Raw genomic sequence first — 72,089 nt, forward strand, 5'->3', positions numbered from 1 at the left:
TTTTCCCAGAAAATGGGATTACCATTGTTTTAGAAATAGACTTTGTAGTTTCTGTGCATTTCTCACACATAGAGAAACAAAACTATGCAAACAGAGAAATGTAGAGTCTCTTGAAAAGAGGAGAAAGTGGCACTTTAAAGATCATTGTCTAATGTCTTCAATAAATATACTAAAATTTCTTTCAGGAGAAAACTGTCCTTATTGATGACATCACTTTATAGGCGTTTAAGTAACAGAGACCACAGCATCTATGTGGGAAAGAGATAATCGCATACATTATTTGACTGAAGGGTGTTGGCTTCATTTGTTTTACTGCTGCTTGTAAAGTATTGGATTGATTACATTAGCTCTTAATCAGTGGAGGGGTGGTGGTGAGCAGTGAGTGTCTTAACATTCCAAGGGACCAGCCCAGAGTCATCAGAACAGACACCAGAAGAGGGGCGGGCACAAAGAACCCCTCTTCTTTGGAATGGGCAGAAAACAGAAGAAATGTGGTATCTGTATCCAGCTTTGTATGATTTCCTGTTTTATACTGTGATTCTCTTCCATTATCCCCAAAGTGTCAGTACAGTCTTCTACACAGAAGAGCCCAGTCCTAGTAGAGACCTATGGTGGCATAAGTACATACTTGGGAGCTGAATGACATAGAAGGAGAATAACTCCATGAGCAATGAGACTAACGGGGTTGGAGAAGAAAGATAAAGCATTGGAGAGAGAACATGCATGCCTAGTGACCCACCAATCCTCAGAATTGGGCAAAGGCTGTGGACTTTACACAGTTCTGTTAGATGAAAGGGATAGGATTCAGCCATATTTAACCTACATACAAAAGTAAATTATTTCAGGTGTTGTTAATTAAATAAAATTAGAACATCTAAATATCTCTAAACCATGTTTCAAAATTAGTAAACTTCTAGTAGCTGAGAAAAGAAATAATTCTCATTCAAAAAGACCCAAAGGAAATGAGAATGGAAAAAGAGAATACCCAAAAGATGAAAAGGTCTCTATCTACCCTAGGTAGACATGGTATATAGGTGATCATGCTGTGGAGAGGTATAGAGCTAGTTTACATCAGCCCTCAAGCTTCAGATATGAGTTCAGTCATCTACGAATGGTGGCTTTGAGCTGCCATCGAGAGCATAACAGAAAGAATACATATTTAATGATAATTTCCATGCCTCTCAAGTATTTCTGGATAAGCACACTTGAATATGGTTTAAATAACAGAAATGTTTTATAATAGCAAACAAACAGTAAACAAACTAGTTTTATGGCACAAAGAATCTAATACTGAAGTACCTCTTACAGTTTAAACGAGTAATTAGCTGAGTTGACTGCAATAAGTTTCATGGCTCTGGCTCTCAACACCAGAGAAGCTCTACCATTTAATAGGAGACCGAGTAAGTTGTTAAATAAAGTAGTTGCAGGAGCACTCTATTTGAAATATTTATCCATTAAACAGATGTTATAAAATAACTATGGCTTTTATACTAAAATCTATTAATTTAAGTAATATGAACTCTAGTAACCTAGGTTTATTACAGTTTCTTTGAAATATACACATCATCGTTCAGTAATTTGGTGAGGAGGGTGGGGGGGGTGGGATGGGGTGTGTGTGTGAGGTGGTGGGGGTGCCCAAAGCTGTCAGAAATATTTTTATATTTGGCTCTTATCTCTTGATAACTTTTATTCCAACAACAGTGTAAGTCTCCAGAATTAGAAGTATAGAATCACCAAGGATCTCCCTGATAGATTTATTTTGGTGGAGGAAGTCAGTACTTGATGAGAGCAAGTCATGTCTCCAAGCCTAAAATATATGTTTAATTTTCCTTAATCTACCTATGAACAAGCAGAATGCCCTTGCACACTGAGGTGCCTTATAGATAAGCGGAAGCTTCATGTGAGCTGTTGTAACAATGATAAGGCAGAATATCTTAATGTTTCATCTTTAGCTGAAGCTCATATTACATTATCGGGAAATAAGAGTATCTTCAGTATTTTTTGTTAGAGAATTCCATTAGGAAATTAATATACAATGATCTGGGGCTTTTTGTATTAACAGATGGTCCTTTTGATGATCTTAGCTGGAGCCATGGGGTAGAAAAACTGCAATAAAATGTGCACCAGATCATTTTAACAGTCCAGTTGCTGTAATCTATAATCACCTAGGAAGAGAATATCAGTTGAGGAAGTACCTAGGTCAGGCTGGGCTATGGGACTGTCTGTGGGGGAATGTCTTGATCAATCTTAACAATTCACAATCTTAACTGATGTATGAAGACATAGTTTACTGTGGTTGTCACTATTCCCTAGGCAGGAAGTCCTAAATTCTATGAGACAGGAGAAAGTTCTGTGAAAAGCAAACAGATGCAGCACAAGAATATTTGTTTCTCTCTGCTCTTGTCTATGAGTGCCATGTGCCTGGTTGCCTGAGTTCCTGCATTTAAAATGGACTAAAATCTGTAATTTTAAGGCAAATAAATGCTGAATGGAATTCCGGAAGTCAGAACTGTGACTGAGGCTTGCTGGAGGATGCAGTCCTGAAACCCTCAAGGCACAGCACTGATTGCCTCTGTTGGTTGTCAATACAGGCATCTGGAAGATTCATTTCCATTATAGCTAATGGACTGTGAACACAGAATTGAATCGACTTGTTTCTTACCATTTCTAAAGTTTAGCCTCAAGCTTAAATTCCTCCTGTTTATGCTTAGTAATGATTCTACACTAAATCTTGAGGAATAAAAATAAATAAGCCATTTATACATCCAGGAAATGGTGTAGCTCAGCATGCAATTATTTTATTTTCATAAACACAGCATTTTGAGTATTAACAAAGTGTTAAGAACACAAGTAAAACCATTTTGTGTGACTTGTAATAATGTGATGCCTGTAAAATAGGAGCTTGCCACTGGGACAGCAATGATAGGAACAAGTGGCAGGCAGGCAGGGGAGTCAGCAGCTCAAATAGGAGCCAAGCGCAAAACAGCCTTGATAGCCTAATGAACTAACTCCAAGGGGGCATTGATATACTAGTGAGCACAAAACCACAGCCAATGAAATGGTCTTTAGGCTCCTACTCTTCCAGATATGGCTTTTCTTCCCAGCAGTGAGAGGATTTGAGACTGTGCCTGTCACTGGCTTCAGGCAGCACTGTGGCTGGGCTCACACATGTCTGCCTGTCAGCACTGGTCACTGACCAACACTCTCAAGGCCGTTCTGGACCTCCATCAGTGCTATCCTTTCTTTCTGCCACAGCTGAAGGACTTTGTGCAGATGAGGGTCAAGCCGGCAAGCTTCTGAAGCATCCTCACTGGAGAAGATTTCCCCAGCAGAAGCCTACAGGATTTCCCACCCAATTCCCCAACTTCCTGAGCTAACTGCTTAACTTTTATATCAGCATTATATTATAAGGTATGTTTGTGTAAATAAACAGAACAAATTCAAGACACTAATCTTGTATGGACATCGTAATTCTGAGTGCCTCACAGCTCATAGGCCATGCTCTCTGCACAAAGTGAAAAAAGTAGGGCATAACACTTCATTTTCTTTGCTTTTACTGGACACTGAAAAGCTTTTATTTTATTTAAAGAATTTTAGATAAGAACATATAGGTAGATTGAGTGGGATTCTAGCATCTGTCTCAAGGATAAGGGGGACCAAGGAAAGATTTGTTGATTAACTTTAAGGAAAATGCTACCTTTTTCCTTCAATTGTTGGATGGTTGTCCAATCATCTTATATGATTAGCTTGACATCATTGAGACCAACTACATGAGAAACGCAATTTGTAGGACTTATTTTGGCTTATCTTTAAGAATTTTCAGCCCACGGTTCAAAGATGCATTGCTTCTGGTCCTACATAAGACAGGGCATCACGATGGTGCAGCATGTGGAGGAGGGCAACTCTCAAGGTGAACAAGAAATAAGAAAGTAAACAATGGATCTATTTGCAGCCTTCTACACGTTGATATTCAGTTATGCCAGCACCATTTGTTGAAGATGCCTTCTTTTTTCCATTGTACACTTTTAGCTTCTTTGTCAAAAATTATATGTTCATAGGTGTTAATGTCAGGGTCTTCAATTCGATTCCATTGGTCCACATGTCGGTTTTTATGCCAATACCAAGCTGTTTTTTATTACTGTAGCTCTATAGTAGAGCTTGAAGTCAGGGATTGTGATGCCTCCAGAGGTTGTTTTATTGTACAGGATTCTTTTGGCTATCCTGGGCTTTTTGTTTTTCCATATGAAGTTGAGTATTATTCTTTCCAGGTCTGTGAAGAATTGTGTTGGAATTTTGATGGGGATTGCATTGAATCTGTAGACTGCTTTTTGGTAAAATTGCCATTTTTACTATGTTGGTCCTGCCTATCCATGAACATGGGAGATCTTTCCATTTTCTGACATCTTCTTCAATTCCTTTTTTTTCAGGGACTTAAAGTTCTTGTCATATAGGTCCTTCACTTGCTGCAAATAGATCCATATCTGTCACCGTGCACAAAACTTAAGTCCAAGTGGATCAAGGACCTCAACATAAATCCAGCTACTCTGAACCTGCTAGAAGAGAAAGTAGGAAGTAGTCTTGAATGCATTGGCACAGGAGATGGCTTCCTAAATATAACACCAGTAGCACAGACACTGAGAGAAACAATCAATCAATGGGACCTCTTGAAACTGAGAAGCTTTTGTAGAGCAAAGGATATGGTCAACAAGGCAAAGCGACAGCCTACAAAATGGGAAAAGATCTTCACCAACCCCACATCTGACAGAGGACTGATATCCAGAATATATAAGGAACTCAAGAAATTAGACATCAAAATGACCAACAGTCCAATTAAGAAATGGGCTATAGAACTAAACAGAATTCTCAACAGAGGAAACTCAAATGGCTGAAAGACATTTAAGGAATTGCTCAACATCCCTAATCATAAGGGAAATGCAAATCAAAACAACTCTGAGATACCACCTTACGCCTGTCAGAATGGCTAAGATTAAAAACACTGAAGACACTTTATGCTGGAGAGGATGTAGGACTAGGGGAACTCTCCTCCACTGCTGGTGGGAATGCAAGCTTGTATAACCACTTTGGAAATCAATATGGCGCTTTCTTAGAAAATTGGGAATCAATCTCCCCCAAGATCCAGCTATACTACTCTTGGGCATATACCCAAGAAATGTTCAATCATACCACAAGAGCACTTGCTCAGCTATGTTCATATCAGCATTGTTTGTAATAGCCAAAACCTGGAAACAACCTAGATGCCCTTCAACTGAAGAATGGATAAATAAATTGTGGCACATATACACAATGGAATACTACTCAGCAGAGAAAAACAATGACATCATGAGGTTTGCAGGCAAATGGATAGATCTAGAAAAATCATCCTGAGTGAGGTAACCCAGACTCAGAAAGACAAATATGGTATGTACTCACTCATAGGAGGATACTAGATATGGAACAAGGATGACTGGACTGCTACTCACATCACCAGTGAGGCTACCTGGAAAACAGGACCCCAAGAAAGACACGAGGATAGCCCAATGATGGAGAAATGGCTGAGATCTACATAAACAACATGGACATGAGTGGGAGCAATGAAGGGCGAGGGTCAAGGGAAAGAGAGCGGGAGATCCCAGCTGGATCAAGAACAGAGAGGGAGAACAAGGAATAGGAAACCATGGTAAATGAAGACCACACAAGAAAAGGAAGAAACAAAGTGCTAAAGAGGCCCACAGAAATCCACAAAGATACCCCCACAAAAGACTGCTGGCAATGGCCGAGAGACAGCCAGAACTGACCTACTCTGGTGATGGGATGGCCAAACACTCTAATAGTTGTGCCAGAAACCCCATCCAAGGACTGAGGAATCTGGATGCAGAGATCCATGACTAGGCCCCGGGTGGAGCGCTGGGAGTCTAATTAGTGAGAAAGAGGAAGGTTTATATGAGGGAGAATTGTTGAAACCAAGGTTGGATAAAGCACAGGGACAAATAGCCAAACGAATGGAAACACATGAACTATGAACCAAAGGCTAAGGGGCCCCCAACTGGATCAGGCCCTCTGAATAGGTGAGACAGTTGATTGGCTTGATCTGTTTGGGAGGCATCTAGGCAGTGGTACCAGGTCCTGGGCTCATTGCATGAGTTAGCTGTTTGAAACCTGGGACTTATGCAGGGACGCTTGGCTCAATCTGGGAGGAGGGGACTGGACCTGCCTGGACTGAGTCTATCAGGTTGACCTCAGTCCTCGGGGGAGGCCTTGCTCTGGAGAAGGTGGGAATGGGGGGTTACCTGGGGGGAAGGGGAGGGGGACAGGAAGGGGGCGAACAAAGAAATCTGTGGCTGTTATGTAGAACTGAATAGTATTGTAAAATAAAATAATAATAATAATAATAATAATAATAATAATAATAAGAAGAAGAAGAAGAAGAAGAAGAAGAAGAAGTAAACAATGGGTTGTGGACCAGATGCAACTTCCAACCATGGCATTGGAGGGGGCACATGTTATTTATTATGTACACATGGGAAACCTTTAGCTGGCCAGGCCAGGGTATCCCACTCATGAAGGAAACCATGCTGGCATGCTGGGTAGATGCAGTGGCATGCTGGTGGGTAACCCACTCCATGAAGGCATGGTGGCAGGGCAGGCAAGTGGACATTCACAACCCAGATGCTACATCCACTCAGAAATGGTTTATTATAATGAGGGATAAAGAGAAAGACAGGGAAAGACAGAAAGGAGAGGGGGGGAGGGAGTTCGAGGGTGCTCACCTTGTAGGAGGAAAGCAGAAAGACAGAGAGAAAGGAGGGGAGTTTTTCCTTAAGAGGAGGCTTCCATGTCAGGAGGCAGGATGGCCCCAAGGGGCGGGATCATAACAGTGGCAGCACCAACAACGGGGAAGCTCACAGATAAGGAGAGGACTACTCAGTGGTCATGCCTGCCTGCCTGCCTATCTGCATGTTCTTGGTCATAGCACAGCCTAAATTTTTAAGAATTGTAACAAGATGGGTCCTATTGATTTAATGTGTAACTGAGTTGATACAGTGAATAGTTTTCATTTGAGTCTCTTATATAGTGGTTTTCATAAAAATCACAAAAACAATAGCTAAAGAAATTATAAGGATGTAGTATTTCTCTTGTCTTTCTGCAAGGCAGCTGGGTTCAAAATTAACTTTCCCAAATCAGTAGCCTTCCTATATACCAATGACAAATGGCTGAGAAGTAAATCAGGGAAACAACACCTTTCATAATAATCTCAAATAACATAAAATATCTTGGGGTAACTCTAACCAAGCAAGTGAAAGACTCGTATGAGATATCAGAAGATGAAAAGATCTCCCATATTTATGAACCTATAGCATTGATATAGTATAAATGGCATTCCTACTAAAAGCAATTAACAGATTCAATGTAATCCTTATTAAAATTCCAACACAATTCTTCACTGATTTTGAAAGGACAATGATCAGTTTCATATGGAAACACAGAAAACCCAGGAGAGCTAAAAACAATCCTTCATAACAACAACAAAACTTGCTGGAGATATCTCCATCCTTGATTAGAAGTTGTACTATGGAGTTAAAGTAATAAAAATACATCCCAATGGCACAAAAACTGACACATTGATAAATGAAATCAAATTGAAGACTCAGATATAAATCCACACACTTTTGGACACCTGATTTTTAATAACAAGGCCAGAAATACACACTGGGGGGAAAAAGCATCTTCAACACATGGTGCTGATCAAACTGGACAGCTGCATTTAGAAGAATCCAAATAGATCCATGCTTACCATCCTGCACAAAACTCAAGTACAATTAGATCAAAGACCTCAACATAAAACCAGGCACAATGAACCTGATAGAAAAGAAACTCACTGACACAGGAAAAGTCTTTCTGAACAGAACCGCATTAGCAAAGGCACTAAAATAAACAGTTAATAAATGGGACCTCATGAAACTGAAAATCTCTTGCACAGCAAAGGAAATCATCATTTGGACAAAGCAGCACTATACAGAATGGGAAAAGATTTTTGCCAGCAATGCATCCGATTGGGGACTAATATCCAAAATATATAAAAGAACTAAAAACACTAGATATCAAGAAAACAAGTGACCGTATGTTAAAAAGGGATACAGATTTAAACAAAGAATCTACAAAGAAGGAAATGCAAAATGGGTTTGGAGCCCTTTAAGAAATGTTCAGCATCCTTAGCCATCAGGGAAATACAAATTAAAAATATTTGAGGTTTAATCTTACACACACCACAATTGCTAAGATCAGTAAAATAAGTGGCAGCTCATGCTGGAAGGATAAGGAGTAAGGAGGAGGCTCACCCATTGCTGGTGGGAATTCAAACTTGTACTGTCACTGTGGAAATCAGTATGACCATTCCTAGGGAAGATAGGAATTGATCTACCTCAAGATCCAGCTAACCATTAAGATGTATCCATGAAGGATGCTTCATCCTACCACAGAGACTCTTGTTCAACCATGTTTTTTTTGGTGCTGTATTCATAATCGCCAGAAACTGGAAACAACCTGAATGTCCTCAACAGAAGAACCGATAAAGAAAATGTGAATGTGATACACATGAAGTATTTCTCAGCTAATAAAAAAAATGAAATCATGAAATTTGCAGGTAAATGGATAGAACTAGATAATCAGTAGAACTACAGAGGTTGGGTATAGAGTAAGGGAATGGGGGGGGGGATTTCATTAGGAAAGAGAAATAGGATAGTTATGGACAGAAGGGGAGGGCTGGAATGGGAGGACCAAGTGGGGAGGTAGAAGGAGAGAAGGTCCAGGGAAGGAACAAGGGAAGAGACAGGTAAAATTAAGGTACCTGCCATTTGAGGTACAGTATGGAAACCTAATACAGCTAAAGCTTCCTAAAGTATGTATGTATACATATATACATACACACACATACATGTATATACATATATGGCTATCTAACTGAAATCACCAGATAATAGGACTCAGCAGCTAAGGGTGTGCAAACAGAACAAAACAAACAAACAAACAAACAAACAAACAGAGAATCCAGTAACAGTAATTATTAACAGATTCAATGTACAGTATGAAGAGATCCAACACACCTATCAGATGTTCTGTCAATACTGGGTTCTGCAGCATTGACAGTAGGCGCCACCCCATCCAAGCCTCTAGAAGCCACGGTAACTCTCCAGAAGCTGCCCAGATTTCTTACTGGCATACTTGCACTCTGAAATGGACTTGAGCTGGGCAAATACTCCCTCATGTTTGCTTGGAACCATTTTACCTAAGCATACTTGACTGCCTTTACAGTTTGCACTGTAGGACAAAACTCTCAAGGGATTTTATGCAAAACATGTCTCAGTGGCACATCCTTATGTACTAGGAGAGATGCACATAGTGTATGTTCCAGGGTGATTACTGTCTACTTCAAAATAAACTTAATCTTTTTTTTTTACCTACAGTATAATATCTCTATATCCATCAAAAGCCCCTGCTGCTTTATGGGAATGCTATGAATTAAGGTATGTTGGGCTTCCACATCTAGATCCAAAGGGCTCTAAACATTAACAGGAGATCAACACATCCGCAATTCAGTTTGTTACTTCTTTGGATTTGGTTGTGTCACATGGTCCCTACCAATACACAACCTTGGCCATTGTGTTGGAGGAACTGCTAGGGTACTTCTCACCACATGAGATCATCCTCCACAGCCGAGAGCAGTTAAAACCACCTGTAACTGGTTTATTCTTTGGATAAAGTGTTGTTTAGGATTTAAAGCCATGTCGAGGCTCACAGGCACAGGATTTCAATTTTTATCGTTTCTTTGTTACCCTAGAAACTACAGATCCACACAAATCTTCCCACATTTGCTTTCATGTGACTCCAGTAAGTCTTGTCTTTTTCAACTATGTCTTGTCCCCATCTGTAAGAGGCCTGCGCTTTCATCTCATCCTTCCTCTGTTCCCTGTTTCCTGCCAAATCAAAGCTAATGGGAGAGTTCTTTTTGCATCTGCAGTTTCCATTGCAACTTCTCCCTTACTTGGGCAAGCTTCCTCTGGTCTCGTGAGGGGCTCCTGGAGGCCCATTATCTCTGCCCCCTGAGCCCCTTAAGTTAAGGGGACTCACCTCATGAGGGTCTCATGTGTGTGATCATCACAGATTTTTGATTCAGCATGGCAGATTTTTACCTAGTCCAGAAGAAAGAATGCACATTTTGTAAGTTTAATTTTTCTGTGTTTTGTCTGTTTCTGCTTTTCTCCCTGTCTCTTCTTACATCTAAAGCTTGGACAAGACTGTAGCGTCTGCAGGGTATTATAGGTATGCCGCAGCACATCTAGTGTGTCTGGAAGCTTCATGCCAACTCAGCTCCACATACGCAACTCTCCTTGGTAGTCATCCCTTAGTACTGGCATCTCCATTCAGCTGAAACTGCACCTTTGCCAATTTCTACCTCCTGACCTCTCTGCAGGGAACCTGAGCCTTCTGTTTGGTACCAAACCTCAGCTTCTCTCCATGACTCCTTTGACCCTGGGGTCACCACTGCACCTGAAGCTGGACCTTCACAAACAGCCTCCTGGCCTCTCTGCAGGATATCCAATTCTTTCCATGTGGTGCCCAGCCTCAGCTGCTCTCTTTGACCCCTTCCTGCCTTCCAAACCAATACAGTATGGGAGTCTCTTATACCTGTCTCTTTCTTGACCTCTGTAAACTTTCTACTTTGTTTTCTATGCTACTTTATGGTTTCAACAACTAAAATTATTTCTTATCCACTTTTGTTCCCAAGAACTTCTTTTTCTTCTTTTCTAAGATGAAAAGCAGGGAAATAAAATTAATGAGATTAATCAATGCCTCATTTCTCCTCTATGGTTACACAGCAATCTTTCAACTTTAAATTTAACCCTTTAGTTTCTTTACTAAAATGTGTCTATATTTCTCAGTTTCCTCAAAGTACAATCTGATACTTCTGTCTCGAAGCAAGAAGCAGAAATATTAACAAAAATATACTGAATAAAGTGAGCTGTTTTGCTGTATTCTTATTCTAATGGTGAAATTTTCTTAAAAACAGAAAATACAGGTAGCAGCCCTTCAGGGCTGTGAGATGTTTATTCTAGTAGGTGGATTTAACTTCTGGTTAAATTGTTGTTTATTATTTATGTGTTTGCATCTAATTAATTTTTTTAACATAGAATGTCCTTTCTGGAAAATGAAATTCATATTTTGTTGTTTTAAACCATTTAAAAATACTTTAAAACCACATTAGGCATACTATATTCAGAGTATTTTTCATAAATCAAATGTCAAATATGTTTAATAATTATTTTTTATATTCAATTTCAAAATATTATAGTTGCTAACTTTGTATTATAACACTAGCATTCACTGCCGTTATGCATGCGTTGACTTAGACGTGTGTTTTGCACTATTTTGTTTTGTGAAAATGTAGAATTTACATGAGGGAGAGAGTAGAGTGTACCTAGTTCACCAAATCTCATTCTCCAAGAATATTTATGTAGTAGGTCACTAAGGAAGTCTCTGAATCTGTTGTCTTCACCCAACTGTTCAGGAAGATTTGCAGAAAACTATAAAGCGAATTTGGTATAAAATTAATTTATATTGATAGAAACATCTGCATATCAAGACAAAACTAAACATGGAAATTAAGTGTTCATTTTCTGCAGACTTTGGTGTGTCTAGCAAAAACTTCTAGATTACATCAACAAGTTTTCTGTACAGAGTTCTTTCCTGTCTCCAGTTCACTGTTCAAAACTTTCCTCTACCAATTCCTGTAAACTAATAGAATAAAACCTGTGTTAATTGTTTAGATAAATAATAAAATATATTTTCAGGATCCATTTTTTTTTTACCCTCAAAAAAGCAGTAAGAGGATCACCACTGTTCCTATAGTTCCCTTTAAAATCGTATTAAGATTAATTCTGGGTTTATTTGTGTCAAAAAAGCTTCTAAAATGTTGGTGGTAAGACAAAGACTACATGAAGAATAGAAATGTTCTGAAAATGTGGTATTGATTTACTCAAATGAACTGAATCTTTTCAGCTGTGCCAACTGATGAGTAAGGAGGGAGACAGCTAAAGGGACTCGATGGGTGTGAACAGTAACACGAACAGCAGAAGTTTAGCATTACACAAATGCCCACTGGGTAGAACGGCCACGTGCCAGATCAATTCTTGTTCTAATAAAATGATATTCAGGCAAAAATTCTATCGGATGAAAAATAATCAATTGAATGACTTAAATTTAAGAATCAGAAATGTGAAACATTTTAGCAGCTATTGAGAAATACATAAAAGTTATTTGTGGAAACATAATGGATTATGCAAATCAAAACAAAAATCTTCACAGACATCACTTTTCCACACACACAAAAAATCATTAAATTATGACTCAAAGTTGCTGAAAATGTCATTGTATCTACTTGAATACTTCATTGTAGCCAGATGTTTATAAAAGTAGACAATATGTGTTCCTGCTGACAGTGTTGAATGATATAGGCCAGGACTTCTTAATCTGCTTATGCAATAACCCAGGATATCCAAAATTAGTCAAAGGGTATCATGCAAATCCCATGATTCCATTGTCCCAAAAGCTTCTCAAAATAAAGTGGATCTTTATCCACTTTTTTTTTTTAAATGTAATGATCTAGATAACGAGATAATTAGAAGGGTACCATTTACCATAAGTGCAAACTTTAAAAAGTTTAAGAATCACCACCATTTTAAGGCAATAGATATAATAACAACAGAATGGGCAGTTTTTCTCGTTGGTAAAAATTCACTGCACTGGAAATACATTACCAGCACATTAGTTTCTTTTCTCATTGCTACAATCAAATATCAACAAGAAGCAATTGAAGGAAAGATGATTTTAGTCACCATGGTGGGAAGTTGACAGCAGTGACAGGATCCTAGCTGCATTCTCAGTCAGAAAGCTGAGGGTGGACAGAAAGTGGGGCCAGTATATAAATCCTCAAGGTCCGGGCCAGTGTGGTGGTTCAGTGAGTGAAAGTACTCACCGTAGAGCCCGACTGGGACTCATAGTGAAAATAGAGAGCCAACTCCCACAAGTTGCTTTCTGACCTTCACACATGTACCATACCATGCCCATGCATGCTCATGTATATACTCACATGGAAATTAACAAATAAAAATAAATATTTAGGGGGAAAAATCAAAAGAACAAACCCTGTGGTTCAAGTCCTGTCTCCAATGGCTCACTTAACCTTCTAAGTCCACCTAAATTGCATTACCATCTGTTGACCAAGCATTCAAACACATGAAAATATGTGGATATTTCACATTCAGTCCATAGCATTTTGACCTTTGCCACCACAGGCTCATGGCCATCTCATGCTCATACATTTGTTCCAAGTTCTAAATTCTCCATTGTGTTTAAGAATCCAGTACTGTTCAAGAGGCAAGAGTCTCTTCCAAGAATCAGGAAATCCCTTAATTCTGAGCTCCTATTTTTGTAAAAAGAAAAATAAAAAGCTACATACTTCCAACATATAATGACAGAGTAAGCCTTCCCCTTGCAAAAAGATGAGGTCATGACTGAAACCTGCAGGGAAACACCCAATCTGTAGTTCCATGGCTGGCATCTGGAGCTTGTGATGGAATCTTCTGGGCTCCACACAGCTCGGACAGTCCTGCCTCTGCAGTTCGGCTACCTGATGCACAGGAAGGCCCTCCCTTGTTCAGCTTTCCATGGTGGACATTCCCTGGTTCTGGTAGAATCCTGGAGTGTCCATTGCAACAGCTTCTTTTTCATAGCCTCACACAGCTCTCAGGGAAGCCTTGCTGAGATCTAAACACCCCCATACACTGCCTGATCTCAGCAGCTCTCTGGAATGGCAGCACAAGACTCCATGACCCCTTCGTTTATACATCGTTCATGCCAGCAAACCCCGTATCCCATGGTTGATGATGCACATCTCTGCTACCAACTTAGAATGGAGCCCGGCCCTTTGGATCACAGATGAGTTGGCTTCTGAGGGCTCATCCTGAGAAAACACTGCACTAAGCAGTTGTTTAATGACTTGGCCGTGTGGGTCCTCCCAAATGACTTGTTTTCACACTGGAACCTAAGGTAGGAGAGGGCTTGCTGAAAGGTCTTCTTTCCTATTTTCTTAGTACGGAGCAGCAGGCCTTTGCTTAATAATTACAGCTTCTTTTTTTTTATTATTATTATCTTGCTGTGGATGTTGCTCCATATGCTGTGAATGCATTGCTCTGATTGGTTGATAAATAAAATGCTGATTGGCCAGTAGCCAGGCAGGAAATATAGGCAGGATAAGCTAACAAGGAGAATTGTGGGAAGGCTAGAAGGCTGAGTCAGGAGATGCCAGCCCACCATCCAAGGAGCAGCATGTAATGACACACAGGTAAAGCCAAAAGAAATGTGACATATAGATTAACAGAAATGGGTTAGTTTAAAAGTAAGAGGTAGTCAGTGGTAGTCCTGAGCTAATGGCTGAGCAGTTTTAATTAATATAAGCTTCTGAGTGGTTATTTTATAAGTGGCTGCAGGGTCTGTGGGGCTGGGCAGGACCAAAGAAAACTTCAGCTACATTATCTAATTTGTATTATCCATAAAAATTCGCTTACAAAGTAGTAGTTTCCGTGTAGGGCTTTCATACCCACTTCATTTGGGCTCATTTTCCTCCTCTCCAGCTGTTCCATCATCTCTTTGCCCCTTGCACTTTGCTCTGTCGTCCTTCCACCCTTCTTCCCTAGAGCCCTTTTCATTTCCAGCCCCATATTTTCTCCCTCCTGGGCACACATACTTAACAATTAGAGGCTAGGATTAGCACATAAGAGAGATATATGGTGTTTGTATTTTTGAACCTAAGTTAAAATGCCCAAAATGATGTTTTCCAGATTCACTCACTTTTTTGAGACACCATCAAATAACGTTGTTTCTGAGACAGGAGAGGATATTTTGCAGATAGACACTTGTACCTGTAGATGAATTTCTAAACAGTCTTTAAATAAGAAACACAGAGCCAAATACAGAGGTAATGGCCAAAGAGATCAGAGAACTAGCAAAGAGCCACGACTACCATATCTTACCACCTCACTGCTGTCGCTTCCTCAGAGAGAGATTCTTTCCATCTAACCTGTGTTTTTATTGCCTTTCTGTTCTGCCTTCTCATTGGCTCTAAGCCCAGCCACATGACTTCCTAATCACTGCCTGACTATACAGACTTCCAGGTCTCTATGGTTGGTACTGGGATTGACTATGTCCTTGACGACACAGAGACTCTACCTGCCATGTGATCGGATTAAGGGTGTGGGCTACCACCGCCTGACTTCTGTTTATAGCTATTTGACCTCTGATCTCCAGGCAACTTTATTTATTAACATAAAAATAAAATATCACATTTCAACACAAATGAAGTATTGCCACATGTACCAGCATTGATGGCTACTATAATTATAATCAACCAAGTAAATGGTGTGTCATATCAGAGTCCTCAGAATTATAGCATTCACAATCATTTCAATTGGCTGGCAGATATTCTTTGAGGGCAGTGAATTTATTCATTGTTGAGTTTTATGTCTTGAATGTTTCTCAAAGATTTGGGTAGTGAAGGCTCAAGCCCTAGTATTCCTACTAGGAAATGATGGAGACTTTAAGATACAGAACCTAATAGAAAGCTTCCATCATTAACCAAATGCTTGTTAAAGAGACTGTGAACCCCACTTTCTCCTTCCTATTCTCCTTTACTTCCTAGCCATGAACTCAAGTAACTCTGTACTGCCAGATACTCCCCACAGTGATGTGCTACCTCACCAAAGCCTACAAAGTACTAAGACAGCCAACCATTGACTGAAACCTTCAAAAATTCAAGGAAAACAAAAAAAAAAAACCTTTTTCAGACACTTGTGACAATGATGGGAAGCTGGTTGCATGTCTCCCTTTGTAGTCAAGGACAAGGAGTCATCTCCTAATGCTGCACAGTTCATACATGGAACTGAATGGCAATCAGGGTGCTGCTTCTTCCTCCCACATGACCCTGCCTTACTTTAACAACAGTCTCACTTACCATTAGCCTGAATACAGTCAAAAAATGCGTGGAAGTCATGTTATCAAAATGTGTCTTTTCAGTATCAACAAGTGGTGAAATGCATCTTTAGGATTTTTCCTTATACTCTAATATTTCAGGTATAGAAGTGCAATATGTGTCTTTGCCCCTAATGTGAGTTAACATTTATTGCACAGTATGATCCTGAATTCCTTTAAGAACTTTATTTTCAAAATTAGTCATCTATTTTCATTTCATAACTGTTCTATTCTTCAAATGCATCTCATTATCATTAAATCTCATAATTCCCACTCTTAACATCTGGATAAATACATATAGAGTATATGCCAAAGAGCACTGATACATGGAAAAATCCCATTCTGGCACTCCTTAAAGTTTTCCATTTCTTTAAAATTAAACTTTCCTTCTCTAGTAAGAAGAAATGAAAACAAGTGAGTTTTTTTTTTCTGCTCAATGGTATACTTGCTATTTTATTTTCCATGTTAATTTCTCTTAACACATTTATAACCTCTATTGTTGGTGAAATAAATGTCTTACCATAATGGAAGATAAGTACTGTGTATTCTTTAATATGGTGTATAAAAGAATAATTTTATTAAAAAAACGTTTCATTTTCTTCTGTGTTCTGGTAATTTTAAGCCTACAAAAACATATGTTAAAATATACACAGAGGATGTTAAGTCTGGTCTTGTAAATGGCCAAAACAAACTCTTGCTAAAATAGCATATTCACAAAGTAAATAGGTGCTCCTAAAGCTTTATAATTTGTTGATATATTAAAACCTTAGAATGCCATTTGCAGATTTTAGAATTAGTAAATTAAGAGAAAATATGACATCAATGCTCAAAAATAGAAAACGAGCAAAGAAATATCATTAGATCTCCATTTTTCAATTCCTTTTGTTTGCTAAGTACTGTATGTAAACATTGTGCATTAAGAATCTACAGAATTCTTCTTTTTACATTAGAATTTTATAACATACATTGAGACATTTCCTTAACCTCAACTATTTAAAACCAAAATCCCAGAAAAGTAAGAGGCTGTTGTTAGTTTGTGATATGGTACCAGGCAATCATTTTGCCATGTGAAGTTCAAATCTTAGTCATTTTATATCAGAAACATTACCCATCATTTTGTAGACTATCACTTTTTATATCACATTTTTTTACTTAGTTTCACTCCTTGTTTTGAACATACAATGTTTTCTCATGAAAATCTCACACGATATCTTGAACAGTCTCTGACCGGGAATCCCACAATTTTGTAAGGCATGCTATTTTATAAAATGTTTTATATTTTGTTTCTTAGTTTTAAAAAAACTCCCTTTCCACGATGGCCAGGAAGAAATATGAATATTGCCTCACACAGATTGGACAACATAACATGCCTGTGAAATAAAACAACTCGATAATTAGAAGTTAGTTTTGATGACTGAGAAAGACTTTTACTTATTACAGTGTCACAGATTGTCTGAACTGACTTCTAAATGATGTGATGATAGGGCACATTAATACAGCTAACCGTGACACCGTTGCTCTTACCATTATGTTTCTATAAATGTCTTGCTGAGATAGACTCACTGTTTTTCAACTTTCTTTACCTACTTCTGTATCTAAACAAATTGGGGAAGACAACAGAATTAAAATTGTTACCTTCATACTGCAATTTTCTAGTAACATATCTATAATTGAATGGCAAGGGTATACTTCTGGAAAAACATTATATTTTGTTTTATAAAATACTAACATTATAGCCTTTGGTTGATTGTATGGCTTCCAAGTTTTTCAAAAAAATCATAGACTTATTAAAAACCAAAAAAATATGATAAATTTTGTACTTCAAAGAGAAAGCCATTATTTTAAACTGAATTTTATTTATTCATTTTATGCATATGGTGTTTTGTCTACATGTGTGTTTGTGCACAATGTCTAGTGTCCAAGGAGGCCAGAAGAGGGTGTTGGATTCCCTGGAATTGGAGTTACAGACAATTGTTAACAACTGTGTGGGTGATGGAACTCAAGGCTGGGTCCTCTGGAAGAACAGCCAGTGCTCTTAACCACTGAGCCCCTCCACTTATCTGTTCTGGTCTCAAAAAGCTATGTGAATTCTTGTAAAGCCTGTTTTATAGTTCATGTGTACAAGTGTGCATACATCTAAATACTCTTTGTATTTTTAATATATTCTATTCCTTAATATTTTATCTTTATCCTTGGATTTTGGCACTTTTGAATATTTTTATGCAGGTAATTTATGAATTGACAATATTCAGTCTACTAAACTGAATTTCTTTAATCTGTGGCTTCATGTCATTCATCTCTTTTGGAAAATTCTCAGATATGAACGTGCAATACTTCCCCTTCCTCTTTTGTGATTATTATACCTATGCTAGAATGATTGACACTTCCCTCAGATCTTTCATGTGTTCAGCTCCTCCCCCATCTCATTTGTCCTTTATACTTCTAGAGTGGTTAATATTTATTGATCTTCATGTTTAATGACTCCCTTTTCTTTGTCAAGGTAGCTTTGCTGTCTTAGTTTAAAAAGTTTGTTCTATCTAACATTTCCATTTTATTCTTCCTTAAAATTTTCATCATTCTGATAAAATTAAAAATGTGTTCTTATAACATGTTTTCCATGTATTCAAAAACAATGCTAACACATTAAGGATAGTTAGTTTAAATTCTTTGACAATCTCAGTGTCTAAGTTACATATAGGCCTGATTTGGTTATTTCTATGGTATCTTGGTAGTATGTTATTTTTCTTACATACTTGTCGCATGGTTGTTGAATGCTAAACATCTTGAATAAGTCACCTTGACATACATTGTTCATGTCCAAAACAGATACCTCTTTTTCATAGTAGATGCATAATATAACAGACTGAGTTAATCCAGTCAAGTGTTGAGAAGAGGGGTATTATTGAAGGGATTTCAGGCCAGCATTGGCTTCAGACCTCTCTATTTGTCCCTTATGCTAATGAGTTCTTCTCAATGGCTTTGTACCACTTTTGGTTCTGGACTTCTCTATCAACTTGCTCAGTAGAGAAGATCATTCTTTCCTAGTGGGCCGATTTTACTTTCTGCACGTCATTTAATCACTGGCTACTCTACCAAGGGAATATAGAACATTTTCTCTTGCTTTGATTTAACATCAGTCTCAAGCAAGCCCTATACGTGTAGGTCCTGGGGCTTTCTTAGTGACTCTGCAATTCCACCAGTGAAAAAAGTCGTTAATGTCCTGACTTTTCCCCATTATGAAGGGTGTTTTTTCTTCTTCTGTCATTTCCCAAGGTAGAATGAACTTCTACATGTTCTCTAATGTCACAAAGTTTGCTTTCTATATCCTATTTCAAAATAGTTTTCCTTTTTCCTCCTCTCTTTTCTTTTCCATCTCTCTTCCTCCCTTTCCTTCCCTCCCTATCTTTGTTTTCCATAATTATTTTTTTATGGTACTAGGGATTGAATATAGGACCCATTTGTGCTGAGCAAATCTTCTATCAAAGACCTATGTAACCAGCCTCTCAAGACTATTTTCCAATAGTGTGCACATGAGTGTTAATTCCAAAAGACCTTGTTGCCTTTCTTACAGTAGATGTTAAATTCCCCATGAAGCAAGAAAATATTTCTGATATCCAGCCTAATCTAAATCTTTCTCATGAGCATCTAAAAAATGCTAGCGTAAGTGGAATTTACCCTTGTGAGTCTATCAGTAGAGAATTTATATACTCATACAAAATAGAAACTCAATAAAACATTTATTTGCATTTTTACTGTTTGTTTATCACCCTATGTTCCTTCCTAATATTTGTTTCTTCAAGTGAGTCAGTGCTCACATCCTGTATTTTTTTTAAAGTCCATGTTTCCTCAGACAGATGACTACTTGATTGTTCTGTGGGCTCAATAAATTTTGTGGCTATAATACTTCATCCAACTTTTCATTGCTGTTAGATATGTATATCCTAATAGAAAACCTTACAACTGATTTTGAAGATGGAATTTTTATTGTTAAATAAAATGTTATAAATTGGATAGATTAATGGTTTTGAAATACTCTTAATCAATGTAAATCCTCCTAGTTTTGAACTCCCTTAGTGTTTCAGGGTTAAAAAGGGAATAGGGGCAGGAGCCATGGCTCAGAATTGAGCACACGACCACTCTTCCAGAAGACCTGTGTACGATTCCCAGCACCCTCATGGCTACTCAAACCTCTGCAACTCTAGCTCCAGGGAGAGATCTGACTTCTCTTCTCACCTCTGCAAGCACCAGACATAAATATGATGCACAGACATACAGTCAGGTAAAACACTCACAAACATAAAATAATAAATAATTTCTAAAAATAATGCATCAATAACAGAAAACATTGAACCATTGAAAAATATTGGAGACCATTTCACATGTAGGATTAGTCTTTATAGTCATTCAGTCGACATGAGGATGATGAGATCCTTGTGTGATTTTTTTTTTAATGGTAAGATTAGGCATAATGTTTAAATAAAGTAGAAATGCCATTTCAAATTCTAAATTCTTTACAAATTTTTTATGAATTCTATAAAATGGATTTAAGTGATGTTTCACACATGCAGATGGTTTCAAATAATTACTTAATAGTAATAAGCCTGATTTAGTTCAATTGCCATCAGTTAATCTAATTTCATGTGTTCCATTCATGAGTTGTCATCATAAATTATGTGAGTTCTTTAGTCAGGTGCTGATTTACTTTCAGCCATTTATAGCTGAGCCTCAAATAATTCAAACACATTGAATTTACAAAATATGGATAATTTTTATTGTTAAAATTACATCATTTTCAGCTCTAAGATTGCCACTCCTATACTATCTCATAATTGCACTTTGATATTAATCCATTTGTGAGGAAACAAGGAAATATGACTTTGAAGAAGTAAATTACCCCTTTTAAAATAAATTTTAAGAGATTTTCTATTTATTTTACATACCAACCATAGATCCCCCTGGTCTCCTGTTGTGGTAGCACCGGCACTACCACCACCCATTCACCATGTCCGAGCTAGGGGCTGTGGATCAAAAAACAGAGACAAGAGACAGCGAGTCATTCGCCTCAGCAGAGAAGGAGGAAACTTTATATACAGGCTTACAGCACAATGGAGGAACCCTGGAGGGCAGAAGTTCACTACCTACCAAATGTTCTACATTCTTGCATCTAAGCTGTTTACACCAAATGCAGGATACACAAATAAAGAACCTTCTAGTGAGCATTCAGTAAGAAGGAAACCAGCAGGGAATCAGCATAGGGAGGACATCTAGTCAAGGTCAGCAAGCAAGGCAACAGCTACCCAAAATGGGGGGCCAGGGTCCTACATCCTCCCTCCTCCTGCCTCCCAGCCTTTCTTCCCAACCTACCCCCCATTCCCACCACTTCCAAGGCTATGTCTCCCATGGGGAGTTAGCAAAGCCTGGTACATTCAGTTGAGGCAAGTCCAAGTTCCTTCCTCCTGCACCAAGGCTGTACAAAGTGTCCCACCATAGGCACTAGGTTCCAAAAAGCCAGCTCATGCACTAGGGACAGGTTTTGATCCCACTGCCTGGGGGCCCCCTATACAGTTCAAGCCAAACAGCTGTCTCACCTATCCAGAGGGCCCAGTCTAGCACCATGGGGGCTCCTCAGCTATTGGTCGACAGTTCATGCATTTCCATTAATTTGGCTAGTTGTCTCTGAACTTTTTCCAGTCATGGTCTCTATATCCCTTGCTCACAGAATCCCTCCTCTCCCCCATCGACTGGACTCCTGGAGCTCCACCTGGGACCTGGCCATGGATCTCTGCATCTGTCTCCATCAGTCATTGGATGAGGGCTCTATGATGACAGTTAGGGTAATCAGCCATTCGATCACCAGAGTATGCCAGCTCAGGCACCCTCTCGACCATTGCCAGTAGTCTATGGTGGAGTCATCCCTGTGACATCCCCCCAGCACTCTGTTTCTCCCTATTCCCATGGTGTCTTCATTTATTATGCTATCTCTTTTCTTGTTCTCCCACTCGGTTTCTGTTCCAGCTCAAACCTCCCACTCCCTTATGCTCTCATCCCCCATCCCTTGCCCTCCATTACCCTCCCCTCACCCCCAGTTTGCTCTTGTAGATCTTATCCATTTCTCCATCACTGGGCAATCCATGCATCCTTCCTTGGGTCCTCCTTACTAGCTAGCCTCCCTGGAGCTGTGGTTTGCATTCTGGTTATTCTTTGCTTTATATCTAATATCCACTTATGAGTGAGTGTTAGTTAATTGGCCACGTTGTGTTCTTACCCTGCAAGGAAATGTCATGAAACACAACAGAATCCGCTAATAAGAGTTTTATTGAAGATAAAGGGACAGAGAGTGCGCAGGCCTGTGGGAGAGACACGTGTGTGGAGAAGAAGAAGGAACCGGGAACATGGCGCTTACTTTTAAAGGCTGGGTGTGCCCAGGTCAAGTCACTACTCCGTGTATGCGCATAGATCACATGGCTATGTTGCGTGCCTATGTCACTATGAAACGTCACGGATCCTGGTCACGCGAGACGCCCTGACCCAGAAATGGCTATCCTGACCTGAAACTGGCTAGGCAGAATTGTCTGCCGGGCATATGCAAGCACGCCTGACTGTGGGGGTGTATTGTGGACCCTTCAGTGAGTACATGCCAAGTTTGTCCTTCTGAGTCTGGGTTACCTCACTCAGGATTATATTTTCTAGTTCCATCCATTTGACTGCAAATCTCATGTCATTGTTTTTCTCTGCTGAGTGCTTCATTGTGTATACGTACCACATTTTCTTTATCCATTCTTCAGTTGAGGGGCATCTATGTTGTTTGCATGTTCTGGCTATTATGAATAATGCTGCTATGAACATAGTTGAGCATGTATCCTTGTGGTATGATTGAGCTTTCCTTGGGTATATGCCCAAGAGTGGTATAGCTGGGTCTTGATGAAGATTGAGTCCCAGTTTTCTGAGAAACTGCCATACTGATTTCCAAAGTGGCTGTACAAGTATGCATTCCCACCAACAGTGTAGGGGTGATTCCTCTTACTCCACATCCTCTCCAACATAAGCTGTCTTCCGTGTTTTTGATCTTATCCATTCTGACAGGTGTAAGATGGTTTCTCAGAGTAATTTTGATTTGTGTTTCCCTGACAATTAAGGATATTGAACAATTCCTTAAATGTCTTTTGGCCATTTGAGATTCTTCTGTTGAGAATTCTCTGTTTAGCTCTAGAGCCCACTTTTTAATTGGTATTTTGATGTCTAGTTTCTTGAGTTCTTTATATATTCTGGAGATCAGCCTTCTGTCAGATGTGGGATTGGTGAAGACTTTTTCCCATTCTGTAGGCTGTCGTTTTGTCTTATTGACCATATCCTTTGCCCCACGAAAGCTTCTCAGTTTCAAGAGGTCCCATTTATTAATTGTTTCTCTCAGTGTCTGTGCTATTTAGGAAGTGATCTCTAGTGCCAATGCGTTCAAGACTACTTCCTACTTTCTCTTCTATCAGGTTCAGAGTAACTGCATTTATGTTGAGGTCTTTGAGTCCACCAACAGGTAGAAGAATGCAAATAGATCCATATCTGTCACCATGCACAAAACTTAAGTTAATTACTCTTTTAGAAATATTTTATTATGTATAATTATTTATGTATTTATGCATTATTTATCTATTATTTATTTATATATTATTTGTTTGTGTGTGTGTGTGTTTGTTTTCATGATTGTGCAAAAAAACACAGGTGTGCCAAGTATACACATGGTAGACAGAGGACAGCCTGAAGGAGTTGATTCTTCTCTTTAGCTACGTAGGTCAGGGCATCAAACATAGGTTGTCAGTATTGGTGGCATGTATCACAGCTCACTGACCTAAATTCTCCTTTAAAAAAAGTATAATTTGATAGATACTTAATAGAAGTAAATACAAGTTTTATGATGGTGAAAAATGACATGTTCACTCTTTAATTCATTGTTTTCAGCAAATTTCTGTGTTGTACTTTCTAAGGCTGCCATTGTATTGAATATAAGAAGAAACAAGCTTTGAAGTAAAGTTGTCCCAAAGCATCAAAAAAGTATTAAATATAACCTCATAAAAATTGATTTGAAAGACCTTAAAAAATAAAGACAAAAGTCAAACAATAAGTTATGACATAAACATGGGCAATTTATTTTTCCTTTTTTCTTTTTACAACTTGCTTATATTTTATTGTGTGTGTGTGTGTATATATATATGCTAACTTTATTCTTCTCTTCCTTTTTTTTAAATTATCAGTTTGTTTTACATCCTGACTATAGTTTCCCACCTCTCCTCCAACTTCCGGCCCCCACCTCCACTCCACTATCACCCTCAATCCACCCATCCTCCATATCCACTCAGAAAGGGTAGGCCTCCCATGGGCGTCAGCAAAGCATGGTATGTCAAGCTGCCATAAGATCAAGCATCTCCCACTGTATTCAGCCTGGGCAAATCAATCCAGCATGAAGAATAGGTTCCCAAGAGCCAGTCAAACCCCAGGGACTACCCCTGTTCCTATTGCCAAGAGTCCCAAATATAGACCAAGACACACAACTGTTACCTATATGCAGAAGGCATAGGTCAGTCCCATGTAGGCTCCCTGGTTGTTGTTTTAGACTTTGTGAGTTCCCATGAACCAGGCTAGCTATTTCTGTGAGTTTTTCTAAGATGTCCCTGATACACATGCACACACCACCACCCCCAGCTCTTACAATTCCTCCTCCCTCTCCTCAGCAGGATTCCCTGAGCTCAGCCCAATGTTTTGCCATGAGTGATATAAGATGACCTTCTGCACACTGTAAATATGTGTTGCTCTCATTGGTTTATAAATAAAGCTGCTCTGGCCTATGGCAAGGCAGAATAGAGCCAGGCAGGAAATCAAGCAGAGATACAGGAAAAGAAGGGTGGAGTCTGGGAGACACCATGCAGCCACTTAAGGAACAACATTCCAAAAGACCTGTAATGCCATGGCTATGTGGCAATACTTAAGAGATTAATAGAAATGGGTTCATTTAAAGGTAAGAGCTAGCTAGAAATAAGCCTGAGCCATCAGCCAAACATTTATAATTAATATTAAGCCTCTGAGTGATTATTTGGGAACTGGAGGGTGGGAGAGAAACTTCTGATTACAAATGACACCCAAGGTGAGGCTCAGACAGATAATTCTGAGATTCAGAGTCCCATGCTCTACCAACTGAGCAAGTGGAATAGTAAATAAATTATAGTAAATAATAAATGCTATGGAATAATTCTCTTACACACTGTAAAGATTTGTTACTCAAATTGGTTTAATAAAATAGTGACTGACCAATAGCCAGGCAGGAGTTATAGGCGGGGTGACTAGACTAGGAGAATTCTGGGAAGAGGAAGGGCAGAGTAAGGAGTCACCAGCAAGACACAGAGGAAGCAAGATTAGAATGCCATACTGAGAAAAGGTACCAAGGCACATGGCTTGACATAGATAAGAAGTATGGGTTAATTTAAGTGTAAGAGCTAGTTAGTAATAAGCCTGAACTATGGGGATGAATATTTATAAGTAATATTAAGCTTCCAAGTCATTTATTTGGGAAGTGGCTATTGGGTATTTGGGAGTTGCTGGTGTGACAGAAACAACTATTGACACATGAGTCTCTGAATCTCCTTCCATCAGTCACTGGATGAAGGCTTCAGATGACAACTGGGGTAGTCATCAATCTGATCACACGGAACAGCTAGTTCAGGCTCTGCATGCACCACTGCCAGGAGTCTTAACTGGGGCTATCCTTGTAGATCTATGGGAGCTTCCCTCGCATCAGGTTTCTACCTGACCCCAAAATACACCCCATTTCCAGTCATCTCTTTCAATACTCTCCCCTCCATCCACTTCCAACATGATTCCTCATGTTCCCATGCCCATCAACCCCCAGTCCACCTAAGAGATGTCTTAGTCCTCTTCCCAGGAAGATTCAGGAGTCCCCCCTTAGGCTGTCCTTGTTACCAGCCTCTTTGGATCTGTGGATTGTAGCACAGTGATCCTTTACTTTACAGTTAATATCCACTTATTAGTGAGTACATACCATATTTGCCTCTCTGGGTCTGGGTTATCTCTCTCAGAATGATTTTTTTCTAGTTCCATCCATTTGCCTTCAAATTTAATGATGTCACTGTTTTTAACAGCTGATTAATATTCCATGGTGTAAATGTACCTCACTTTCTTTATCTCTTCTTAAGTTGAAGAGCATCTAACTTATTTTCAGGTTCTGGCTATTACAAATAAAGCTTCTATGAACATAGCTGAGCAAGTGTCCTTGTGGAATGATTAAGCATCCTTTGGTTGTATGCCCAAGAGTAGTGTCACTGGATCTTGAGGTAAATTAATTCCCAACTTCCTGAGAAAATGTCATATTGATTTCCATAGTAGCTGTGCAAGTTTGCACTCCCACTATCAATGGAGGAGTGTTTCCCTTGCTCTACATTTTTGCCAGCATAAGCTGTCATTTGCATTTTTGAGCTTAGCTATTCTAACAGGTGTAAGATGGAATCTCAAAGTTGTTTTGAATTGCATTTTCCTGCTGGCTGAGGATGATGAACATTTCTTTAAGTGTTTCTTGGCCATTTGAGATTCTTCTGTTGAGAATTCTCTGTTTATAGCTGTATCCCATTTTTAATTGGGTTATTTGATGTTTAGTTTCTTGAATTATTTATATATTTTTGAAATCAGTCCTCTGTCAGATACGGTGTTGGTGAAGATCTTTTCCCATTCTGCAGGCTCCCATTTTTGTCCTGTTGATAGTGTCCTTTGCCTTAGAGTTTTTCAGTTTCATGAGGTCCCATATTAGTTATTGAGGACAAAAGAAATTGGAGAAGATATCAGGAGATGGAAAGATTTCCCATGCTAATGGTTCGGTGGGATTAACATAGTAGAAAATGGCCATTTTACCAAAAGTAATCTACAGATTCAACACAATCTCCATTAAAAGTCCAACACTATTCTTCACAGAACTTGAAAGAACAACATTCAAATTCATATGAAAAAAAAGGATAGCTAAAATAATCCTGTACAATAAAAGAACTGATGGAGGTATCATCATACCTGATCTCAAGTTCTACTACAGAGCTATAGTAATAAAAACAGCATAGTATTGGCATAAAAACAGACATATTGTTCAATGGAATTGAATCAAAGGCCCAGACATAAATCCACACACCTATGGACACTTGATTTTTGACAAAGAAACCAAAATTATAAAATGGAGAAAAGAAAGCATTTTCAACAAATGGTGTTGGCATAACTGGATGGCAGCATGTAGAAGAATGCAAATAGATCCATATCTCGTACCCTGCACAAAACTCAAGTCTAAGTGGATCAAAGACCTCAACATAAATCCAGCTACACCAAACCTGATAGAAGAGAAAGTGGGGAATAGGCTCAATTTATATTTCCAACGTTCTACTAATAAAGAAAGCCCTAAAGTCTTGTTGACAGCAAACTACATGACTTGAATGGTGCTCAGAAAAGGAAAGACCACAACCCAGTCCCAAATAGGTTACTGTTTTTGGATTTGTTGGCTAGTGAGTTCCCAAAAACTCTAAAATATTACAGATGATTGTCAGTGCTCTTAGTTACTTCCCAAAATTAAAAAATAAGATCCTGTTGCTGAAGATACCACAAACTGAGCCATAGAACATAGAGCTATCAAGCTGGTCCTTACCTAAGAGCTTCATCCCTACTGAATAGCTTTCATAGTACTGGAAGGTGCTGTGCATACAATGAAAGAGGAAAGTAATCATCAGTTTTATCTAGGTGTGAACCCTGTGAGCAACTGCCTGACAAGACACACCTACTGGTACCATAGTGGCATGAATGTCATGGGAGAAGCAAGCTACTTCTGATTGGATTTAAAGCCTTCATAGGTGAAACTTGTGACTGACACTGTTGTCAGGTAAAGAACTTGCACCTAACAGATCATAGACCCTAGAAGAGAACCTGCTACTATTATTCTGCTAAACAGACATAGTATTAAACCAAGGACTTTGAAATGTGTGAGTATGCATATATAACCTAAAATGTGATAAAATACCATGGAAAATTAGGTTGTAATCTGACTTTCATCAATCACATTCTTAGAAGTTAAAAATGTGAACAATAGATGTAAATAATTTGTAAATCATTTTGCTGACACCAGAGAGTAAAATATGCTAGGTGCTTCTAAGAATTTTTTTCCAAGAATGTTTATTTTCTAATAATTTTGCAAGAACTTTCAAGGATTTTCCAATAATGTTTGTTATTCAAATGACCAAAATTGAGTAGATACAAGTATTTATAAAACTGGAAGAAATATATGAAATATAGATAAATCAAATGTACTCGTTATACAATACATATAAAATACAAACAGTATGTATTGTATAATGTGCCCTCATTATACAATACATATAATATACAAACAGTATGCATTGTGTAATGAAGGCACATTATACAATACACATGAAATACAAACAGTATGTATTGTATAATGTGCCAACTATATGATAGCCTGTTCATGAAAGAGAATATTATGCCACTGTTAAAAAACAAAAAGGTTGTTCCTGCCTGTGGAAGAGGACACAGAAAGAGTGTAAGAGCCAGAAGAAAGGAAGACACCAAGAAATCAACATTTTCTAAATCAACATGATCAAAGCTCAGATGAAGTCACAGAGACTGAGACAGCATGCACAGGGCCTGAATGGTTGTGGATCAGAAAAGGCCATAGACCTAAAAGAAGTGGACCTTGAAGAGTGGTGTATTTTTGGCTTGACATCTACTGGAACCAGTATTTATTATCTCTCCCATTTGCAAATCTTAGTTTTATTTTTATCTGTTATCTGTTTCTGAAGTTTCATTGTTCTAAATTACTCTTTTTATTTGCATGCAAGAAAATTCATCTAACTCGTAATAAGCAAATGCAAATGTGAAGTATGTTTTCCTTTCTGGCATTGAACAGAATAATCCTTTGGCCCCTGGGAAATAGCAGAATCAGGGCTCCTGAAGAGAAGGTGTCTTGAGGGATCTGTCTGAGCTGCAGCTTTCCAAACACACACCTGGACTTACATGGCATTTAAATCTACTTTGCTGAAATTTCTTTTATTCATGCCAGAATCTATTTTATAGTAAGATACTAGAAAATACACTGAAATCACTAATGTGTCACAAACAGAAATAAGTTATCTTTTTTAAGTGTGAGAATTTTGTGAAAATAAAAATGCATTTTTACATTAACATCTGTTGTAAATTATTTATACCCACACTGTCATGATCCTGCACACACAGAGAGCACATGATGAATGTCTCTGTTCCATACCGAGGAGGCATGTCTGAGTCCATTCTCTTCCAATTTGGCAAAGATCTTTTATTTCTTTTTGACTTCCCACATTAACTATTTTTAATTCATTAGTTTGGCACACTATGATCATAAGTAATATGGAACACATTCTATACCTTAAGCACTTGCCATAAAAATCACAGGCAGAGAGGACATTTCTAAAACAGTCTCTCCAGTGGATCTAAGCCAAACATGACCCAACTGGTCAGGAATTACTTACAGAAAACTGTGCCTTTAGTTTCTTATTTCTCAAAGCCTCATTTTCAACATTTCCTTTTATTAGCCAATAAGACATAAATAAAAGTGTAGGCAAATCCTTTTATTCAAGTAATATTTTTCTAGAAGATGTTTAATAATTAAATTTATATTAGTGTATACTGATATGAGAAGATTTGGTTTTTAAGGAAACCCAGAAATAAATGTTTAAGACATTGTTTTTTAAGTTATAATGTCTGACCCTGTTTTTTTAAGTTGCTAAATAATGGAGCTCATCAAAACTGAAATAGTAAGTAATGCATAAATCATTAATCTTACCTGTTTTTACAAGTGTACAAATCTGTATCACTTAGTTGTGTTTTCATGGTGTACAGAGATTTGCAGAACATTCAAAACATGAATTAAAGAGCATCTAGAGGAAGTGGTTAACTCAAAATGTTTTAAAACTCCCAAACTTTCTTCATGGAAGGTTTGATAATCTTTTGCTTCTTCAATCAGTTAAATAGAGAATTTAAACTCTTTTTTTTTTTTTTTTTTTTCCCGAGATAGGGTTTCTCTGTTTAGCTTTGTGCCTTTCCTGGAATTCACTCTGTAGCCCAGGCTGGCCTCGAACTCACAGAGATCCACTTGCCTCTGCCTCCCGAGAATTTAAACTCTAAACCGGCATTTGTAGTTTTTTTTTTTATAGAGCCAGACAATTATTGGGATTATTTGCTCAATTTTTATTGGTTGGAAGATGGTGTTGTTTGCTGGCCTTGTAAAGTTATGCAACTCTGGGAGTCTATAGAAGAATTTAACTAAGAATGAGTCTTAGGGAAGCTTTGCATAGGAAGATGCATTTGTATTGACTCTTTTAAACATCTTTTAAGTGTTTTGTAAACAGAAGGGAAAGGTAAGAAATAGCAGAATAAAATCTGGTTCAAATACCCAGAGGTAATTTATTTGTATTGCTTTAAAAGAAAAGAAGCAAAAATATCTGCAAAGTGTAAACAGGGATGGTGTGAGATGACAAGTGGATGCTATAGTAGATGGAGGTGCTAAGCGTAGGGGCTGTTATCCTGTACAGCATGTGAGCTGTGGGCACAGGTGAAGAAGACTTAAAAGTGTGCATTTCATATATGTTCAATAACTTTACAAATGTGCAAAGCTTGCAGTATTAGAGCACTTCCTTGTACCTTCAAAATAATCCTGTCTTCCCTTGTCCAAGACACTGTGATTACATCCCCTGCAAAAGATTTGTTACTGTGCACCCTGACAATAAGAGAGTTATAAAGTATGCCTTAAAATATCTTTTAAATAAGGAAATGAGTATTCCCAACTTAATGTTTTCTTTAAAATGAATACATTTAATTTTCAGCATTTGTCTTTACTAATATGACTTTATGTAGTTTTTCATAGAGTATTGAGAACAGTTAGAAAGTTTACCCATTGTTTCATCAAGAAGAGCTCTAGATGATACAGTGTATTTTTTTTATAATTTTTTATTACTTGTCAAATATTTGCTGTTTAGTTTTAATTTTCATGTCCTAGAGTATAATAGTGATTTTTTATGGTTCTGTTCTATTTTAGAAACTTTAAGGAACATTGTTGACATTTATCTGAATTAGAAACATAAAAATATATGCACATTTTAGGCATAAAGTTTAAAAAATCAGCTTGTATCAAAATATTTTAACACTGTAAGTTGCACTTTTTCTCTATCCCAAGAAGGGCTGCAAGTTTCAACATAGGATATAATGCACTTAATCACTTCAGAAAGTGAAAAGTGTGAATCAAAACACTTTTGTAACACAAATTTCTAAACCATCTTATTAATAAAAGAAACCTATAATCAGATATTGGGGTGAAAGCTGAAAGATCAAAGAAGCAGAACAAGCCACAGCCAACCGCACCTCACCAACTCCTCAGCCGATCCTGTTTCCACAAATCCTCAGACTGAAAGCTTCTGAGTCCTCACCCCTGAGGTCTCAGCTGAACTGCTTTGGCCACTAGCTTACCTCTACAAAATCCTGTCTAAAGAAAGCAAGTTCCTGTTTTCTCAGGCCTTGTATATCTTTTGCTGCCCTGCCATCTTACTTCCTGGGATTAAAGGTGTGTGTGCTTCCCAAGCAAAGGCATGAGATCTCATGTGTTAGGATTAAAGGAGTGTGCCACCTCGCCTGGCTCTGTTCCCAGTGTGGACTTGAACTCACAGAGATCCAGACTGGTCTCTGCCTCTGCCTCCTGAGTGATAGGATTAAGGGTGTGTGCCATCACTGCCTGACCTCTCTGTATAATCTGGTGGCTGGCTCTGTCCTCTGATCCTCAGATAAGTTTTATTTGGGTGCACGATATATCACCACACACTTTTTTGTATGATGGTAGACTCAGGATTCTCTATTTTACCTAGTTACTTGCAGGGCATCTGCCTCAGCTTTCCCTTCCCCAGCTCTCACTATCACACCAGGGGATGAGGTGCTGTAGATGACATGCCCAACTGTGTTATCCATCTTACACCATGGTAGAAAATAACGTGTCATCAAGAAGGGATCCACTTAGCAGTTAAGCTAGAACTCTAAGGCATTCTTGAACATTTCTTGTTTATAAAGTTTCAAGTTGCATATTAACTTTTCCATTTAGAAAATTGATCTTTTTCATTTAAAAAATTGATAGAGTTTTCTGTTTCTTTAAAGGGGAAGTGCTTGCAGTGGAACAATTGACACGGATTGAGACATCCTAAAAATTTTAAAAAAATCCATATATACTTACATTTCATCACAAAAACAAAGTGAAATGAGAGTCTGGAAGTCCAGGTTTTTATTCCATGTGTAACATCCTCAACGCTGAAAGTGTAATAGATTTCGTTGTTGTTGTTGCAGCAACAAGTACATATGGGAAACAAAGAAAGATTCACTCTTGGCTTGTGGTTTCAAAACTTTCAGGCCACAGTTGGTAAATGTGGGTATTTCGAGGCTGTGGTGGAGCAGAACATGATGGTGGTGAAGCAGAATGGCTCACGTTCCTGCAGCAGGAAGCAAAGAGAAGGAAGAGTGAGGATGTAGCCTACTTACTCCAGCTGGGTTCATGGGCCAGTTTCTCTACCTCTCCATCACATCACTGGGTCATGAACCCATCAAGTTGGGTCACAGCCTTTAGAATACAACGACTTTCCAAGAACTCAGCGGCAATCACACTCCCTGTTATGTGAACCTCTGTGGGATCCTTCATATCTCAATCCTAACATGAATAAGGACTAGAAATAAGGATTCTATAAGAAAATGTGGTGATATTTTATTTGTGCTCTAACAAATAAAGCTTATCTGAGTATGGGAGGAAAAAGCCAGCCACTATACTAAACACAGAGGTCAGGCAGTGGTAGCAAACGCCTTTAACCCTAGCATTCCAAAGGCAGAGATTCATCCAGATCTCTGTGAGTTCAAGGCCACACTGGGAACAGAGCCAGGCATGGTGGCACACGCCTTTAATCCCAGCACTAGTTAACCATAGAGATCTGGAGGTCTGTACAGACAGACAGGAAATGATAGAGCTGGGCAGAAAGAGGAAGTGATGTAGCTGGGTGGAGAGAGGAAGTGAGATGGCAGGGCACAGAAAGGTATGTAAGGTGTGAGTATACAGGAAGTAGCTCTCTTGGGTTGAGGATTTCCTATTGGTAGGAACTTGTGGCTGTGGCTTGTTCTAATCCTCTAATCTTGCAGCTTTCACCCTAATATCTGGCTCAGGGTTTTTTATTAATAAGACTATTTAGCAATTCATGTTACAAGAAAATGTCACAATTCAGAGACATAGGATGACTAGAGGCTGCTGCAACAAATAATTGTTGTCACAATATGCCTGTGTTGTACAGAGTATGCACAGGCAAAACACACATACACAATAATAAATAAATAAAATGTAAAACAGTCTTTGAAAGAGAAGAGGCTATTTAGTCTGACTACATTACTTAACTGTAATGATTTCAAGGAATATGGTGTTTGTGAACTTAAGATAAATCATGTTCATTTTTGTTTACACAGGAAAATGTTGTATCTGATAGAATAAAGATACACAGTATGCTGTGGAGATTGACAAGATACCAAACTGCAAAATGTAAGAGAAGTCAGTCTTTGTAAAAAGTAAAGGAAATACACCATGGCATATGGGACAGGCACAGAGGTAGGGTGAATCATGGTTAGGTCAAAAGGGCAAACAAATGTGTTTTTAAAAGTGAGGTTAAATGTAATCCTCAAGTTACAAAGTTATTGAAAAGCATACTTAGTCTCCGGAAAGGTCAGTAACTCCTAGCTACCACTTTTTATTATTTGGATTATTTTGTCTTGTGTCTTGTCCAGTGTAGAACATGGAGAAGCTGCTATGGGCAGCATAGCTTTCCCTAGTCTGAGCAAGACTTTTTCAGTATTCTGCACTGGGCGGCATCTACACAGCTGACTACCTGCCTGGCTGTTGTGTTCTGTTCTAGACTCTATCAGAATTTATCCTTCCATTTCAGATACCATGTCTAGTGCTGCCTTGTGGTACCAGTGACAGCCACAGTGCAAGGAAATCAGTAATATTTAAAAGTCTAGTTCATAAAAGTGTACTGAAGTTTAGAATCACACATACCATTTTCATTGCTAGAACCAGTGACTGAGCTACATCCTTGTTGAAGTCATTAAATTGCAGTCCTTTAATTTTGCAGGTTAGTCACTTTAACAACCAATGGATTCTATATTATTCTATAGACAGGATCACATAACCACAGAGAACTTTGTAAACTCCAGGCCTATTAAAACCCAGCAGGTATATTTTAACACACACTTAAGGGGTTAAGGCACTGGAAATAATTAGTTTTCTTCTCCATGAAAATACAATTCAGTTACAACATGTACTCGGAGTAACACAAACAGCTATGGAAGTATCTGAGGGATTTAGTACATTTAGAAGTGTAACTAGAGTCATAACTATTACTGACTAGTTCATACCACACAGAGAACAACCAGTGGTTAATCACTTGTGCTTTGGGAAAATAGATATTTTTTTTCCAAAACAGGGTTTGTCTGTGTAGCCCTGGCCATCCTGGACTAGATGGCCTGGAACTCAGAGATTTGCATACCTCTGCCTCCTGAGTGCTGGAATTAAAGGCGTAAGTACGCCACCACTGCCTGGTGGAGAAATATATTTATAAAAATTTAAAATAAACTAAAAACATTTTATCTGAAATACATTAGATCAGACTATTTTAAAAGCAAGTTATAGTTATCTGCACTTTGTTTTTTAAAAAAGTTTTATTTTATTATTACCGTGTGTGTGTGTTTGTGTGTGTGTGTGTGTGTGTGGTGGTTTGTTAGGTGTGTGTATATGGTGTGTGAAAGTGTATGTGAATGTGTTTACATGTGTGTGTGGGTGAGTATGTGATGTGTGTGTACTGTATATCAGTGTGTGTATACATGTGCTTATGTATGTCTGTGAATGTGTGTGTGTGTGTGTGTGTGTGTGTGTGTGTGTGTGTGTGTGTGTGTGTATGTATGGTATACGTATGAGTGTGGTGCACATGTTCACCTTAGAGATCACAAGATATCCTCCAAGATTTGCTTTTGTCTTTCCACTATGAGTTTTAGGAACAAACTCAGGTTCCACAGCTTGAATGGAAAATGCTTCTATTGCTAAATTATGTCACTGGAGCTAGATTTTTCTATTGTACATAAATAAGTACCTGGAAAAACATATGATAAACATGTATGGGAAACACCAAAATTGAGTTCACTCCATATTAAAAGAATTAGAACTGTTCAATCTTATGGTTCTGAGAAAAATTTCCTGGTTTCTATTTTTATTTTGCTTTTAATGATATATAACTCTTTATCAGCTACTCTGGGATAAAATGTAGGTTTAGTGATGTCTCTAACAGCAAAGCAAAGAAGACAGTCTGGAATGATCAGTGCAGTTACTCAGCTGATAAAAGGAACCATCCCACAACTAGAAAATAATTTTCATCAACACCTAAGATTGTCTTTGTATTCTCTAGACAATTATGTGAGGACAATGCCAGCTGTTCTTCCTTTCTGATAGTATGTGACACAAAGCAGCTTCTGTCTACAGAACAGAACAGTATTGTTCATGGAGCATGTTCTCAGCAGCCCAGTGTGTGTTGTTCTACAGTTCTAGAACCATTACTGTCATGTTGGAGGCCAAATCTCCTGTAACTGTGGTCTAGTGTAATACATGAGAAATAAGATGAAACTTGAAAGTGTGGAGGCCCATGTTGGCATGTCAGTACTATTATGCGAATCCGGGTATGTTATTCATCATCTCAGCAACTTGAATCTTAGTATTATTGAAGACTTTAAGAACACTATCAGCTCTGATTGCTGAGGACTTGGAAAACATTTCAAAGTTTAAATTGCTTTTAAATTGCTGAAATGTAGAAAACTGATACTATACAAATATTTTCTACAGAGGTGCTTTGGTGCAGAAGGTAGGTCATGAACTCTGCTCATCCCTTTATTTTGTCTACATTTCTAATAATAGAGTCATTGGCTGTCAGTGCTCAGGTTAGTAGTTCTATTAATGACAATTGGTTCTTTTGCTATTAATCTTTCTCCTCTCATTATCTCTGATGATTCAGTTCCCAAGTGTCCAGACTCTTGTATTTATGTCTTTCCTTGTATTTTTTTTAATGATTCTTATAGTTGAGACAACATGTTATCAACTCTTTTTTAAACTGTTTGCCATTACTGCTTTTTTTGTAATTCTAGGACACACTTTGACACATATAAACATACTTCCATGTCTAAGATTGTTTTGTAACATATGTTGGAATTTTGTGTCTTTCGCCTTATTCTGGGAAGATTTTCAATATCGCCTCTGCCTTTCATAATTAGTATTGTCACTTTTAAAGACCCTCTCTGCTTCTTATATCACTTCTGCCTGTTTTCTACTGTTGTTTGTTTGCCTTTACTATTTTCATCATTTGTATGTGGCTGTTATCACTGTAAAAAACCACAAATATATCTCGTACACACTCGGTTTTTCACCTTTATTTGGAATGATCTTAAATAGCAAATCAGTTTTCTATACCATCCATTTTAGTAATATTTCATGAATTTTTATTTTATATATACTAATTCTAATTGTACAAAGTGTATGTGTTGTGTGCACTATGTGTATATATGTGACAGCCAGAGGTCTATTTCAGTTGTCTTCCCCTATTGTTCTTCAATTTATCTTTTTTAGACTGGAAGTCTCACTAAACCTAGAGCTTGTTGTATTGGCTAGAAGGGATGGCCAGAAAAAACCTGGAATCCTCCTGATTCTGGACCCTTCACAACCCATATGCTGGTGTTAGAGGCACAGGCCACATCAGTCTATTATGTGTGTGCTGAAGGACTGAATACTTGCACTTTTTCTACAGAGCCATAATCTCAGCTCAATTGACCAGATTTGAATTTTTTTTATTCTTTGTCATGATTTCCTCGTGTATTCTCAGTTTTCACAGACCAGAAACAGATTCTGTATTTTCAGTTTAAATAGCCACAAAGGAACCAAAATTCTTCCTAATGATTAACACAAAGGATCTGTCCCTGGATAGCAAACTTTCTTTGTTTAGGAAAATATCATGTTAAGCCATTGGGGAATTGGGTATCATGTTATAGGGTCATTCTTCTATATTCTTTGACTGTTCTTTTTATGGAATTATAAATAGGTATATTTTGCTATGTGACTATAGTGCCTCTCTTACAAAGCTTCAAGAATGCTTATTGACTTTTATTACCATGGGTTTATAAACTAATTTAGCCAGATTTCAGAAAATATATGACATCTCAGGCACTTATATGGTTCACTTTGGTCGTTAGAGTCCCTAATACCCATGAAAAAAAAAACCCTTTGTAACCTCAGATAAGAGTCACGATCTGTACAGATAGACACAGCAAGGCCAACAAGGACTAAACTGTCACTGACTCTGAGCCCCATGATGGGCAATGCATATCTTAATGCTTTAATTAAAGGACACTTCAAAGTTATTATAGAGCATTATAGTTTAAATAGCTGACTGGTCCAAAGGCAAAATATTGAGAGCAGAGAGTGGCTAGAATCAATAGAAGAATGGCTTCTGTCTCTGTCTAAGAAATAAATCCAAACTTGAATGAAAGAAAAGATTAGGATAAGAGAAATGAAGACAAAGAATGAGATAAATAAAAAAGAAATATCATTATTATAGTAGAAAGAAGGAATCTGAAAATATCTTTTGAAAATTTCTGGTATGATTTTTGTTCAAAAGACTTCAAAGAGTCTATGTAATGTCTATGAAAACTCAACATTTTTGTCAATCTCTCTTTGATTATCTAAATTATTTTTTGTGAATTTTGTTATGTATATTCAACTGCTTATGAATAAAGGTATATGTGACAGTATTTATGTGTTTTCAATGAAAAATTGAAAAATAGTTGAGTTATTTCCAAATAAGTCAAAAATTTAATCATGCAGGAAAATACATAGAAATGAAATCAAGGATGTAAAGGACTTTGCTATTTCAAGGTGGAAATGACCATGCAGATAAAAGCAGAAGGAAGGGGGGGTCTCTGTGTCTCACAGTGCTGCATCTCCCAGTGCAGATCTTAGCTGCTGCGTTTTGTTGGTCAGTTCCGTGAAGTGGAGACTGGATGCATGCACAAGAGCATTTCTTTGCCACTCTCATGTTGCATTCCACTTTCTCTTTTTCCAGATTGTGATCAAAGTAAGAAACAGATTGTGAATTTCTTTCAATACCACAGTGACATATTTTGTTGTTTTTTTAACTCTGACCTCTTTGTCTTATTTAGGGTTGTTTATTTAATTCCCTTTCATGCTGAAGTATATCAACATTTTATCAAAATCACATTCCATTAAGTTAATGGTTTTGAATTTAATTGAATTATATTCTGGTAGCATAACAACTTTTCTTAAAGGTTAGCTGATAACTTCTAACAAAATAAAAAGAAAAGAAACTAGATATCTTAGTGTTTTTTAGAGTAGCTAAATTATCTTTTACAAAGGCTTAACTTTGTGAGATGTTGTGACCTATTTTGAAATATTTGGCCATATCTTAACTATGTAACTTGTGACTGTAGCATAGTATACATGGATTTTAAAATCTCATCCAATATTTGAAGCAATTAAATTATAGAAATGATACCTAAATAATAAAATAATAGTATATTATATATATTATTGTTAAAGCATATAATGCAACTATGATAATTGTCAGATGAATATGTATTTCAGGCATAGGTATGTTTTTATAATACAAATAAAACAAGCATATAGCAAACTATCTTATCTGTGGCTAGAAAAGAATCATTCAGATTTCAAAAGTAGGGTCAGAAAATTAAGTTGCTATGTAAAGGAGCTTGCTACTGAGCCTGAACATCTGGGTTTGACACCTAGAACCCACATCATATAAAAAAGGGGCATATTTCTGAAAGATTTCTTCTAACATCTACATGTGTGCCATAGCACATGCATGTTGAACACACACACACACACATACACACCACAAAAACTATGTAAGTTAATAAAATAAATTCAGAATTACATTTCAAAAGACAAGAGTGACTATGTATTTTCCGTGTGAGACAATTCAGCTTGAATCACAATAATGTGCAATAAACAATTTGAAAATAAAAGTTGTTCTCTCATGTTGTTCTCTCTCAATTTTTTATGGCTTTGTTGGAATTTCAGAAGGAATTGCTGGAGAGACAGACTACTATTTGCTTCAAATAGCACATTACTAACTTCATTCTTCAGCAGGCCACCCTTGTCCAACTTAGACTTTCTAAGTTGCAAGATCAGATTTGAATTGTCATTATTGTGTAGAATGGCATTTAGCACTTTTTCTTTCAGTTGGACTTCTATCCTTTTATCGTCCTCCTCGAATAACGGGCTGCATGCTGCTAAGGTCAGTGGCATTCTGTTTTGTGTCCCTGGCAAGGAGCCCTGACTTCAAACTCATCAAAGGAGACAGAGATCTTTTTCATTATGGACTGTAAGAGAATTTGGAAAGTATTTTACAAAATTAACAACTATATTACAAAGACAATAGCTTCATTGACCATATTCATAGAAACAAAAGAATACTTTATAATTAAGAACATTAAGAATGTAAGTTTAGAAGGTCGCCTTGAAAATTATGCACTCTACTGCTGCTTGTGGTGATTTCCACGGATCTGTGTCAATCACCCAAATAAAGTATTTGTTAAGAATGCTTTATGATTTTTAGGAAGTCGTTAAAACTTTTATTTTTATTAGAAATTATTCTTTTTTATTAGGAATTATAGGAGGACACTAAAGAGCAAAATTTAAAAAAAATAACTAGGATATCTTTAACTGCTGATCTAATGAACACTTTACACCAATAACTTCATAACTAATGTTTACTGAGAGCTAACCATATTACAGATACTGTGGAACATTTGCATACCTGATCACCTTTAATCTAATCCAAATAGCAATCTTTTGTGTTATCCTGTGTGGGTACTTAGCATTGAATAAATAGATTGTCTATTTCATTCAAGTGAGTGGTGAATTCCCAGTGTTTGGTTTGGTTGTCTCTGTAGGTTTTCCCATCATGATCTTGATGCCCCTTGCTCATAGAGTCCCTCTTCTCTCTCTTCAACTGGACTCCTGGAGCTCAGCTTGGTGCTTGGCTGTGGATCTCTGTATCTGCTTCTATCAGTTACTGAATGAAGGCTCTGTGATGACAGGGTATTCATCGGTCTGATTATTGGGGTAAACCAGTGCAGACACCCTCTCCACTATTGCTAGTAGTCTAAGCTGGGGTCATCCTTGTGGACTCCTGGGAACTTCCGTAGCACCCAGTTTCTCTCTATCCCCATGATGTCTCCCTCTATCATCATATCTCTTTCATTACTCTCCCTCTCCATCCCTGTTCTAACTCAACCATCCCATTCCCTTATGTTCTCATCGCTCACCCCCTACCCTCTATCACCCCCCATCCCCAGTTTACTCATGGAGATCTCATCTATTTCCCCTCCCCAGGGCAGTTCATGTGTCCTTCTTAGGGTCCTCCTTGTTATCTAGGTTCTGTGGAACTGTGGGTTGTAGTCTGGCTATCCTTTGCTCTACATCTACTATCCACTTATAAGTGAGTACATACCAAGTTTGTCCTTCTGAATCTGGGTTATTTCACTCAGGATGATATTTTCTAGACCAACACCTATGGAGCCTCCATGAGACTGGACTAGGCCCTCTGCATAAATGACAGTTGTGTAGCTTGCTCTGCTTAAGGGGCCCCTGGCAGTAGGATCAGGATTCATCTCTGGTGTATGAGCTGGCTTTTTGGAGCCCACTACCTATGGTGGGATACCTCACACAGCCTTGAGGGAGAGGGAGGGCCTTGGAACTGCCTCAACTGAATGTACCAGGCTCTGCTGACTCCCCATGGGAGGCCTTACCTTCTTGTAGGAGGGAATGGGGGTGGGAGGGTGGGGAAAGGCTGGAGGGGTGGGAGGAAAGAAGAGGAGAATTGGTATGTATTGGTATGTAAAATGAATAATGAATTTTCTTTAAAAAAAATAAGTGGTGAATTAAGATTCATTGTACCTGAAGATGTCTGTCTGTAGAACCCAGACTATGTATGAACCATGCTGCCTATGTATGATGTATGGTTGCCCTGAGTTTCCTGTGTAGTAGGACAGGAATTTGCAGGGAACTTAAGTTTGCTGAGCACAAAATGCAGAGTCTGAAACTATTCAGATTGACCTTTGGTTATCTCATTCCTTAACTGTAAGTCTCAAACACTGTGGTTATGTAGCAATTTTTTTCTCAAGCACAGCATATATAAATAATGAGGTGGAAAAGCTCACTACAGAAACACTTTCACCACAGTTTTATCTGCTGCATCCACCACAGGTCTGGCAAGCTAATATTGTCTTTTGTAAATTAGCCAACACCATGCAAATTTCAGAAAGGTATCATGATGCTCCAGAATTTTAAAAGTAAAATGTCAGAATATGGTCCAAAATGAACTGGTATGAGGAGAATTCTGTGCTTGTGAGAACATATGAAGAAAACCAGACAAGAGTCTTGTGACCTCAGTTTTTTTCAAACAAAACAGAATTGTTCTTGGAATGTGCTCCCATGTCCCTCTCAGGTATAGTGGATGGGAGTGAGTTTACCTCAGATAAATTGTTGCAGCTGGCTATTGTTATTTGTTTATATGCCTTTATGGAAAAACATGTTTTTGTTACATGCATCTTGTCCATTATATGTGGCTTGGTCTATGATTGTACACTTTACTCCTGTGACTCTCGTTAACCTCCAGAGTATTAATTGTTGGGTGCTCTAAATAAAGTTGGTTATTGCATGAGGCTTTAGTTCACCTTATTTATCAGCTCCATTCTCCCAGGTCCCACTGCCCTTAGTGTGGTAAACAAATCAGGCATGTGAAGCCAGCCCACTACGAGATAAGAGAGTGGGGAGATGAGGGAATAACGGTGCAGAAACCAAGGAAGACTTTGCCACATCGAGCTTGTGAATCATTTCTTAAAGAAAGAAGGACCACAAGCATCAAAATCACAGCTACTAGACGGCTTGCAAGTTGGTTATGATTATAATCCCTGGTTTCCAGAAGAAGGAACTTTAGATGAACAAGTATGGGCTCCAGTCTGAAAGAATATTGAAAAGGGCATATAAACAAGGAAGAAAGATCATTGTTCAACTTTGGGTCACTTGGGCATTGATTCAAATTGTTACTAGAAGATGAGGAATATATCAGTCATTAGGAAGAGATGAATAATTTCACAAATGGGTGTAAACTAGATGATCAAACCTTAAAATTGGTAAGAGACAAAAAAGAAAATTTCCCTATGCAGGCAAAAATCAAAATCAGCAGCACCAATAACTGTGCCGGGCCACCCCCTCAGCTCCCTTACATGAGCCTCTTTTAGATGTGTATCCTCCATTGCCTGAAAATGACCCTGAAGCATGGAGTAAGGAATTTGATAGCACATCTAATCTTGAATTGTATCCACTTCCTGATGAAGATTTAGGAAAGCCTATGAAAAGGCTAACTTTACAACCTAGGCAAGCTAGGGCACAGCAGGGAAATGGAATTCTTTCACTAATCCCTCCCCAGCCTCATGAGCTGCACTTAGTATTTCCAGTTTAATTTTGGCAAAATTAAAATGTTTATCAGAGATGAGAAATGGATATGATGAAAGATTTTTCAAAGGCCTTTGCTTCCTATGGATCTACTGTTCCATATTGTTATGAGTATCTTTTTGGTTGGAGCCACAGTGCACAATGGTTAACATATGATTTTCATAGTTGCTAAAATGGTTCTTAACCCTTCCCAGTTGCTTCCGTGGCAAATGTGGCTTGCAGATGAAGCCATGGAAAAGTTTGACAACTAAGGAGTAATCCTGGAAATATCACATATGAAATGCTGACAGGGACTGGTATATGGGTAGCAGCAGATTATCATTGAATAACATACCTCCTGCAGCCCTCACACACATGTTAGGGATAGAGCCTCTTGGATGAAACTGGATCTAAATTTGGATGTAGTTATATAAAAATTATACAAGGTCCTTCTTTGCCTTATGCTGATTTCACAGGGAGATCCAAAGACGCTATTGAGAAATAAGTAAAAGGGGAACAAAATCAAGAGTTATTATTAAAACAGCTGGCTTTTGATAAGGCCAGTGAAGATTGCCAAGGAATAATTAGACCTCAGAGGGAGTTAGGAAATGTTATGGGTTTTCTGAAGTTATGTAGAAAAATGGGAACTTAAAAACCTAGTACAAAACATGTTGCTTTAGAAGCCTACACTTTCAAAGACATGTCATTAAAATGTTTCAACTGTTGCTGACCTAGTCACTTAAATAAACGATGTAAATTGCCCTTACAACAGATGGATGCTCGTAACCCATGAGCTCCCAGTTTATGCCCTACATGCAAGAAAGGGAAACATTGGGCTAATGCAGATTTAAATTTGATAAGGACAGCAACACATTGTCTAGTAACAATAACAATACCAGTCAACAACAGGGAAATGAATTAAGGGGCCCCTCTCAGCACCTGCAAAATTAGAGGGTTTAAAGCCAAAAATAATTAACATTTGTGCCAGCTTCAGATTATAACCAATCTATTCTTTTGTTACAAGCTGCTGCTCAAGGAAGTGCTGCTATGGATATTCCTTGACCTAAAGATATTGCCATTTCCCATCTCCAATGTTCTTTTAAGTTACACACAGGACCTATATTCCCTGGAATAGTTGGACTTTTATTGGGTCACAGCAGTTTGTCCATGAAGAGAATCATAGTTCATACAGGAGTCTGTAGCACTGATCTTAAAAGGTCTTACTCATAAAAACAAACCTGGAACCAGGTATTGGGGTGAATACTGAAAGATCAGAGAGACAGAACAAGCCACAGCTAACCTCACCTCACTAATTCCTAAGCTGATATTGTTTCCTCAGACTGGAAGCCTCTGAGTCCTCATCCAAATGGATCTCAGCTGAATTGCTGCTAAAAGTTTAAAAAGACTAAAAAGCCTCTAGTTCCTGGTTTTCACATCTTATATACCTTTCTGCTTGCTACCATCACTTCCTGGAATTAAAGGCATGTATCTTTCCCAAGCAAGACATAAGATCTTAAGTCCTGGGATTAAAGGTGTGTGTTACCAAGCCTGACTATTTCCAGTGTGTCCTTGAACTCACAAAGATCCAGATGGATCTCTGCTTCCAGAATGCAGGATTAAAGGCTTGTGCTACCACTGCCTAACCTCTATGTTTAATATAGTGGCTGTTCTGTTCTCTGACCGCCCAGATAAGTTTATTGGGGTGCACAATATATCACCACAGGAGTCATTGATGAAGACTACACAGGGGAAACTGTGGTCATGATCACAGTGCCCAGTGGCTGGCAATTTAAAATAGGAGAAAAAGTGCTCAGTTACTATTATCGCCTTATGTAGCCCCTTCGTGGAAAATGCACTTCGTGAGGGAGCATTTGGTAGTGAAGATAAAGCTGTAGCTTCAAGTACTTAATTGAAATAAAATGATTAACCACTATTGGATTTAAAAAGGAAAGGAAAAACTTTTAGAGGATTGATTAATTCTGGAGTTGATGCCTCTATTAAAACTATAGAAGAATGGCCACCCTCATCACCTGGTGGTAAATTCAACCCTGATAGTACTGGGAACAATGAGCTCCAAGGAGATTAAACAAAGTACTATAAAATTACACTGCATGGGTCCAGAAGGCATAATAGCAGTGCCACAGTCTCACGTTAATCATGTTTGAGTTCATTTTTGGAGAAGAGACTTTCTACAACAAACTCATGTAGAGGTCTGTATTCCTACCCCTAATGCTACCTGTTTTTCACAAGAGCAGGGATATCAAAATGGAAAAGGACTATGAGAAGAGTTGCAAGGGATTATTGAACCTATGTTCCCACAACGACAAAATCATAAACATGGGGTAAGTTTTTTATAGGGGTCGTTGAAAATATGCACCAACGGTCCATTTCTAAAGCAAAGTTACAGGCTCTTCACCTGGAAAAGAGCAGTTGGAGAAGGAGAACATATAACTCTTTTTTTTTTTCTCCCTGGAATCCTTCTGTGTTTGTAATTAAAAAGAAATCTGGTAAATGGTGATTGTTGATTGACTTACAGAATGTTAATGCCACCATGTGGTCAATGGGAGCTTTACAATCTGGTATACCTATGCATACAACTATTCCCAAAGATTGGCCTTTGATTATTTTGGACTTAAAAGAATGCTTTATGTTATACATATTCATCTTGATGGTAAGACGTGTTTCACCATTTTTGTTTCCTCACTCAATCATAAAGAACCTCAGCTCTGTTATCAACAGATTGTATTACCTTAAGGCATGAAAAACACCCCTACTATGTGTCAATACTACATAGGAAAGGCTTTAGCGCCTGTGAAGAAAGCCTTCCCTCAGGTTTATATGATTCATTATATGAATGATTAGCCACCTCCAAAGAGGAAGAGCTACAATCTATAGATGACATGACTCAGGTACTACATAAGCTACATTTGGGCTTATTATTGCACCTGAGAAGGTACAATAATCAGACACTGTGGGATATTTGGGACAACAAATTACTAGAAACATTGTTAAACCCCAAAATATGTCCATTAGACAAGACAATTTAAAAACACTTAACAACTTTCGGAAATTATTAGGGAATATTAACTGGCTATGACCTACTTTGGGAATACATAATTATGTACTAATCAATCTATTTAAAAGAAGGAAAGTCAGTGTTGGATAGTCTTTGTATTATCTTAAGAAACAAAAAGAAAGAGAGAACTATAGTTATTTGAATCCAGAATAAAAGAAGCATTTGCATATCATGTGGATCCTTCACTGCCTTAAACCTACATTCCCCACTAAATTGTCTTCTGTAAGTATTATAGCACAAGAGGATAAACCTTTGGAATGGATTTATTTACACTATAAGGGCCATAAAATACTAATTACTTACTTTATTCTTCTTGCTTAATTAGTAAATCAGAGGAGGACCTGATGTCAGCAATTAAATGGATTTTGGATTTAATCCTTGCATATTTTATTACATTTAACTAATAATCATTTTTAAGAACATTACAGAACAATATGAATTTTTAAATTTTATCTGTAGATTATCATGTGAAGACAGGCAATCATTTTTCAGTTGATAAATGGAATTTTCTCATACAAACTGAATTTGTGATTACAAAAATTGTCCAACATTCTTCTATTCCTCAGGCAGATACTTATCTTATTGATGGTTCATCTAATAGTATATTAGGGATTCGTGGTCCAGATATTTATCAGTCTATTAATATTTCTTTTTTCCTCAGCCCAATAGGTGGAGATGGCTGTTTTGATTCCTCTATTATAGTTAATTTATAAATCCTTAATTAAATATTGGTTCAAATTCTGTCATAGGTTGTATGACTATTTCCAGAAATAGTATTGTATTCATACACATGCTAACCTCCATTTTTTATTGCAGTAGGAAATAATCAAGCTGAGGCATTAACCTGCCCTGCTTTTACTTCTCCTGAAGTAATTTGGGAAGGGCTGTGTACATTTATCTGTCATTGCAGACGGATCCACAGAAACTTTGTGGATTCCTCTTCAGGTCCTCCAGCCCTAGGCCATCAAGGATAATGATGGACGGTGAGGAGACAGTGGAAGCCACCAGAAAGATAACAAACCTCAAGCTAAAGGACAAAAGGAGATATCGACCAGATCATCAGAAGTCAAGTTTGCCTACCTGGGTCCAAGTTAAGGCCCTACACACCAAGGGAAGAAAGTATTCTCTAGCTCTTTTTGACCAAGCCTCTGAGGTGAGTGCCTCTGAGCATGTGTATTGGGAGGTTCCTTGTCCGCCCTTGCTTCAACTTGTAGATTGGATGGATCCAGCTCCTGATATCATTACTAATGACTCTGTGTTTATGCCTGGACCTTGGGGCTGTAATAGGCTCATTCATTCATCTGAAGAAGGGATTGTGTTTATTTTAATCACTTTCTATTTGCATAGGCCATCATAACATTTGTGTTCCTATTAAAGGCAAATATGGTCTTATATTCTATATGATACCAGAATTACTAATCATATGGGTCTCTTTTTGAGCTATTCTCTATGTTTTTCTCACCAATATAATAATGTAACCAATAGTACTGGACATAGTTAGGATCCCTGTTGTTGGTGGCAGAGTATTACATATAATGCTTTTACTATTCTAATATTATTCATTATGTTTATAATTTGCTTCCTTACAGGAAACCCATGCATCAAATGGCAATTAGATTATCTACATCTCAATACACTCTGGATATCCTGCATTAAAAACATAAAAAACAGGGAGATGTTGGAACACAATCCAAGAGTGGAATCATGTCAGGGGAATTCTGCATGCTTGCAAAAAAACTTCAGGATAATAAAACAAGAGTCTTGTGATCTCAGTTTCTTCAAAACATGGACTTGTTCTTAGAATGTGTTTCCATGCCTCTCCCAGGTGTAGCAGATAGGAATGAGTTTACTTCAGATTATTCATTACAACTGGCTATTGTTATTTATTTATATGCCTTATGGAGAAACATGTTTTTGCCACATGCAACTTGCCTTTGTGACTGTACACTTAGCCCATGTGCCTCTTCTTAACCCTCAGAGTATAAATAGTCAGATGCTCTGAATAAAGTTGGTATCGCATGAGACTTTAGTCCACCTCATTTATAGGCTCCATTTTTCCAGGTCCCACCACCTCTTTTGCAGTGGCAGTAAATACAAATAAGAAAAACATAAAAAGATAGATAGATAGATAGATAGATAGATAGATAGATAGATAGATAGATAGATAGATAGATAGATACAGACATACATACAGACATACATACATTTTGGAGAAAAACTCTATTAAATATCAAAACATATGTTTGCAAAATTAAGGAATTACGTAGATGTAAGTTTATGAAGCGTATGTGCCATGCTTCTAAATCTGAGTGTGATAGACATACAGCCCATGACTAAATTCACATCTGAATATAATTCAGCAATACTTTCTTTCACTGTTAGGCAAGTTAGTGAGTATTTATTGAATGTCATAACTGGGTTCAACCTGCATCTTTCTAATGTGTAATACATCTTGAATTAAAATTTTCACTAGGCATACATAATGTGCCTGTAATTCAAGTTTTAAGGGCTGAGGCAGGAAGATCATGAGTGTGAGGCCAGTCTGAACTACAGAGAGCATTCAAATTCAAACTTGGTTACATAGTAAGACCTTGCCTTGTAGTGAATAAGAAAACAACACCACCCTGCCCAAATAAAGATAAATAAACATAAAATAAATAAGTGAAACATGCCAAAGGAAAACATTTGCAAGTTTTTCTAACCTATGTTCAAAAAAAGAAAAATTTACCTGACTGAGGTGAATACTAATTTCAAGATTGGATCAGAGTGTCCATCGAAGAACACTGTGTGACATGAAATGAATATGTGTAAAACAAAAGTAATGAAGAGTTCACAGTGAATAACAAAGTTAGAAAGCCTGATTAAGATAATAGTCAGTAATGTTTTCTCCATGACTGACATAGGTTGAGTAGTCATTAAAACTGACAGACATGATTATTTTTGAGCCTGTAATAGACTTTGTACTAGACACAAGAATAATAAACCCAATCATGCCAGGTCACCCAAAAGTTGTAAAGAACAAAAAGTTTCTTAACATACAAATGGTCAAAAATCAATTTGAAATCAAAGACACAGTGCTGTTTCCAACAGCATCTGCCTGTGTTGAACCATGCATGCCATCAAGTCACACCACACCAGTAAATGCTACCTGATACATCTCAGCTCTGTCTTGAAATTACTATGTGCTATGAATTACACATGTTTACTACACATGTAAAGTCTGTGGTTTAATTATAGGGGAAAACCCCAATATTTTCCTATGGTTATTCCTAAAATGTCAAATTAGTATATCCCTGGGTTATACTCTGCAACAATATTTGATTCTAAAAATGAATGTTGGAGGACCAGAAGAGAGAGAGAGTTTAGTGGATATGAGTACTGGTGACAATTCCAGAAGCCTCAGGTTTGATTTCCAGCACCTACGGTGGCTCACAGACTTTAGTAATGCCAGTTCGAGGGGATCCAATGCCTTGTGCTTTCTCTGGCTCCACGGGCACCAGACATGTAAGAGGTGCACAGATATACTTGTGAGCAAAATACCCAAACACATAAAATGAATTAAAATTTTAATTGATGTTTGTGTTTCACAAAAAGATATTGTAGGTAGATTTTGGTTGTGGATTAGCAGAGAATTTACAAAAGTCTCTTAAATGGCTCCAAATATCTGCCAATTTGTAGTACATGTTTACACAGAATGTCATTCTTAGCATTAACTATTACAAAATTAAAATATCAAGAACGCCAAGATACAGTATCAAATAGTCAGTCAACATTTTTCTTTTACATAGAAGGTGAGGAACTCATCCATACTATTACTATGTAATTTTGTTCTTAACTTTAGTCAATGGTAAAATCATATATATAAAATCATGTGTGTGTGTGTGTGTGTGTGTGTGTATCTCAAAGAATTGTTTAAAATATTTTTATGATTTTTTAATCAGTAAATGTTCTACTGATTTATGTACCTATTTTATATACCTGGAGACTCATAAATGGGAATTGCAAAGTGGGAATGTTTAGAAAGCCCTGATCTATAATATCCATTAGCAGGTATCTAAACTCTTAACTCTAAAATATTACTCAAAACCTGATGTGTGAAGAACATAGTAATTTAAATTCAAGTATTGGAGATATGCATCAAGAACAAATAATAAGTTTAGGTTCTGAACAAATTCTTGTGTTTCATTGGGCATTCTACTAAGCTGCTATATGCCTCAATTTGCCAGTTTTTTCATGAAGAAAACTGAAAAGGACACATAGAGAAAATACACAACATGCCTTTGTCCTCAAATACTAACTTGAGGGGTAGCAAGAACAAGGAAATGATAAAAAACAAAGACAAAGTGATGAACACCTCTCCATTTCCAGTATCACAGAAATCCATTTAACTGGAAAATTCAGATTAAGGAAAAATATTATTTATATAGTGGCACTGTTCCTGTAAATAGAAAACCTGAGAGACATCATTCAACTAAGCCAATGTTGCACACTTAATAAATTTTAGTGTTCTTAGCAACTGCAAACATGTTTTAGACCAAATTATTCATTCACCCATAGTGTCCTGATAATTATTCAAGACTTAGTTTCCTCTGGACTTGTGGTCCCCACTTTGTATATGCACAATATGATGTTAAAATTTAATGTGTTTTTAATTTCTTTCATTTTTTATTATACAAATTGAAAAACTTGTACTAGATACTTAGAAAAGGAAACCTACAAAATAGATTTCTTAAATGATTACTTTTTCTTCTTACCTTCACACAAATCTATAATTGTCATTCTTTGTAGAGTCAAAATGATAAATTTTATTAAATAAGCTAAATTTATATTCAGAAAACCTTATCATTATTCAATTTTGATTTTCATAGCTGAAGAAACAGACCAGAAAGATTTTCCTCAGAGCTGAAAATATATGTATATGAGGAATGGAAAGTTAAACATATTTTACTTATTTTTAAATTAAATTTATTTTTAGCTGGTACATAAAGATTGTTCATATGAATGGAGTAATATGATATTTAATTACATTTATTATCTGTAATTTTTTTAAAAGTTTCAACACTGTATCTCCTTGTCAGTTATTTATAGTAGAAGTAACAAATGTGAATAAAAAAAACATTATTACATATCACAATATGTAGGTAACATGCATGAGTTCATATGAACATAAACAGAGAAACTAGAAGATGCAACTTTTATGTTAACTTTTAATCATATATATCATATATATTTGCATGTTAGTATATAGTTATATTTATGTATATATGGAGAGAGTGGGGGAGAAGAGAGAGAAATTAAAGACATACTTTTATTTTCCAGAGCAGTTACTTATTTCTAGTATAAAATCACTCTGTAATTGAATACAAACTATGTAAATGTTGATGTGTTCCCAATTCCCTCATTGCTACATATCTTACTCATGCTAAAATTGCTTTTCCATAGAGTGGTAATCCTTATTTTATAACACGAGTAGCTCTGAAAGGCAAAAGGTTTGTTTATTTATTTATTTATTTATTTATTTATTTATTTATTTATTTTTAATGTGGTTCTTTCTAACTTCTCTGATTGGATACTCGCAGTGGGAGTGCAATGTTGAGCAGTCTCTGTGCACTTTTTCAAACATTATCACAGTTCTGTAATGAAATTGAGGCTAGGCATCTTCTATTGTCATTCAGAGGGCCAATGTGAGCACTGACTCTAATTCGGTCATTTCATCCAAGTGAAAGGAGTTCTCACTGTAAAGAAATGATCAGGAGGGACCTGTAGAATTGATAGGCAGAGACCTTATCACGAGTTGACCTTGGAAATCACTTGGGCTGCTAGCAATTCTGGACCATCAGTCTCTAAGAATTTGTTATATTTCTGTAAGCTGGAAACACTGTAGAATAGAAACTATTCAGTTCATAATTAAAATACTAATTTTGCTTCAGTGTTTACATGAAGATATGCAAGCATCTAAGTATGAAGGCAGATGTAGCCTCATCTTTCCCCCTTTGCCAGGCACTGAAACTTATTTTGGATATGTGGGTTCTTTATTACAACATCTCCATTTAACTTTTGGCTCTACAATGAGCACTGTGCCTGATACACATTAAGAACAAAATCATGGTAGATAAACAAAGTTTTTATTAGGATTTCACAGAAATCCTCTGAGAAATCCATGCTTCTGTAAATCATCAGTGCTGATACCTTGAAAAGTTACAGTTGTAATAATATTTTCAGAAAACATCCAGCATGTTGGCTTGGCCAAATGTACTCGTCAGTCAGGTGACCAGAAATTCTCTCTTCATGCCACCACTACACCAAAATACCAGCTCATGGTATGTAGGGTAAGATAGAAGGCAACTTGGGAGGAAAACAACCCTACACTTATAGAATAATTCATTACATTTGTTTTCCATGAAGGATTATGACGATTTGCCTAAATAAACCAGATAACATGTAAAAACATTATCTTCATAGAAATGTTACAATCAAACTTAATTTATGCCCAATGGACACAAGGTAATTTCTAAACATGCCTACTTTTATGGAGAGTCTGCCAAACAGGAAAGAGTTTCAATTAACCTTCTGTAACCATCAGGAAAAACTGTCTACCTTCCTCATCCTATCAAAGAATTAAATTTCCAATTAATCCTCTGGCCTGCAGTTGTGTGCACAGACTGTGGAAATATTGCTGTGCTTAAGGCTGCCCCAGCTTCCTTCGTGATTTCACATTACTGGAAGACAAGGATGGGAATGCTGGAGATGAAGAAGTGGTATTAGCCAAAGCTTTCTTTTTCTGTTTCTCTTGCACTGGTCTCTTTCTCCCATTATAATTGAGTTTCTTTTCTCTGTCTTTCTGTCACAGATGTTACTAATGATACAGAAATTGTTGAAACCAATGCGGAAAATATTTCACAAAAGAAACACTACCCTTTCAGTTTTATTGCCAGGTAGAAATTGATTCCATACTGTCTGGCTGTCATTGCTATTCATTCTCTTTCTTTCAGCCCAGACATTTATTCTCCTGCATTGATGGTTGGTGGTTCAGTGCTTCCCACCACTGAGCATGACATCAACTCTTTCACTCAGGATACAGACAGAGTCAGAAAGAGTTGAGTTTTGTTTTGTTTTTTCAAACTTTAAAAAGAGTGTTTTTATTCAACCTTTAAGAAGTTAAAGATAAGAAACAACTATTTAAATGCTTCACTTACTTTGCTTATTTTTTTTCACTAGTTGATATTTTGAATCAGTTCTCAATGGCCAATCTTGATATGATTTTTAAAAATTTAGCTTTATACATAGTATTTATTAAATGTTCAGATAGTGTTTTACAAATGTATCATTATAAGCCATTTAGAAAGTTTTTTTTCTCAAAACTGGAAGACATTCCCTAAATATCTGGCCTTCAGTTTTCACAGCTGATGGACACTTGAAGCAGACCCTGAGAACATGAGTGCTGCCTGAAGGTCCTCATGCAGCAGCGTCCTTACTCATGAGTCATAGATGTGGGGTCTTTCTGAAGAAAAACAAATCACTCAGACACTGAAAGAGACGAATTTGAAATTTTATGATGATGTGCATTATGAAGAGGTTGAAATTAAAAAATAAATATTAGAAGATATGTTATCTGGTGTAACTATTTTCATCACACTGAATAAACTGTGTAAGACAAGATCAGAGTGCTTCCTTGAGGAACGTGAAAGTCAGACATGAGTGAGTTCACACATTATTTTCTTGTTCATATTATTTTATTTAGTTGATATAGGCCAAGTTTAAGAGATCATGAGGATTTGAATTTGCTGAATCCCAAAGCATCCCTCCCACTCTCCAAAGCACCTTTACTTCTTTCACTTCAGCTACCTATTCTGAAACCAACTCATCACAGGTATTCCTGTAAATAGCCTGAGTAAAATCACTGATTTATAAGGGTTAGTGATGAACCAGCCTGCATCCATCTTAAAAGCCATCTTATAGTAATGACAAACGAGGCTTATTCATTACTAATCCTCTGATTTTGAAGGATTGGGCTTAACTACAAATGGTCCTGTATTACCTATTCCAGGAAATGGCAACCATGTCTTTGTTTTAAAAAGTTGTTATAACCATCTTGCAACCCTACATTTGTTCCAAAAGCATTGTTGTGTCTACCTTGTTATAACTACCTTGTTATCTTCTGCTGCTGTAACCCTGTCTATTTTGCCCAACAAATCCCTCATTTGGAATGCCCCTATCTTTAGACTACAAAAGCCATGTATTCCCTTCACATCTAATGCTGACTTCTCAATCCCTGCCTTGGGGGGAAGCAACTCATATACATGAATAAAAAAGTTTGCTTTAATTAATTGCTTGCTTTAGTAATTTTTTTTTTTTTTTTTTTTTTTTTTTTTGGTTTTTCGAGACAGGGTTTCTCTGTGTAGCTTTGCGCCTTTCCTGGAACTCACTTGGTAGCCCAGGCTGGCCTCGAACTCACAGAGATCCGCCTACCTCTGCCTCCCGAGTGCTGGGATTAAAGGCGTGCGCCACCACCGCCCGGCGCTTTAGTAATTTTGTCATGATGATAATGGTCAGTGGTCTTTCTCCTTGCACCTTTGGGATTAGAATCATTTGTTTGGCTTGTCATTGATGACCTACCTAGAGTAATCAGACATTTGCTCATGCTCCCCCCACCCCCCGCGCCCAGTAAAAGCCACACAACATTCAGAGGGGAGATACTCCATGTCTTCACTCTCTCAACAGCATCTGAGTTCTTTCCATAATTTGATTCGTATGAATGGCACTGCAATAAACGTGGGAGTGAGAGCACCTGTGAAGTTCTAATTCCAATTCTTTCTGACAAATACTTAGTAGTTTGATGGACAGCAGGGCCCTCTGCTTTACCTTTTTGAGGACCTGCTGTATTATTCTCCAAAGTAAATGCCTACATTTCCATATTCCCAATCTTGTGCAGAAGTTCCCTTTGAGAGTAAAAATTCCCTTTTTGAAGGCACACTTCTTAAGACACAGGCTGCTAAAAAGAAGGTAAACAATAAGGTTCTTTCAAGAATGAATGTTAAAAGGGAGGTAAAACAGCAGGCCATTCCAAGAGAGAAGCTTACTAAGACACGGGATATATATATATATATATATATATATATATATATATATATATATATATATATATCCTTATTTCAGTAAGTAGCCACAGTAAAACTCATTGGTTTACCAAGTTTGGATTTTGGTGGTGCCCTTAGTTGGATCTGTCATTGGTTCTCAATCACAGGTGAGTGGACATTTGTTGACACAACACTCATCAGCAATGTGAAAGAGTTCTGGTTTCTCCACAACCTTACGAACAGTTGTTACTTCCTGCTTGCCAGTTCCCAAATAAGCAACATGGAGACTCAATTAACTCAATATTAATTATAAATGCCTGGCCAAAAGCTCAGGCTTGTTATTAGTTAACTTGTGCATTTAAATTTAACCTATATTTCTTATTTCTTATTTACACTTTGCCACATGACTTGGTACCTTTTTTCAGTAAGGCATGCCTATATATATATATATATATATGTAGGTGAAGCGAGGGATGTTCTAAGGGGAGGTGAAACATTCCACCCTACACAGAAGCTCATCAAGTTCAGGAAGCAAACAACACAATGGCTTCAGGAAGTCCTTAAAACTGGCAGCGTCACTAGGCTCTCACCTCTACTAGCATAAATATGCAGCAATGACTTCTGAGAGACTCTTAGATCAGCCAAGCTACTGCAAAGACTCCCAGACAAACAGAAACCAGCTAAATTGAATAGAAGATGCTCAGACCAATTGAACTATCTGAGAGGACTCTCTCCAACCTACTGAGCTTCCTGCTGGCTGGTCCCTGTGCTCTAAGTCTCAAGCTTTTGTGAACTGAAACTCATTCTGGGTGGGTTTTTGTGACACAGCTGTCTTTCAGTCATTTCTGCTCCTGTAAGTTACCCCTCACTCTTATTTCAGTAAGTAGCCACAGTAAAACTCATTGGTTTACCAAGTTGGATTTTGGTGGTGCCCTTAGTTGGATCTGTCATTGGTTCTCAATCACAGGTGAGTGGACATTTGTTGACACAACACTCATCAGCAATGTGAAAGAGTTCTGGTTTCTCCACAACCTTATGAACAGTTGTTACTTCCTGCTCGCCAGTTCCCAAATAAGCAACATGGAGACTCAGTTAACTCAATATTAATTATAAATGCCTGGCCAAAAGCTCAGGCTTGTTATTAGTTAACTTGTGCATTTAAATTTAACCTATATTTCTTATTTATGCTTTGCCACATGACTTGGTACCTTTTTTCAGTAAGGCATGCCCATTTTGCTTCTCTCTGCGTCTGCTTACAACTCCTGACTCCACCCTTCTTCTTCTTCCCAGGATTGTCATTTTGGCTCTCCCACCTAATTTTATCCTGTCCATCTATTGGTCAGTCAGCTTCTTTATTAAACCAATGATAGTGACATATATTCACACAGTGTAAAGGAATGTTCCACATTACTGTTAGTTTTAGCAAAAGCCAACTTAATAAGTATGAGGTGAAACCATGTTTAAAGTTTTGTTGTGCATTTTCCTGATGATGGGAGATATTGGCCATCTTTTCACATGTCTGTTGGCCATTTGCATGTCTTATTTAGGGAAATTAATTCTAAGACATAATACTGTTGACTATGTCATGTTTTTGTAGCAAAGTAAAGGCAATTAATCATCACAGGCTCTTCTGGGTACAGCTTAATTAGTTTAAGCAGAAGAGAAAGTCTTGTTAGCACTGGTAGTGATACTTTAGTTGCTTTACATATAAGATTGACTTTCTGCAATATAGAAGTTTGATGTTTAAATAGAAAAACAATCATGTATTTTCTATTTTGATCTTGATTAAAGAGCCCAGGACAAGGTAGAGGCATACATTATCTAGGAGAAATGTGTGTGCTCATTGGGTACAAGGATGGTTTCCATTAGCGGATGTAAGAGACAACGGTGGAGTTATTAATGGTTTTGGACCCAAAGTTCAAAGATAATGGTATAGTCAGACAAGTATTTCTTAGCTTGAAATAAAGTCTTTTAAACCACAGCTTACTACCTTAGACTGGAGGAAAACAAGTTTCTAAGTTTATTGCTTATATCAAAACTCACAGTAGAGGAAAATAAGAAATTCAAAGACATATTAAACAAAAATGTATTCTTCCACACATATAATGGAACTTACAGATTGAGAGAACAGGCAGATGTGAACTTGTAAAGTCTTGCTTTGCGAAGTAAAACAGGACTGTTTCTTGTCATAATTAGGGTTTTTTCTTTCCTCTTTTGTAGTAGCAATCAAATCCACTTCTTGTCTTCATGCTCCCTTCCCAGACTAATGAGAAGACTCACATGGCTTACATTAGCACTTACATGTATTTCGTTTCAAAATCTCATCAGAGGCCCAACCTAGACTAAAGCTCAGAAATGCTCCTCAGAATGGGAGAAATAAACCCTGCACATGTTTCCTTTATCTTGGGGACAATACAAACTCATTTCCTTTGAATCTATACTGATAAAAGCAAAAAAAAAAAGTGATTGTCTCTATTCTGTCTCTTTCTAACTAATCACTTTATCTATTAAGGAAAGTCTACCATGGAATTCTTCTTTTTCTCTGACTATAACACTTTATCTTACATCCAAACAGCAGCCAATTCTTACCATTTCGGTCACTTTTGAAGAAGGATATAGAACTATGTCACTCGTACCACAAGATCAATAGATTCCTTAGCCATTGTCTTATTCTTCATCCCCCTTTTCCTCTAAGACAGGATCATAATATGTAGCTCAGATTGGCCTGAAGTTCACCACCTTCCCGCTTCAGCCTCCTCAATACTGATATTACAGACCTTTGCCCACATCACCAGCTAGTTCTTATGTCTTAACCCTGTCCTTTTATACCTTGTGTAAATTGCTGTAGGAGAAAAATGTTTTTTATTGAAAAGCAGCACATGTTGTCTCTTCTTCATGAAAATACCACTCTCTCCTTTCCCCCACTAACCTGAAGGCAGTCAGTGTAATATACAAGCTCGCTCATGATCCCATAGTTTACTACTTTCACTTTCGTATCTCTCAGTTACCCAGCTCTGCACAAATACATTGTACACTGTTATTACAAATGTCTATATATGCACTCCAGAGGGGGTGCCATAAGACTACATTCCAAGCACTCAGGAGGTACAGGAAAAAAGAACACCACAAATTCAAGAACAGACTGATCTACACAGTGAATTCCAGACTAATCAAGACTATACAAGGAGTTTTGCCTCAAAGGTAAAACAAAAACAACAAAAAGAAGGAGAAGGAGGAGAAGAAAGAGGAGGATGAGGGGAAAGGAGGAGGAAGAGTATAGCTGAAGTTTTCTTTGGTCCCGCCCAGGCCCACAGCTGCTCAAACCCAAATAAACACACAGAGGCTTATATTATTTTCAAAACTATATGGCCTAATGGCTCAGGCTTCTCGCTAGCTAGCTGTTACATCTTAAATTAACCCATTTCTACAAATATATACTCTGCCACGTGGCTTGTGGCTTACTGGTACTTTACATCTTGCTTCTCCTGGTGGCGGCTGGCAGTGTCTCCTCTGCCCTGACTTTCTCCTTCCTCTCTCTCTAGTTGGAATGTCCCACCTAAACTTATTCTGCCTCACCGTTGGCCAAACAGCTTTATTTATCAACCAATCAAAGCAACACATTCACAGCATAAAGAATGATATCCCACAGTACAGGAGGAGGAGGAGGAGGAGGAGGAAGAAGAAGAGGAGGAGGAGGAGAAGGAGGAGGAGGAGGAGAAGAAGATCAGTATGGCATTAGAAGAAATTAATTCTTTTGCACTCAGAAGTTTTTGAAAATGCAAATTCAATGACTAGAATCTGTTGTCTTCCTTATTGGTCCACTAGTTTTGTGAGTGTATTTGTCTTTTCACACTAAGATTAAACATTACCCTCTCATAAGACAAATCACAAATCACTCCGGGCCCCTGGGGAGGCTAACTGCTTCCTACCCTCTTACTTGTTGACATGTACTCATCCTTCTTCCTTCAACTTGTGCTGTGATGGTCTCTTCTAAATCCAACTTGCTTTGCCTGATTTTGACAAATGTAAGTGCAGAAATATTGTATTCTTGTTTGATCTATCAGTGCTTAGCCCTGCTTACACCTTTTTTATTGGTGATAACAATATATCCATACATGTTAGAAATGAAATATATTTTATAGACCATTTTATGCTGATGCTTTGTGTGGATCTGAAAACCAGGTATTTGTCAGTGTCTTTACTATGTTAATGATAATAACCAGCAATATTGGATGGCATGAAAGTGAGAGTTAAGATCATAAAGTTTCATGGTCATTTAGTTATGTTAATAAGCCTATGAAATAGAGTTTTCCTGAAAATACGTTTTACAATACCTTTTGAGCATTTAGATATTATGGCAGCTGTTTTACTAATGAGGGCACTAGCCACTAGAGAGATTGATGCCATCAGTGATGACATTAGAAAGTATAGAAAACAGAACTTATATCCATATGCTCTGGCTTCAATTCTAGAGTTTTTTCTCTCATCTCACTAAATAAAGTTCAGAAGTGCATTTTTGATAAAGTCTACAGTTATAATAAAGTCTGATTAGATGTTAGAATGGAGTTACAAGTACAAGACGTTTATTGAAAAGTAACCCCTTGATCAGAGGAAACAGGACTGGGTGGAGAGGAAAAGTCTCAGACAATAAACAAACAAACAGAAGTATCTTGGCCAGCACAGAGAGGCATTCCTGAGCAAAGATCTCTACTCTTGGGCTGGTCTTTCAGCAATCCCAGGCCTCCTGTCTTCACTGTGATTAGCTGGTATGCAATCTACATGGGGAGTGCTGCTATTATCTGAAAAGCTGAGGCCGACCCCGAGTCTAACTGGACTCTTTGCCACAAAATACCAAGGTTTTCACCAATACACTGGAAAACTGATCTATGCTTTCATGTATATTAGGAGATTTAAAGTTCTTAGCAATGGTGATAGAAGGCAAAGCAGTAATTTTCTGTATTTACACAGGACTATCATAGCATATCCTACCCTGAATAAAACATGGCGGCTTTTGAAGGGAACTGAATTTAGATTTACATCAAAGTCTAATTTCCAGAGCTTCATCAGTTTAAGAATTTGTCTTCCTTCTAAAGAAACTAGGTTGTCCTTATTCAATTATTTTTGAGAAATCATCAGAATATGTGAAAATATTTCCTAATGAGTCACACGATTCTATTTTAGTTTCTTATGAGCAAGTTTGTACATGAAACATGAAAATGAAAAGCATCTGGGATCATTTCATAAATGGGAAATTTTCCTTAGTAATCTGGAAGTTTATAGAACGTTCAAGAGGCTTAAAATGATTTTTTCAAAAGTTCACAGACTTCTGAAAAGCAAATCTAATTTCAGCATAAGATATTATAAAACAGAAAAAAATATTGCATACTATGACTGCAATTCCTAATAAGAGAGATTTGTTCAATTACATATTAATGTGCTGGAGAGATGGTTCAGCCATTAAAGTCTATACTCACAACCAAAACATCAGGGAAGTTGACAAATTAAAAGTGTGGCTCATGATTAGTTGAAATAGTATTGCTTTAATATTCTGACACAAAAATGTAGCTATTGTAGGTTATTAAAGTAACATCTGTATCATGTAAATGTTTTCACTTAGATGACACAAATGTTTTGAATTTAATTTTTTAGTAAATAAAATAGTTTATGCCTATTGAGCTAAAGGTAATATCAGCTTCGAACAGTGATGGCAATGGCTCATTTTCTGCCAATTTCAGAAAAAAAATACAGTTAAAAATATGGAAGATACAATACCCTACAATTCAGAAATGTTCCCCTTGCAATTTAAAAGCAAACACAACCTTTACAAGTCACCATACTCAATCAGCAGTAGATGTAACCTCATCAGGGTGATCTTGAAATGCTGCTAACAAAATTTGGCAACAAAGGGATTTTTCCAAACAGTCAAAACCAATAACTTACATTTTCACAGCTTCTGTAGAAAATTTAAGAAAATACTCCACTCCCCTTTATAATATCTAATCATCATTTCTTCCAATTACATGCTTGATTTTTAATTTTTCCCTGTTTTTTCTCCATTTTCTCTCCTCTCTCATCTTATATTCTGAAAATTTGCATAGCAAATCCTCTGTGAAATTGTGTCTTAACATTCCAGGGGAAGGAAAGGAAAGATTTAGGTTGACAATGGCAACCTTGTCTTTGGGTGACTGAATCATAAATATAAAATAATAAGTTCAAATTTTATTGTGGTCACATTTATGAACTAATCTTAATTTCATAGATTTTATAAAATGCTCAGGCATAGGCAATGCTATAGGAGTACTGGGCAGTATAGAAGCATGTCCTGAGAAGGCAGTCCATGCGGTTACATCACCATAGTGTTGTCTCCAGAGCCTCAGTAGCCTCTGAATTTACATGTTTGTCAATGACAAACTCAAAGCTGTTTTAAACCCACATAGATTTTCTAACAGAATCACAGAGCCCAGTTATTCTTGGAATTCTCCCTTACAAATCTAAACCTGATGTCACACACTTCACAGATAGCTCTAGACCTCTGTTGCACTTTGCTCTTAGGTCACCTCCTGCTGGCTTGGGGTCAGGATTCCTAGGGCTTCTGCTATTTGTGGTATGCTCTTTTCTCTGTGCAGGGACACCAGTGGCATCCTACTGTGTATTCCTGTTGTTATGGTGACAAAGTCATGCACTGAAATATTTCAGTGAATGACTGAAATAATACAAGAAACAGTTTTAAAAAACTAACTTTGGGTTGAATACATTCCCAGAATTATATGTACAAGATATGTAGGGATTCCATATAATGCAAGTATATGAGAAAAGGATTGTAATGTGTAACATTAAACATAAATTAGTTTTCTGACTATTAGGCAATCATCTATAGGAGAAACCAAAAGCAGACATTACACCTTTGTATGTTCTTGTTTGCTTGTTGTTTTTTATTTTAGTGTGTTTTGTGTTTTCACTGTACAAATTGGATTCTTAATCTCAGAGTTTATATTGTTTAAATGTCAGTTCACTTAGTCCCCATGTTCTGTAGTCACTTCCTAGGCAGTTCTACAGGGAATCAACCTCTTCACTGTGTTCATGAAGTGTGAAGAATTCTGAGACACGGGACACAGAAAAAGGGCACTCCATGGGCACAGCCTAGTTTACTGTTCAGGTTTACTTACCTTCAGGAGCCTAGAAGAAAGGCAAAGCCAAAAGAGATTGGGCTTCCCTTAGCAATCATTTCCTCATATTCCAGTCGCCAAGGCATAGAAACCTGGAGTGGGGATGGGAGTGTGGGAAAGGGGTCTGGGTGGGGGTGGGAATTCAATCGATGATTCTGATAGGGCAAAATTTACTAGTTCATGGGTTAACTGTGGAAACTAATGAAAGAAGAAATATACAGCTCTCTCTACAGATTCAAACTATGGTTCCTGTAGCTAGTAGCATTAAATATAGCTAGAAAAAAATAATCTAAAATATATTGGTATTGACTTTGCAGTCACATAAATTTAGTTGTTACTGAAATCTTATTTATTATAGATCTGTTTAATTGTTAATGTCTTCTTGACTTAGTTCTATTAAGTTGTGTGTGTGTGTGTGTGTGTGTGTGTGTGTGTGTGCAGGAATTTGTCCATTTCTTCTATATTGCCCTTTTTCTGATATATGAATTTACCAAAAATCTCCTCATGCTCCTCTGGATTTAATTAAAAGTTGCTGTAACCCTCCCTTTTTGATTCTAGTTTTATTTATTTGGATTTGCTGTCTCTCTTGGTGAGCATGGTGACAGGTTTGTCAATCTTGTTTATATTGTCAAAGTATCAACTTTTTGTTTGGTTATCTCTATGTATTTTCTTAGTCTCTATTTCATTAATTTCTGCCTTAATTTACTATTTCCTATTGCTTACTGATTTGGAGTTTGGAAGGAATGCTCTCATTTTTCTAAGTTCTTGAGTTGTATAATTAGTTTTTTATGTGACTTCTTTTCTTTTCAATATGAGTGCTTATTGCTATAAAGTTCACTTGTAAATCTGCCTTAGTTAAGCTCTAAAGTTTTTAGAACATTGTTCTTCCATTATCATTTGATTCTAAAAACTTTTTAACATCTTCAATAATCAATTGGTCATTCTGGTGTATATTGTTCCGTCTCTAAGTATTTGCACAGTGTCTCTTCCTATTGATTTCTACTTTTATTGCATCATGATGAGAAAAAAATGCAAGAGAGTATTTAAATTTTTTCATAATTCAGACTTGCTTTGTGACCTACTAAGAGAAAATCTGAGAAGCTGCTGGACAGAATGTGTATTTCAATTTATATTGAATTAAATATTCTGTGTATATACCTTTTTAGACTTATCAGATATGTGGCATAGTTTAATTCTTAATAGTTAATTTTTTTATTTATATAACCTATTTGAATTCTGGAGTAGAGAAATGTGTCCATTCTCATATCTTTGCCTGATGAACTGATTATTTTTCTTACAGTTTATAACAATATTTCTTTGCTATGCACTTTTGACTCCATGAGTACAACTATTAATGGAGAGGTTCCTTACTGGTACGATGCTTAATATAGATTGTATACTTGACAGTATCTAGATTCACCTAGGACTCAAGGTAACCTAATATTAATTAAAATGGGAAATTTAAGTGTGCACAACACTATTCCACGAACTAGTTGAAAAGTTTCTGTACCCCAATATTGAGCTATAGATGGAGTTTTCTCCAGTCCTACCTGGCCCAGGGTTAGGACAAATCTCTCTCACCCGCCAGTCCTGCATCCTGCAGCCATTTAGACCCAACCAAGTAAACACACAGAGACTTATGTTGCTTACAAACTGTATGGTTGCATCAGGCTTCTCTCTATCTAGTTCTTCTATCTTAAATTAACCCATATCTATTAGTCTATAAGTTGCCATGTACCATACATCTCACTTTTAGCCTCTCTCTCTCTCTCTCTCTCTCTCTCTCTCTCTCTCTCTCTCTCTCTCTCTCTCTCTCTCTCTCTCTCTCCCTTTCTGTTCCCAGAATTCTCTTCTCTCCTTGTCCTGCCCATACTTCCTGCCTGGGTACTGGCCAATCAGTGTTTTATTTATTAACCAATCAGAGCAACACATTTAACATACAGACCATCCCACAGGAATTGAGCCTCTCCAATGATGCAGTAAATCAGATCAGGCCAAATTAATAAGTCCAGGTTTAATCTCAGCAAAACATTCCCAGGCAGTCCCAGGAAGGAGAAGCCATGAGGGGAACCACCAGGACCTTAAGTACTCTCAGGGCTCCGGGGTAGAGGGGTGGGGTGGGGGAATGGGAAGGTGCTTGGCAGGCTTTCTCTGGGGTAGAGTCTGGAAAGGGCAGCTCCAGAGAAGATCCTCAACACTAATCTCCTGGACTGAATAAAAAAAAGGCGAAATAAGTCGGACACTGAGACTCATCACCCTCTTTCCCGACTGTGTATCATATGACAAACCACCTAGATCTCCTGCTGCTGTGATGTCCCCAACATGGTGGGCTGTATCCACTTGAACTGAAAGCAGAAGTGAACCTCCCTCCTCCAAGCTGCCGGATTCCTGTTATTTTGTCACAGCAATGAGAAAGGCAGCCCGTGCAAATGTTCTCTATAGTTGGGCTTCTCAATCTCTTTTTCTTAAATGTGGGGATTTTCTACTGTAATCCTACTTACGTATATTTCCCATGACTTTAGTGATTGTCTTAGATCCTTCTTCTAATGGATTCTTAAGTTTCATCTCATGATCATATCTCGGAGTTCTTCAGCGTTATGGTCAGGATCATTTCTTTTGGTTTTGGTTTTGTTGCTGTTGTTATTGAGTATAACTTTTCCTTACTCTTGTCCTCTGTTCTGGGTGGACATTGTTCTTGTATGGTCAAATCCTTAGGTCATGCTTTCCATTGCACTTCTGGTTCAGTTCATTCAGGTTTTTGTTTCCAGCATTTCTATTCAGATTTTTTTTTGCATCAATTTTCTTGTTGAATTTTTCTTTCATATTGATGATTTCCTCTTCTATTTTTTGTTAATCTTTTTTCTGTGTTGCTAACTCACTTTTCAAGGTCCTATTTTGAGTGCATCTGCTTGATTGCATCATCCTTGAGGTCCTTGATCATTTATATGAGTAAATTTTGAAATTATCATCTGAAATTTTACTTATTTCAGAATTGTTGAATTCAGTAGTTGAAGAATTATTTTTTTCTGGAAGTCAAATAACCTTTCTTTCTTATTTTTCTTTAATTTCTGTCATGAAATTTGCCTGTTTGTTGATTTGGGTAACCTTCTCATTTCATATGGCTCCTGTTTATTGAGTATCCTACTCGTGAGGGCACAATCCTAGTTCTACAAGAAACAAGCTCATTGATGTGTCTTCTACCATCCCACAAGTAGTGGGAATCCATGTACTGGGAGTTTTGTTGTTCTACTTCATGTGCTGTCTGTCTTCATATCTGTACTCTTCAGCATCCTATTACTACCTCTGTGAATTTCTAAATTTCTTTCTTACTTTGGAATATGGCATTTTCTTTTTATTTTTATACTCTCTTTCTTTACCAGGACACAACTTCTTACCTGGAAGCCAAAGGTAATTTTTAAATTACCCAAATCTCTTATATAAAAATATCAATACAGGATTAGTATAATTATAAATAAATAATATTAATATAACTTGAAAGTTAAGAAATATTGATTTAACTTTAAAGACATGTGCTATTCTTAGCAAAATGCCTATACTAACTGATGGAATTACTAAAATTCAAGAAATGTTTTATTTGTCAAGAATAATGTTACTTTGTAAAACATCTTTCTATCTAAAATTAAGATAAAACAATAATGAATAATTTAAGCATTGACCTTTTATGTAAACTAGAAATGATTTAAAATTTCTTTGGGTCTTACTTTGAAAGTACTGGAATTCACAAATCATATTCAGAACTAGAAAAGTGAAATTTTCATTGTTCTTTGTCATAAAGTCACTGACATTTATATTTATATATATATATATATATATATATATATATATATATTTCAATAAGTTTCTATTTATTTCCAGTTAGTAAAGATATTATAATGATCACTTATGTATCTCTTATTTTCTTTTACATCCTTGATGTGGTATTAGTTTGCATATTGTTGATGTTGTTTTAAATGGGCTAAAAATTGAACCCAGGGCACTATGTATATTAGTCAAGCATTTTACAACTGATTTGTTGTTAATCCCAAAGATGCAAGGAGAAAGACCACTGACCCAAATCATCATGGCCAAATAAAATTTAAAAAGTAATTAATTAAAGCAAACCTTTTTAAATTTGTGTACATGGGCTGTCTCTCCCTAAGGCAGCATTCAAGAGGTCAGCACTGGATGTGAGGAAGACAAGGCTTTTATAGCTCAGAGGTAGGCAGTTTCCAAAAGGGGAATTTGGTGGACAGAATAGGTGGGTTTACAGGAGCAGAACATAAGCGTGACCTTTTGAAACAAAAACAAGGTTGCAAGGTAGGCATAACAAGGTAGTCAAACAATAGGTAGGCATAGTAACCTTTTCCAACAACGGTATGGTTACAAGATGGTTATAAAAAACTTTTTGAAATAATGACATGATTGCCATTCCTGGAATAGGCAGCAAAGAACCATTTGTAGTGAAGGTTACAGGTGGCCCACAGCCCAATCCTTGAAAACAGAAGTTTAATCATAAACAGGAAGGAACCTAGTTTGTCTCTACTGTAAGATGGCTTTTAAACCTAAGAGGGCAGCAGGCTGGATCTTCACTGTATCCCTGATTTATTGTAGTATTGTAGCTATCATTTCTCCCACTCTGAACAATAGCTAGATGATCAACTCTTGCCTAGAAGAGACTCATTACTCCACAAAAGTTTCCTATACTATTTGTAGGCTGTCACGTTCATATTACGCTCTTTACAATGATTTACCTTTAGCTTAGATATCATTGAAGGGGAAGTCCTGCACAATGGGGGCTCCCTAACAGACCCCTGATTAGGCACAAACCACACCCAGACACCTGCTTTTACAGAGAGATCCTTTATTATGTAGAAAATAAAAGTTAAAGTGGCTACTTTCTGACTCTGGCAGAAAACAGCAGCAAATGACCTTGCTTGCAAATGTAATTTTTAAGAGGAAAAGGAGGGGAAGTCTATGTAAAAGTGGGCTGGGATGTGGTGGGAAATGCAATAGGGAACAAGGGAGAAAGAAGGGAAAGGAAAATGGGGCAGGGGTTTTGAATGGTGGTTTATAAAGGGAAGGGGGGACCCTGTGTTAGGATGAGGTGTTTAATTTTAATTGGGCATGTTAATTAGATGAGCCAAAGGATTGCTGGACTTCAGTACTTCAATAGCTGGACCTTGGTAGTCAACATCAAGAGGAGAAAGTGACCAAATAAGGGAATAGACTTTGGTGGCTAGCTTTAGGAATGTGATCTAATGGTTTTTAGCAAGGGAGAGGGAATGGGAAAGAAGGGCAAGGCCTGCCAGAGCCACATGCTCTAGGGGCTATTGTCCCTTTTAATCATGAAATAATTCTATTTGCTTGTGTTGATCCCACTGATTGAGAAAAAGATCACTACCACAGTTTAAAGTCAAATTTGAAGTAAGATTTAATTAAATACTGGCCAGGTCCATCCCAGAAAAAAGTGGTTCTGAATCAAGTCTTGCAAGGGCATAAGAAGGAAAATCCAAAATTCGTTGCATATCTCATCAGGTTCAATCACGGTAAACATACATTCTGACATATTACCTGTCTAGGAACCTCCCACCCATACGTGATCAAGCACATCTGGTCCAGATGGGTCAAACAAGCTTGTTTAGGGGAGTGAAAACATGTGGCTTGTTATCTGCTGTAAACAATAGCCTCCAGTACTTCAGGAACTTTGGGCAAAGGAGCTTGCAGATCAGAGGCATTTTTGTTTCATGGATCTCTAAGGCATAGTAATTAAAAGTTAAAATTTAACTTTGGCTCGCACACTTGTTTTTTCCTAAGTATGCTGCAGAATTTTGTTACATAAGATTATCGATACAGAGCTGCTTCACTTGAAAAAAATTTATGAAGGTAAAATTCTAGAGTTTTTTTCCTTCTCACTGTTTTTTTAGATGGAATGCACAGTGTCCCGTCCTAAGAAGCTGTTCTTTGTGTTCCAATTATAAGTAACATGAAGCACAGATGACATGTATCCTCTGTTCTGCAACTTTCTCTGCTAAATGCATGCTTCTTAAATCTTTACCTCCCAGTCTTCCCTTCTCTATTTATCCTGCAGTGTGTTAGAACACAGTCTCTATGCATTCTGTTCTTTTCAAAACAGACAATCATGTGTGGCCCAGATGTCCTTTATTACCACAGTTTTAGCATTTTGAAGTACTATTTAATTAGCTGGTATTTTCCTTTTGTTACTTGTTTGCCTCAAACATATCCACATGTTTCTGATCTCACTTCAGTATTTTTTCTCTTTGTTTCTGTGGTAACTTTAGCATTTTTTAAAATTACTTCCTGTTTCTTCCTCAAGTTCCATTTATAGGCTCTTCATTTCTATGGCTATATGACTTTCTGATTTCATATGTATACCTTGTGTCTTTACTTCTTAAGGATAAATGACATTAACTAATTATTTTGAGATTATGAACTGTTATTTTGCATGTTGTCTCATAGCTTGATGGTGTGTTTTCACTGTAATCAATGGCATTTATCTTTTGATGTGGTGTGTATTCATCTTTTTTAGGTAGCTTCAAATACAGGAACATCACTGGCTTATTTCTGAATGCAATTCATCAACGAATGATCCTTAGTTTTCAGGAAAGTGTTTTATAAGAGTATCAAGGGAAATGAGGACCAGCATGAATACTGTCTGGAACACAAACTTCTACTTTCTTGGTTATCATTCATTTTTATGCTGAAAACACAATTTCCCTCCACTTTTGTTCTTTAATAGACTCACAGGCCTCCCAGAAATTGCTAATCTTAGGTACTCTGTTTTGTTGTTTGACACCGCCTTCACACACACACAGACACAGACACACACAGACACACAGACACACACACACACACACACACACACACACACACACAAACACACACACTTTACTTCCTTCTGTACAGTCTCTGAGCTAAGAAACCAAATCGTAAATAAAACAAAATACTATCAGCTGATTTTTCTCGTATTTTCTCTACCTCATCATTCCAAATTAGATATCTTCCTGCATTTTCCACAGGAAATTTGAGACAGATATAAAAGTAGGTTTAATTCCCATGAATAAGCTATAGTACTGTTGCCTTGCATTAAGGTTGGTAACTTTCAGAGCATATTACTTAGCTAAAAAGCAACCAACATCAACTCTCAGCAAGTCCCTCATCTAAGTCCAGGATCCGGCACTGGTAAGCATACTTAATAGTCTGAGGTTTGTGGTTCTTACAGTCTCTCTGTATCAGAAGAGCTGTTTTTCCTTACATTCTTTCTTTTACGTTGTTGGCCATGAGTTTTGAAAGAAAACAGTTAAGTAGTCTTCTTACCCTTTTCATTTTTATCACAATTTGTTTTAATATTTTATCTATTATATAAATAATTACATTTTATCATATATAGACATTTCCTTAATATTCTGTTAGTGCTAATATATCATGTGCCTTTCTAAAACCAGAAGTAATTTTTAAAAATATAAGAACAAATAATGTTTGTTCTTAATGTTTGAACTTTCTGACAAATTTGCCTAAGTTTAAATGTTGTAAATACATTTACTTGTATATACACTTGGACCTGTAAGGAAATAAAATTTTCATTTACTATGTTAAGATTTTAATTAAAATTTTTTGTTAATGATGTTCTATTAAGTGAGGTTTTTGTTTTTTGTTTTTTGTTTTTTGTTTTTTTTTGGCTTCTGTGGTGACATGTTTATGTATGGTCACCAATTTTTATAAGCCACTCATCTTTCTTTAATAATTTTCTTTCACTTTAGCTTTGATTTAATCAGTTCCAGATTCCTATCTAATTACACTTTACAAAATTTCTCTTCCATATTGGTAGTTGAGTAGATGTTTACTTTCTTTCTTCTTTCTCTTCCCAGTTCTCAAAGCAAGATTTTATTTCAGTTAGCTTAACTGGGCTGAACACACTTCCAAGCGTAAAGTACACCACAGTGTGTCTTCACCTGCAATTGTAAGGACACAGTTAAAACAGACGACTTTATATACATACATTGTTTACAGCAGCCACAGAGAAGCTCAGAGAACATTTTCTCAATTTAAGCTGTGGGCTTATTGAAACAATCCTCTTCCGCTTTGTTTACTGCAGGAGCTCATGGCTCCTTTGAAAAACCCAATATCCTTCCTAGCTTGGTGCTCAGTGTTTACCATGTCTCTTCCTGAGAAGATAGGTGCTCTCCAGGGGACCGAAAAAAAAAAAATCCAACAGGCCAGAAGCAGGGTTGCTTTCCACTTTAGCTGAGGCTGTGGATTTAGGAATGCTAAAGAATCTTGATGTTGCCTAAACTCATCTTTTTAAAAGTCCTATTTTTTTACACTTATTTTGTATGAATAGTATCTTCTAATGTGGCTGGTGAATGAACTACTAGTAATTATCAATTTTTTTTCTTCTTTTGCAGGGAATAGAACATGTAATCCCTCAGTTTAGCCCTGGATGTAGGTAACTTATGTGTTCCAACTAATTTTATGACCCATTTTCCTCCAGAGATTGTAAGGATGAGCCTGAGAGAAAGTCAACAAATAGTTCAACCTAGGTGGAACCTTTGCAGGAAATCTTAAAACTCACGAAGAAAATACTCTTGCTTTCAAGATAGTTCATAGAATCATTTGCTTTCTTAAATGTTTTTCTTTACAAACTCTTTGAATCTCTTTGGAACAAATTCAATTTTAGTCTCATATAAATGTGTGTTCTTCCTCATGACATATAGACTTCATTTATTTTTCCTTATCTCGAGGCTTTCATGAAAATCATCCTGACTATGACCATGCTTTTGCCTTCAAATACTTTGAATTATCTCATTAAAATTTGAGTGAATATTATCCTAGTCTTATGTTAGGTTTTAGCTAGTACTTATGACATGTTTCTATTTTTTTAATAATACCCTATATTTTGTCTTCATTTAGACATGTTTGGCACAATTGATCTCAAACATTTCTCCATTATTTCTCTTTAGTTTTCCCACTATACCTTTCTTCCTTTTGGCATACATCAAGAGGAAGCTAAATTTAAAAAAATTCATGACACAGAACATCCAGGAATTTGGGGACACTATAAAAGACCAATCTAGGAAAAATAGGAATAGAAAAAGGAGATAAAATCCAGGTCAAAGGCATAGAAAACATTTTCAACAAAAATGGAAGAAAAATTTTCTAAACTAAAGAAGGAGATATCTATCAATGTACAATAAACATACAGAACACCAAAAAAGACAGGACGAGAAAAGAAGGCCCCATCTTCACATAATAATCAAAACACTAAACACAAAACACAAAGAATGAATATTGAAAGTTGTATGTGAAAAAGACCAAGTAGCATATAAAGTCAAACCTACTAGAGTAACACCTGACTTCTCAATGGAGAATCTAAAAGTAAGGACATAGGACAGATGTTCTACAGATGCTAAGAGACACAGATGCTAGACCAGACTATTATACCCATCAAAATTTTCAATCATGATAGATGGAGAAAATAAGACAAAAACCAAAATTAAGGAATAGCTAGCTATAAATCCAGCCCTACAAAAGGTGTTAGAAGAAAACTCCAACCTAAACAGGTTAACCATACCTAAGAATACTCAAGGAATAAACAATACCAGACTAGAAAAACAGGGGAAACACTCCCACCACCACCACTACCATAACATAATAGGAATCAACAAACACTGCTCATTGATATCTTTCTACACCATTGCTCTCAATTCCCCAATAAAAAAACACAGACTAACAAAATGGATGGGAAAACAGGATGCATCCTTCTGCTGCATGCAATAAATATACCTTAACATCAAGAATAGCCATCATTTTGGAGTAGAAAGAAGAAAAAGGATATTCCATGCAAATGTACCTAAAAAGCAAGTTGACATAGGCATTTTAATACCTGACAAAATACAATTAAAACAAAAACTCATCAGAAGAGATAGAGAAGGAAATGCTATATTCATCAAAGAAAAAAATCCACCAACAGGACATTACAATTATTAATATCTATGCCCCAAAACAAGGACACC

The 72,089-nt window shown here is 37.2% G+C and overlaps 1 long non-coding RNA gene across 1 annotated transcript; it reads left to right on the forward strand.

Annotated features, from left to right (window-relative positions):
- Positions 1 to 9,882: 9,882 nt before the first annotated feature.
- LOC143268241 (uncharacterized) lies at positions 9,883 to 49,573 on the forward strand. The gene is made up of 3 exons (XR_013043928.1): positions 9,883 to 10,215; positions 46,761 to 46,968; positions 47,405 to 49,573. It is a non-coding gene; the product is annotated as an uncharacterized LOC143268241 (long non-coding RNA).
- The last annotated feature ends 22,516 nt before the right edge of the window (positions 49,574 to 72,089 follow it).

Source organism: Peromyscus maniculatus, chromosome 13 (genome assembly GCF_049852395.1).
Source record: "Peromyscus maniculatus bairdii isolate BWxNUB_F1_BW_parent chromosome 13, HU_Pman_BW_mat_3.1, whole genome shotgun sequence".
NCBI classification, from domain to species: Eukaryota; Metazoa; Chordata; class Mammalia; order Rodentia; family Cricetidae; genus Peromyscus; species Peromyscus maniculatus.